General features: G+C 38.5%; 3 protein-coding genes and 2 long non-coding RNA genes across 6 annotated transcripts; 4 read left to right on the forward strand and 1 right to left on the reverse strand.

Moving 5' to 3' along the window:
- Positions 1-22,422: 22,422 nt before the first annotated feature.
- On the forward strand, positions 22,423-33,945 carry LOC103413609 (ribosomal RNA-processing protein 12). The gene is made up of 18 exons (XM_029090538.2): positions 22,423-23,016; positions 23,385-23,907; positions 24,495-24,746; positions 25,172-25,263; positions 26,074-26,284; positions 27,012-27,190; positions 27,280-27,507; positions 27,822-28,006; positions 29,243-29,336; positions 29,440-29,496; positions 29,599-29,733; positions 30,513-30,581; positions 30,817-30,933; positions 32,082-32,243; positions 32,345-32,473; positions 32,587-32,688; positions 32,955-33,034; positions 33,128-33,945. Exons 1-18 carry the CDS (start codon positions 22,501-22,503, stop codon positions 33,492-33,494), a joined length of 3,498 nt encoding a protein of 1,165 aa, XP_028946371.1. The 5' UTR covers positions 22,423-22,500; the 3' UTR covers positions 33,495-33,945.
- A 9,185-nt stretch (positions 33,946-43,130) lies between these two features.
- LOC103449758 (AP2-like ethylene-responsive transcription factor At2g41710) lies at positions 43,131-46,603 on the forward strand. Of its 2 annotated transcripts, XM_029090539.2 has the most exons (9): positions 43,144-43,488; positions 43,599-43,681; positions 43,853-43,861; positions 43,966-44,054; positions 44,178-44,251; positions 44,327-44,377; positions 44,972-45,033; positions 45,216-45,841; positions 46,197-46,603. In XM_029090539.2, exons 1-9 carry the CDS (start codon positions 43,262-43,264, stop codon positions 46,248-46,250), a joined length of 1,275 nt encoding a protein of 424 aa, XP_028946372.1. In that variant the 5' UTR covers positions 43,144-43,261; the 3' UTR covers positions 46,251-46,603. The 2 variants fall into 2 exon arrangements, with proteins under 2 accessions (XP_070666146.1, XP_028946372.1); XM_070810045.1 differs by lacking the exon at positions 43,853-43,861 and having other exon boundaries at positions 43,131-43,488; positions 43,950-44,054.
- A 1,078-nt stretch (positions 46,604-47,681) lies between these two features.
- On the reverse strand, positions 47,682-53,105 carry LOC103449759 (transcription initiation factor IIB-2). The gene is made up of 7 exons (XM_008389084.4): positions 52,541-53,105; positions 51,907-51,931; positions 49,879-50,008; positions 49,650-49,780; positions 49,422-49,510; positions 48,423-48,499; positions 47,682-47,975 (listed from the first exon to the last, which is right to left on the reverse strand). Exons 1-7 carry the CDS (start codon positions 52,891-52,893, stop codon positions 47,842-47,844), a joined length of 939 nt encoding a protein of 312 aa, XP_008387306.1. The 5' UTR covers positions 52,894-53,105; the 3' UTR covers positions 47,682-47,841.
- Positions 53,106-61,902: 8,797 nt separating this feature from the next.
- On the forward strand, positions 61,903-63,746 carry LOC114820146 (uncharacterized). Its single transcript, XR_011574084.1, has 3 exons — positions 61,903-62,077; positions 62,160-62,265; positions 63,678-63,746. It is a non-coding gene; the product is annotated as an uncharacterized lncRNA (long non-coding RNA).
- Positions 63,747-66,946: 3,200 nt separating this feature from the next.
- Positions 66,947-68,945, forward strand: LOC114820185 (uncharacterized). Its single transcript, XR_011574094.1, has 3 exons — positions 66,947-67,121; positions 67,204-67,309; positions 68,722-68,945. It is a non-coding gene; the product is annotated as an uncharacterized lncRNA (long non-coding RNA).
- The last annotated feature ends 2,750 nt before the right edge of the window (positions 68,946-71,695 follow it).

The following is a 71,695-nucleotide window of genomic DNA, read 5'->3' on the forward strand; positions in this document are numbered from 1 at the left end:
TCTTCTCCACAAGTACACCAATCAGAAATGGGGCAAAGCAGCTTTCACCAACCTCCAAAGCGATGTGAAAGTGTTGAAGATGAGGAAATTTCGACACAAAGATTGACCATGCGCGATCTCTTCTTCCTTAGAAAATTATTCAGCTACTCGGTCAAGGCTCCTTGCTACAAAGATTGCGAGGAACGCCTCTCCAGGCAGCAACCATCTCTTCCACAAGTTCACCAACGGGAAAGGGGGCAAAACAGTTCCTGTCAACCTTCAGAACAATGTGAAAGTGTTGGAGATAATGAAACTTTGACACGAAGATCATCTATCCCCATTACAATGCGTGACCTCTTTCCAGAAGACTTCTTCAACTACTCAGTCAAGGCTCTTTGTTATGAAGATTGCGAGGAACGGCTCTCCCGGTTCGCTTGACGAACCAAAGCTCCTTGTTCGCATGAGCATAAAAGGCGACAACCAAAAGCTCCTGGTCCGCACGAGCATAAAAGGCGACACCAAAGCTCCTTGTTCACACGAGCCTAAACTGCACGAACCAACGCTCTTTGTCCGCACGAGCTTGAAAGGTGACACACCAAGCTCCTCGCCAACACGAGCATAAACTGCACACTGCAACAAAGCTCCTGGCCCGCAAGAGCATAAACTGCATACGACACAAAAAAAATGTATTTGAACTACGTTATGACTTGATCTCTTCTTTGGAAGGGTACGTAGGCGGCTCGAAAATTTAATTTCGAGTTCAGTCATATCAAAATAAAAAATAAATGTTTTATTAAAGAAAGTCAATTTTATTACAAAAAAAAATGAATACATATGTTATTATGTATTTAAAAAAAAACAAACAAAAAAAAAACAAACAAAAAACAAAAGAAAGGAAAAAGAAATAATATATGTATGAGTGTCTCGGCCCAACAACAACAAAAGGCTCAAGCCACAAGCCACAAGCCCAATTCGGTTCTTCATATGAGAAGAAACCCAAACCCAGACCTCTTCACAGTTGCGGATACGATCACCGGTGCTAGCCCGAGTCCGAGCCCACAGTGAAAATGGAAGCTTTTTAAGAGGTTGTCGCCGGCAATTCCGTCGGATACTTCAAAGCCGTAATCTCCTACAGAGTTCCTATGTCCAATCCCCGGCTCTCTGATGACTCCCGTGGATCTCTCATTCATCTCCCTTCATCTTTGTAGAAATTTAGGGCACCCAGAGGGCACCCAAATTCAGTCTCTCTCTTCAATTCCCACAGTGCCGAGAAGCCGCTCAAGTTTCTGATCTATGTTGCACGGGTTGGATCGACGGCCTCCTCAACAAGCTCTACTGCAACCCAGATTGTAAAATTGCTGATTTCGCAGAATGAAAGGCTTCAAATCTTGTAGGGATGTGAATTTGGCAAGGAATCTTGAACCTGTTGGGTTTAGAGCGCATATTGTGCACAACGCCTTCGACGGAAATCAAATTCGAATCAATCGAGAGGGCTATTGATGCGATGCTAGAGGATGAGTTCGATTGGGAAGCTTATGGAGTTGCAGCCTTCGGACCGCCATCTTGGAGCCCAGACCACCGTAGCTTCAAAACCTTTGTAGAAATCACGAACTCCACTCCTACGTCCTCACTCCTCGGAAACGAGACATTCGAACTCTTCACAGTGGGTACCATTTCGATGGAACGAGTAGAAATTATTTGAAGGATGGTACTTCAAGGTTGCGATTCCGGAGCGGAGGCAAAGCTTTTGCTTCATGTAAGCTGTTGAGAATCCTTGCCTCTATCAACTCCTCCAAACACAACACACTCCTACTCCATGGCTTTTGCTGTCTCATCAGACTCGTCCTCATCATTGGCTGAGTACTTCTCGGATTCGTCCGCGTTGTGTTCGTCTGGATCTCGCCACATATATCGTCTCCGAAGTGCCTGACTACTTATTTGGGTTTAGACAACTCCGATGACACTCATTCTCGCGACAGAGATTTCAAACCAGACGGCTCGACCCGTATTGAATGACAACGTGTCGGTTTCAGATTTGGGTTCACTTGCCCCGGTCACTTCCTCACCGTTCTGCTCAATGTCGTCTGTGTCATCTATCCATTCGATGCGGAGTCTTCCGTCGGTGAAAACCCGACCCGATGCTAATAAAGTCATGGAGCAGAAAAAGCACCAAGAGGCGGGAGGAGCGAGAGAAGACTGTGATTGTAATTTGTTCACTTTCAGAATCTGGATTGGCTTGTTTCTGAAGGTGTTTTGCCACATCTGATAGGGTTTGTTGAGTCTGGCAGCGCAGTATGCAAAGAGAAGGCTACGATTCCGCTTCAGAGTTTGTCAATTGTTGGGCATGGAGGGGTTCGTTCACCGGTGGAAATCTGCCGAACTGCACCACTCCCTCACTACCGCATCGCCATCCAGCTCGAATTAGCACAACGGTGAAGTAGCAATCTTTCGTCTCCGGGCTCTTGACAAATGGGATTCTATGGTTGCCTTCCAGGCTCTGCAACTCCAGGTGCCTCATCACAATGGTGCTACTGCCGTCGTTAGCTTTGGAGCCATGTTTTCCTTATAGACTTGAACAGCTTGGACATGTTGCAACGGTTCAGAGAATTTGGTGCAGCGGTAGAATGATGCTAGGGTCATCGCCATGTGTTGGAAGGAATCTCTAACGGACATCACAAGATGCAAGGCATTGATGACAGCGAAGGGGCAGCGACGGCGGTGCAATGGTTGTGTAGTGGCAGTGGCAAACAGCAACGGCGAAGAACTTCAATAACCGCCGTCAAACGACTAGCCGGTCATGAAGCCTCGACTGTAGCTCTCCATCCGTGGCAAACAGCAATGGCGAAGAACTTCAATAATCGTCATCAAACGACTAACCGGTCATGAAGCCTCGACTGTAACTCTCCGCGGTCATGAAGCCTTAACTGTAACTCTTCGTCCGTGGCAAACAGCAATGGCGAAGAACTTCAATAACCGCCGTCAAACGACTAGCCGGTCATGAAGCCTCGACTGCAGCTCTTCGTCCGTCTTCGTCCTTCATCACCCATCATTAAAATTTATACAAAAAAAAATATAATAAAAAAATAGGATAATGGAGCAAAGTGGTACTGGCACCACGTGAAAAAAAAGGGGGGGTGCATCTGGCACCGAAAGCAAACGGAAAAGAAGACCACGTGAAAAAAAAAGGGGTGCATCTGGCACCGAAAGCAAACGGAAAAGAAGAAAAAAAATATATAAAAAAAAGGAGAAAGTGGATTCTTGGTGGCTAGCACCATGCAAAAAAAAGGGGGAAAGGGTTTTGGAATGGTGGATCAGTCCACGTGAAAAAAATAATAATAGTTAAAAAAAAGATATATATATATATATATATATATATATATATATATATATATATGTGTGTGTGTGTGTGTGTGTGTGTGTGTACATAATATATGTATGTATACAACAAAAAAAAAGAAAAAAAAAACAAATGCATTAAGAGAAATAAAGTCCATTTTATTTATTTTTCTGGAAATTTTACATAAAATTGCATTATACATACCTAAAAACAAAAAAAATTAAAAAATTAAAAAAAAATTAAAAAAAAGTCAAATCAAATTTACAGGAGGGGATCTTCAAGGATGATCAGGTGGTGCCTCATCACTCGGCGGAACTCCAGGAAGAAGAGGAGCAGGAGGTTGATTGTTTGGAGCCTCAACATTCGGTAGAGCTCTGGAGGACGAAGGCAGTAGATGCCTCTGGAGTAAAGCCACAAACATCTGATGGTCACTCGGAATCCGACCTTCGGATTTTTGCAGCTGGTCGAGCTTTCTCTTCATGCTCGTCGAGTAACTATTGGCAAGCATGTGCAACTCTTTGTTTTCACGCTTAAGCCCTCTAATATCTTGCTTAAGACTCGCCACCTCAGCCATCAGTGACTCGACTTGACGAGTTCGAACAAGAAGGCGTTGGCCCATATTTGATACGGAGCCCGCACACTGAACACTGAAAGTCAGAGAGTCCTGAATAGCCAGCTCATCAGACCGCTTGGAAATGATCTTGTTGTCCTTGGCGGTGAGAAGATTTCTAGCTATCACCGTAGCAGTTATGTCGTTCTTCATCACAAAGTCCCCAACCGTAAGAGGACCAGTAGGGGATAAGAATAATGGGTGCCATATGTTGTCTGTAGAAGACATATCAACATCTTCCCCGACATTCAAATCAAGATGACAGTCAGATGGGCAAACCATTTGCAGAATGATGAAGGAAGAAGAGGTTGTGTAAATCGAGTTCTTAGAAATACAAAAAGAGGGAAATTCCTAAAGGCGGCAACTCTCTAAGTGTGTTTTTTGAACACGATTCATGCCTCTATAAAAAAAGAAAAGGCAATAGGGCCTTTTCAGAAATCGAAGAGGCAACATGGTCGTTCAGAAATCAAATAGACACCACTCCCCAAATTTCAAAAGTCGGGCCATTTGTTCAGAGATCGAAGAGGCAACAAGGCCACCGGTTCAAAGATCGAAGAGGCACCCCTCTCCAAATTTAAAAAAAAAACCGGCTTTTCCAGATTTGTTAGCACCTTCCACACGCAGCCTCAGCTTTCCGGAAATCACGCGCAACTTTGTCAAAGATTTCTGACAAAGTTGAAAACGCGTGAATCTTACTGTTTCAATTACCCAATGGTTGCCGACAAGAGTAAAGGAATAGTGCCATTACTGGCTGTTGGGAAATTCCTATATATGTTGACCTTCATCCTCCATAACAAGGCAGACCTGCAAAAATGCCCAACCCTTCCTCACTTCCGAGAGTACACTCCTAGCAGAGCCTCTTGAAATACTCAGTTTTCTTTCTCTCCGAGAATACCCTTGCAAATAAATGACACCAAAGCAAAAGTATCTCATATCACCAGGGTAAAAAGCAAGAGTATCTCATATCATGCTTTCTCCTTGTCTTTTCCTTTGTCCTTGTTCTTACCTGCAAAGACAAGGATAAAGAAAGCAATATGTCGGAACCTCCACTCAAACTCCGGGTAAGGAACCGACTACCTGAAACCTTTGCCTGGTTACTTACCTGGCATTGCTCTCAAGTACTCGTCTTCAGCTGCTGATGTACTTCCGAAGAAGATGCCACATTTGCCTAGAGAACATATAAGGCAAGTGAAAATGATACCTTGAAGCATGTGGAGACAACGTGCTGATTTCCTTCAAGATCAAGTATCCCCTTCCCTGCACAATCAACCAATCCAACAGAAGGAGTCTGAGTTGAATCCAAGAGCTCGAGAAGCTTCAACAACATATTGACGGCACCATCGCCGAAGAGCAAAGCCTCGCTGTGCAACGCTATCAAATCGCCACCGCTTCTTCAAAAGCAAGAGTATTTCATATCATGCTTTCTCTCTGTTTGTCTTTGTCCTTGTTCTTACCTGCAAGACAAGAAGAATGAGAGCCATCAACTTGAAGTCAAACTCTCAGTCAGGAATCGACCGCCTGGAACTCTTCCCTGATTGCTTACCTAGCAATGCTTTCGAAGTACCCATTATCTCAACATCTTATGCTTCTAGAGAAGATACCACATCTGCCCGAAGAGCAGATAAGGCAAGTGAAAATGATACATTGAAGCATATGGAGACAAGCACAACAAGCACGTGCCGATTCATCCGCTACTTCTTCAAAATCAAAAGTATCTTATCTTACCAGGGTTGCAATCACTTTGGGTTTGATGGACTTGTTTTGACCCTCAAATTCTTAGGTTGACTTGCTAGGCTTTGTAAGCTGCACGTGCCGATTCACCACCCTTGAATCAAATCCTTAAAGATCAAGTCACCAACTGGAAGAAGCGCCCACTACTCTTGAAGATCATACCATTGACCAAACTACTCAGGTGTGAATTAAAAAGATTGAACAAAGAAACAGGCTGTCACCTTCACCTCGTGCCTGCTTGCCATGAGTTCGAATCAACCTTCAAGATCAAGCCTCAACAGCCCTTGAAGAAGCTTCCAACCAAATTCAAGATCAAGCCTCGACGGCCCTTGAAGAAATCACAAGTACGATTCGAGATCAAGTGTCCATCACCCTTGAATCAAATCCAACTCCACATAAAAAAAGAGTAAGTTCAAACAATCAGAGGAAGCCAGAAAGTCCTCCAAACCAGTTCAAGAATAAGCTGTGGAAAGTTAACAATTGGAGGAAACCAGAAAATCCTCCAACCCAGTTCAAGAATAAGCCTGTGGAAAGTCAACAATTGGAGGAAACCAGAAAATCCTCCAACCCATTTCAAGAATAAGCCTGTGGAAAGTCAACAATTGGAGGAATCCAAAAAATCCTCCAACCCAGTTCAAGATCAAAGCCGTGGAAAGTCAACAAGCGCAACAAAATACGTGCCGATTCATCCACTACCAAAGCCAAAGATCATCTACCACATGAAGCTCATTGTGGTCCAATTTCAACCTTCAAGATTAAGCCTCGACGACCCTTAAAGAAATTTCAAACAAAGTTCAAGAACAAACCTCAACAACCCTTGAAAAAATCTCCAGCCTGATTCAAGATCAAGCATCGATGGCCCTTGGATCTACGTCTACATTAAGGTACTCCAAAACGCATCTCCTACACGTGACAAGCACATGTATACGCCGCGCCTTCAAGTGGGGGCATTTGTAGACATCAAAATTTCGGTAAAATAAATGTTGACTGATAATTAAAATTTCAACGCTTACGTGTCACATAAATTTTACACATAGCGTGTGACTAAACGAAAAATCAAAATAAATTGAAAAAGTCATCAAACAGGACACGTGTCAACACCTGGCAGAAACAATTTATTTCATCTGAATATTATATTCAAAATTAGGCCTTGGAAAATTCTATAAATATAAGCCATTTCATTCATTTGAGGGGGATTGAAAGGAATTGAAGAAGGAATTCACATATACATTTCTCTACTCTCAAATTGGAAGAAAATTCCTTAAATCCTTGAAGCTTTGAAGTTCTAAAGCTTTTAAGCATCCAACCTCCTAAATTCCCAAGAAATCCCGAAGGATCAAGAAAGCCCTATTCGTTCTTCGTCAAATCCTCCTTCAAGACCAAGCCTCAACGGCCCTTGAAGAACTTCCACCAATTCAAGATTAAGCCCCGACGGCCCTTGAAGAAAGTGTTGATCATTCATCATCTGTTCATCCCTAGATCAAGCCCCGACGACCCTTTGGATCAACAACATCAACAAATCCACACATCCAACCGTTCTTCAAGATCAAGCCCAAAAGCCCTTGAAGATCCATCCATCAACTGTTCATCAAGATCAAGCCCCAAAGGCCTTTGAAGATCCGTTCATCAACAGTTCTTCAAGATCAAGCCCAAAAGCCCTTGAAGATCCGTTCATCTATCAACCTTCAAGATCAAGCCCAAAAGGCCCCTTGAAGAAACTTTCAACCATTCATCCGAGATCAAGCCTCAATGGCCCTTGGATCAACATCACAATCCAAAAATCAACACCTCACGGAGATCGAATCAGAGGATCAAATTTGAGAAAGATAGTAACCCCAAAATCATTAATACAAATATTATTTTGTACACGTTGTTCTTGTCTCGTTCATTGTAATAAATTTCCGTGTTCACAGTGTTTTCTTTGTTGAAATAGGAGAATAGCTTTGTTCGTGATTTGCCTAAAGCCAATTCTTTCTGCCTAGAAGATTAGTCTGTTCCAAGGATAAAACATTCAAAATGATTTTTAATTTTTTTTAAATATCTATGTGAGCCCTGTAGGTTGTAGAAAGGTCTGTGTAATCGAGTTTAGTTGTATAATTATGGTTGGGTAAAGTGATTCAACCTGTTAAGGACCCGTTACGATAAAGGGTGTGATGTGACACGAACTGTTAAGATAACAAGTGTCACACAAAAATAACACGAAACATTACAAACACGACCTATTTGCCAAGCTTAACTGCTGCGCACCTGAAGTCAAAATTTGAAATGAAAGATCTAGGAAAGATTCAATACTGTCTCGGTCTCGAGATAGAGTACGGTTCAGATGGAATCTTAGTACATCAATCGAACTACATCCAGAAGGTGAATTGCTGCTTTAACGAGGATAAAGTGAAGCCTTCGAGTACTCCTATGGTCGTTCAATTGTAAGATGCAAAACAAGATCCCTTCCATCCGAAGGAGGATGATGAAGAGATTTTGGAGCTTGAAGTTCCTTATCTAAGTGTGATGGGCGCTTTATTGTACTTAGCTCAATGTACTAGACCTGACATCTCATTCGCTGTTAATCTTTTGGCAAGATACAGTAATGCATCAATATGTAGACATCAGACTGGTATTAAAGACATCTTTTGTTACATTAAAGGTATTATAGACCTGGGCATGTTCTATCCCTACGGATCCTCGAGTGATGCCACACCCCCTTATCTTAAGTCCATTCCCACCTTGTTGGTTATGCCGACGTAGGATACTTATCTAATTCGCAAAAGGCGCGCTCTCAAACGGGTTACGTCTTTACCATTGGAGGCATCAAAATTTCTTGGAGAACCACTAAACATTCCTTAGTTGCCACTTCATCTAACTATGTTGAAATTCTCGCCCTACACGAAGCAACTTGAGAATGCTTCTGGCTGGGAGCAGTTGTGGGCCATATTCGAAGCTCCTGCAATCTTTACCTCGTCGTTGATGTCCCGACGGCGATCTATGAAGACAATGCAGCATGCATCGAATAGCTCAATAAGGGTTACATCAAAAGAGACAACACCAAGTACATTGCGTTGAAGTTCTTCTTCTCACATCAACAGCAAGAGCATTAGAAGATTGAAGTCACGCAAATCTATTCACAAGACAATCTGGCCGACCTCTTCACCAAATCACTACCGAAGGCGACGTTTCAGAAGCTTGTTCAAGGAATAGGTATGCGTAAACTTTCTAAGTTGTAACATTGTTAGTTCTCTTTGGAATTGTGTCGAACTCTAAGGGAGTATCCTGAAGTATACTTGCTTGATCTTAATGTACTTTTTTTCGTACGATTAGGAGCATTTTCCCACTGGGTTTTTGCTACCTAACGAGGTTTTAATGATGCACCCACCTTGTGTTGATCATATCCCTGATGATGTCCCGTAGACGTTTCACTTGACTTTGCATCTCTCATGCATTTTTTCTTAGACTACGGATTTTGTCCTTACTTGGGTTTTACCATAGCCATAGGGTTTTTTGTGAGACTTAGTTCCATATGCAAGTTCCTACTTTACTTTGAGACTAGCGTGTTCCCAGAATCAGTACCAACGAGTCGACTTCCTCAACACTACAAGATGCCGAATCTACTTGAGTATTTACACACTCGAGGGGGAATGTTATAAACATTGTATTTAAGTGTGATTGTGTAAATCCTAGATTAGATTTGATTCTAGTTATTATTCCCTATTAGGATTTGTATTCCTTGGAGGAGAATGATTCTTCCCTCCCTTATTACTATAAATAAAGGCATTGCGTATTGGGAATAACAAGTCCTCTATACAACCCTGCAAACACATCTCTCTCCCTACTCACTCTCTGCCGTGCGCCCCTCTCCCCTGTCAGATTAAAATAAGCCACAACACCATGTAATTTTTTCTCTAGTATTTAAAACTTTATTTATATTTACTCACAAGTCCAATGGCATCTTGAAATTCGTCCTTATTTCATAAACTTGGACATTAATACACTACGGCAAAGTAAAAATCTCACGACCTAGCATGATAGTTTGAACAATTGACACAAAAAATGCAATAGTTTGATGGCAAATACAAATATTATCTTTTCCTCTCAAATAAAATTTTAAAATTTACACCAAAGGCCGGACAAAGAAAGGCACAACCCCAGTTTAATAATACAATCATCAAATTTGTAACAACGAAAGAATTATGGGGGTCTTTGCTTCGATAGGACAAGGAAAATTTCAAAAAGAAAACAAATATATGTTGCGCAACGAGCTACAGAAAAAACAATAAAGAAAAACAACATGCCTACACAAAAAGGGATGAAATATAAAGAGTCGTTGCAATCTCAGTGATTTCAAAACATAAAACACAAGGTCTGACCCACCCACGCAACAATAGAAATTCTTTAAATTGCAGCCTCCACATTTGCATGCTGCTAACTTGAACAATATTACCAATTGGTTTAAGGTCAACCTCAAGCAGTAAATTAGCAATCACACACGATATCAATGCAATCACGGGCGCGCACAAGCATGAATGAAGTTTAAGCTGTTCATATGTAATTAGGCTGCATCCACTTTTGCATGCATTTCACTATGTAGGATGAATGTACAATTTAAATCAGAGAGACTTGAGACTTCCTTCAAGGTGCATCCTTCCTTTTGTAGGCAGAAAGGGGGATTATCATTTGTTGAATTAATCCCAAATCAGCGGGGGTGAGAAAGGGTGGAGGGAGAGGAGCGATCATACAAGTAAAAGGTGAAAAGCATGAAAGAACATATACGTACTGGGACGGGGTCAATTAATCAAAAAGGCACATATATGGCCTGCCTATGGTCTCCCCAAGTGGGAGAGAGCCAACATCATTATTTGTGCTAGTTGCGGCGTGCGTTTTCATAACTTGAGTTGGAATGCTCCAAAATCTTAGTGAAGTTTTACATGTAAGGAGATGAAGTACAGCCTAACGTTCCCAAAGTCCTTGTTACTGTGGGCTTGTCATGTTGAAAGGGTATGTTTGTTTGGCCTCATTAACTATTACTGGATTAAACTGGATTATTTATTAGTGTAGCCCAATATTTGTTCCATACTGAGACTAAGAGTGCGTTTGTTACACCGGACTGTCTCAGATTGGACTAGCTTCAGGGACTAAATTGGACTGGCTTATACTAGACTAAGCTGGACTAGCTTAGTGAAGCGTTTAGTGTAGTGTCGGATTAAGTCAGAGACTATATTTTTTTGCCATTTTTAATTCACTTTTGGCTTAAAAATTAAACAAAAATTAATAATTAAAGGGCAATGAAGTCTGGAAATAAATGGACCCAAGCAAATTTTCTTTCCCTTTCCTTCCTTTACCCTTCCTCGTTTCTCTTCTCCATCATTTTCTCTCTATCAAATTATCCATCAATCTCTTACTTTTCTTGTTTAATTAAGAGAATTTGTTGGTTAACCATTCGCCAAGCCTTCAGAGATTCCAAAAAGAAAGGCAAGCCTTCTAGTAACCAATTAAACCTACAAATCCCAGAAGAAAAAAAAACCCATAAACCAAAAGAAAAAAAAACCCAAAAACCCAGAAAAAAAAAATTGATTTACTAAGATTGTGAAGCAGTCATGGCGGAGATGACCCAGTTGATGAGGAGGCAAGTCGAAGGCAAAACCAAAATCAGTAGCTTCAAAGCCACAACCATGGCAATAGCGAAGCAGCGAAGGAGAAGAAGATGGCGGAGATGACCCAGTCGACGAGGTCATCGTCGGAGATGAAGAAGTCGACGAGTTTGTTGCGGAGATGAAGCCGCGCCTGAAGCTTGTGCCATCGAAATCAAGGTCGGGAAGGTGATTCGAGCAGGCCGAAGAAGTACTTAGTTAATCCAATGGTTTTCGAGGGGACACGCTAATAACGGCTAGTGAGGTTGTTAGTGAAAGTGAGTCTTGGCTAATCCTATTAAAACTAGTCCAGCTAGGAAACAAACACGGGACTTGACTAATCTTTAGCCTAGTCAAGTCCAGTGAACTTTAGTGAGTGGAAACAAACACCCCTTAAGTTAAATGAGACTATAGGATTCGCCAGGACTAACAGCCTCACTAAAAGTTCTTAGCGACAACCCCCGAAAATGAGGGGATTGCTAAGACCGTCTCCTTCTCTGTCGTCTTCTCCTCGTCTAAGTCTCAGAACCCCTTCTTCTGTCTTCCTTCTCTGCCAATCTTCCACCTATTCCTCCTCTGACAAGATCCATAACCTCTACCACCTCTAACCGTTGTGGGCACATATCACTGCAGATGGTTTCGTTGAAACCCATATCACGAGATCTTTGTGAACCCAGTAGTGGGTGAGGAACATGACTACGATGGAGGAACCTAGAAACCCAAGAACACCGGCGTCCACGATGGCAATAAAGATGGCGAAGCAGCTTGGGGTCGTCGCCTAAGATGATAAGACACTGGGACCAGCGAAGAAGATGGAGGCAACAGCCTAAGACGCTCTGATTTGCAAAATTAGAGTTGGTTTTAAGACACTATTTTGACGACGCGACACTTTGCAATTGTGGAATTGGAGTTGTTTTGATCTGATCTCAAATTGTTGAATTGGATTTCGAAGAGGAAAGTTTTCAGAAAAAAAAAGTGATAATTAATAATAAACTATTAATAAAAAGGGATTAAATAATATAATATTAGAATTTATTAAAGAAAGTGTTATTGACACTCCAAAAATCTCATTCTACACTCCTCACAAGTGTAGTTTTCTTTCCTAATATAGAAAGTTTGAAATGTAGAATGAGATTTTACCAAAAAAAAAAAGTGTAGAATGAGATTTTTAGAGTGCTAATAACAGTTCCCTTTATTAATTATCTTGTTTTTAGTCCGACACTATCACAAACGCCTCACTAAGTTATTCCAGGTTAGTTTATTCAAGCTAGTCCATCTTAGTCCTTGAAGCTAGTCCAATCCAAGATAATCTGGTGCAACAAACGCACCCTAAAGGTATTAAAACTGAAACTAGATGAATTGAAATGCAATATGAGGTCAAATTCGAGGTACTAAATGTAATTCAATGGAAATTATGTGATATGTTCAATTATAATGTTGATGTGACTGTTCAACGTAATTAAGTAAACAATTATAGTTAGTTTTAGACTATGTTTATATCCGCATGGATGTCACAAAATAATTGTTCAAACGTATGATCATGTTTTGAAATTTGAACCGCATTAAAAATGATTTTTATTTATTTAAAGAAGACTTTAGATGCGGTCTCTGGTCATCATTGTTCTTTGAATGAAACCTTTCTAGTTTTCAAATTTTTTATCAAAGTTTTTTCATTTTGTACACCTCAACATATTAATATTAATGTAATATATTTCTAAACAAATTATGAATTTTAGAACTCTCCAGTTTATGGGATATCTTTTTTTTTTCTTTTTTTTATTGGAAATATGGAATATTATTTAAAACCCACAATTTGTGGGATATTAAAAAAAAAGAAAAAAAATCTCACCCATATATATAGTTCTCAATGTCAAAAAATGTACACCGACATGAGTTAGGGTACATATCAAACTTTAAATTATGTGTACAAATAAAAGATTTAAAAAAGAAAGCCAACAAATACAAGTTTGAAAATATGGGCACAAAGAAAAATTAAATATATGGGTACAAATTAAAACTAAAAATAATAAGTATAATTAAAAAATGGTTGCAAGCTCTGTAAAAAAAAATAAAAAAATTAGTTGCAAGCTAAAAAATGGGTACAAATTAAAAATATAATAATATATATAATACAAAATTTAAATATGCTAACATGTGAATTTATAATTATTGAAATTATGACGTGGATAAAAAGCAAAAGACCTTGATAAAAAATTAAAAGTGAATTTATTCCCCCCTCCAAAAAAATTATTCACTACCTGTAAAAAAACTTCGGCCTCCAAATCCCATATAGGAGGAAAAATCCACCAAAAACAAAAAAAAACTTCTCCCACTTTTCAACATATACAAATATTAACTTGAGGTCACTAAATCTGCCCCAATAACGGGCGTTAACCACGATGTAGAAAACATTTTGCCAAATTGTAGGATCCATTAATTAACTCATGCTTAAATCAAAATAAAAGGCAGAAGCTAGATATGCATATAATAAAACCAAATCCTTTTATCAAAATCTTCAATGCGTAAGAGTCGATGAGCCAAATTTGTTCCCAGAGTTAGAGATGAGATTGTTACCCTTGAAGCTCTCTTTGATTCATAGAACCAAGGTTATCACCTTAGGAAAGGCCTTCAAATCCTTGCTCTTGCTTTGTACTCCATTGCCTTCATCTTCATCAATTTTCTTCCTTGAATTGATTCGCCAAAGCAACCAAAAGAGATGGCCTCTAAGTTTTCGCACCAAAGATGACAAGGAAGATGATGAAGTGACCTTTGGGGGGGGGGGGGGGAGAGAAGGAGGGTAATGTTGGCTCTCAATCATTCTCTTTCTTGCACAAAAGCTCTAATGAGGATGGAGCTATAACTTAGCTTATATAGTGGACTCACATGTGGGAGCCACATACTCTTTTTAATCCTCTAGAAACCAGAAACTTACTTTAAGGCCCAATATGACATCTTATGGTCATATACTTAATTAACATAATTAATCTCAACCTTCTCAATTAACTAACATAATTGAATTTCTTCATCTTCATTAGTTCCCTTAAACTCATTCTCAGTGTGCGATACAGATGTAGATGTATTGGGACAAGCTATTAATTATACAAAGAGTTGTGTAGCTTTAAGTGGAAACTTGACCCAGTATGATGGACAATTGTTGGCTGATTACATGGGTATGCCTCGGGTAATCTTCCAGGATAGCTACCTTGGTCTACCGGTTCTTGTGGGAAAATCGAAGAAGGATACGTTCAAGTACATTAAAGATCGATGGTGGAAAAAATTGAATGGTTGGAAAAGAAGCCTTTTGAGTAGCACCACGAAAGAGATATTGATAAAAACCGTAGCCTAATTTTTACCCCTATACACCATGCAAATCTTCTTGCTACCAAAAACTTTTTGCGATGAGTTTAATCAAATGGTGGCACAATTTTGGTGGGGAAAGGAACAAGGGAAGTGACGAATTACATTGGATTCGGTGGCAAAATTTATGTAAACCAAAGGGTTGGTGGTCTTGGTGTTAAGGATATATATGTTTTCAATCTAGCTTTGTTGGCAAAGCAAGGGTGGCGGTTGATACATGAACAATCTTCTCCAGCTTCCCAAATTCTTAAAGCCAAGTTTTATCCATAAATTGATTTTCTTTCGGCACCAATGAAGACAAATTCATCCTATGGTTGGAGAGGCATTGCAGAAGCTTGCAAAGTAATTAGGGTTGGAGCTTGGTTGACATCGATTAAATTATGGGGGGATGGTTATTGAGGAAAACTTTTTTCAAAGTGCTCGGTTTAATACCAATAGGGATGGATCGGTCGGACACGGTGTCTAATGATCTCACAACAGAAGGGCGTTAGTTGGAATTTGGACATTATAAATGAGTTATTTTGGGAAGAGGAAGCTCTCCTGATTCAAAGTATTCCCCTTAGTACATGGAAACCACCTATTTGGTATGCGGAACCGAATGGGAAATTTACAACAAAGAGTGTCTATTACCCTTCAATATTCGTGGGTGAGATGCGTGGACAGGTAAGTAGCGGATCCTCAATTACCGTAGAAATTAAATTTCTATGGAAGGCCTTGTTGAGGGCTCAAGCACCTGAGAAAGTGAAGATTTATGTTTGGCGGATTGCTGGAATGCTTTACCAACCTACGATGATTTGAGAAAAAAAAAAAGAAAATCACCATGGACGATGTGTGCATGTTTTGTAATGGAGAAAATGAAACTTTAGTGCATTTGATGTGAAATTTTTTGAGAGCAGCGTCAGTGCAACTACCCATTCTGGTTTTTTTACAAATCAAAAGGGCAATTTTGTAATTTCACTTGGGTTAGGAGATATTTTGAAATAGTTACTTTTTTATCTTGTTTGATGTAGCATGTGTGGCCCACTTTCCTTTTTGGTCCCCTAGTCAACTCTTCTTTCTTTTCTCCATTCTCCTTCCCGTGTACTACTCTCGGACCTCTCTCTCCCTCTCTGCAAATGCAAAGATAGCAAACAACAACACCACAAACCATTACCACCACCACCACCTGAACCTTTCCATCTCGACCCCAGGCTCAAACTATGGAGCTCCGGTAATGGCGGAGTTCATTACTTTGGTTTTTCCCCGATAAACTCCCAATGAGTTCTCTATTTTCCCGACATGGGGTAGGCCTCAGAGTACTTAGATCTTTCCTTATTCGTCTTTTTGGTTCATCTTTAACCTAGTTTAGGCTTTGTGATCGACGAGATCGCGCTGGAGCGAAGAAGGAAATCAAACCCAGTTTCCCGGCAAGAATTGTGGGTTTCAGACCCCATTTTTTGCCAACTCCGGCCGCGACTGAGGAAACTAATTGTATGTTTTGAATCCTTGTTCATTGGGCTTCAATTTGATATATTGTATGACTTGTTTTGGTTAAGTTTTAGGGTTGAACGGAGCTTGAAAAGCTCTGATTTTCTTGTTCATTGAAACCGACCAACCTGGCCTGAAATGGGTCGACCCGACCTGCAAATCAAAAACCTCATCCGAACCTAGCCCAAAACCCTGCTACTTGGCCAAAATCTGACTAACCCAGCCCAGTCCTAGTAACTCAGCCCAACCCAAACCTCTGGCCCAAACCCAACCCAGAAATCGGGCATAACCCATTACCCAGGCCCAACTTTGCAACTTAGAACCTAGAACTAAACCAGATCCAACCCGAATATGACCCGACCTAGTCAGATCCCAGTTCGAAGTCAACACGTGGGTCCGCTTGTGGGCCAGTGCGTGGGCGCCTATCTTAGCCGGCTCGTGGAGCATAAGTGCCTCCACTAGAGGCATTGTGCTCCACTGCAGTCCACGGCGGCACCGATGACTTTTTCGACCAACTTTTCAACGACTCAACTCGGCACATGTGGCGACGCTTGGGGGTACCCGAGGTTCCCCCTTATGTTTTTCGTTGTCCTAAATCCGTTTATGAAGTTCGTTTTTCGAAATTTAATTGTTTTAGTATAGTTTTATTAATTGGTCCCTTTATGTGCTTAGGTGCGTTTGTAGTGGCGTTTCCATCTTCTCTAATTTGCACGGCTCTTCGATGATAGAGTAAGGTGAATGGACCCCTTCCAAAATGCATTATTTTACTACTAGAAATGCATACATGAAAATCATGATTTTATGACTACGTTTTATGAAACGTTTATGAGTAAATTGGATTTATGCTTTATCGGATTTACGTTCTTTGAAGGATTTATGATTACATACTATCAACATGGTTTATGATGATGTTTGAGCTATTGAGCTGCGATGAGATATATTTTGGAAATATTATGTTTATGATTTTCTGTGCTTATATATGCCTACGGGCGAATGATATCATTAAATGGCTTCGGTCGGGTGATGTAGGGTTTACGGGTGAATGATATCATTATATGGCTTCGGTCAGTCGGGTGATGTAGGGCCTACGGGCGAATGATGCTTATATATGGCTTCGATCGGGTGATGTAGGGCCTACGAGCGAATGATACTTGTAAATGGTTATGTAGGGCCTTCAGGTGAATGAAGAATGAAGATTTATATATGCCTACGAGCAGGTGATGAAGTGCCTTCAGGCGAATGAAGATTAATATATGCCTACAGGCGGGTGATGAAGTGCTTTCGAGCAAATGAAGATTTATATATCTATATATATATATATATATATATATATATATATATATATATATATATGTCTTTATGATGTTACAAAGCACATTATATGATATATATTTTACGAAGGTTTTATGGCATGCTAGGGTTTTCGGAAAACCTATTACTTATTATACTATATGAGTTTTCTAAAATGGGGGTTAGTACGTTGAAGAATAACTGTTTTAGTATTACTTATATATAAACTTGGTCCACTCACGTTTTGTTTTGCACCTCCTCAGGACTTAGAATCAAGGTGTACAATCCCGGTGTCAAGGCATTCTCACATCGATATCTTCGAGTCCTCTTGGCATATGACCCATTCCTTTGTTCGTACATTTTTATAATATTCCTTCTACAATATTCTAGATTAGTTGTATGCTTTGAACACATTCCACAATTGCATATTCATTATAGTTAAATTTATGAGTTTTATTTAAGTTCGCTCTTTCTTCATAGTTCTCAAGCATGTTAATATGGCTTCGTCACCTTCGGGTGTCGGCCAACATATACCTATACTGGTGTTTAGAGGATATCAAGGTTGGGTTTGTCAATTTGGTATCAGAGCATGGTTTGTTCAGAGCATACTTAAGATCTTATATTACTCTAGTAGTGTGTCGGTCTTGACATCATTTAGATGTCACGACTTCCAGATTTTGTGCCTTTCGGCGCAATTGTGCAAATCTTTTCTGTTTGATTTGTCACATTCTGTTTGAAGTACAAGAATTCGTGTCAGGATTGTGCCTCATAGGTGATGAAATGGGTTGTTGGACAACTTTCAACATCAAACCGATACTCTACGACATGCGTTCCTTAGGAATAGCGGGAAAAGTCAGTTATACGTTGAAGTGACGTGAAATAGAAAATCTCAGTAGGAGGAAATCTAGTTAAGACCAACTGAAGACTCGAAATGTTGATGCGATATGTGTTCCCTAAGAATGGTAAGCAGAGTCGTATCTACATAGGAGTGTTGTAAAAACGAAAAAATCTTAGTGGTTTGAGTTAGAGATTTGAAATGGTGATGTTACTCTGTGACATGCATTCCTGAGGAATGGTGGGCAGAGTCATATCTTTTGGATTTGCTCGAATCATCCAAAGTGCATGTTGGAGAAAGCGAGTAAGCGCTAGTTGTTGCGAAGTTTAACAAGTGGTAGTTGGTGGGATCAAATCAATGTTCTCAAGCTCATTCTCGTTGAGAAATTCATATGGAACCTTAGAAACATTCTTGACGATTGTTCTATCAATAATCTTCTTGCTTACTCCAACAACGAGGTCAAGTTCACTAAGCATCGACAGTCAATTGTACACCAAAATTCTTTGAATGTTGATTTTGTTTAGATTAGATACTTTCTTGGGAGACTCTTTGGTGGCAGACAATATTCTCATCAATTTCCAAAAGGGGTTACGTCAATGTAACGACCCATTCCCATTTTTTTTACAAATCGAAAAGGCAATTTTCAAATTTCACTTGGGTTGGGAGATATTTTGAAAGGTTACTTTTTGGATCTTGTTTGGTGTGCTATGTGGGACCCACTTTCCTTTTTGTTCCCCTAGTAAACTCTTCCTTCTTCTCTCCCTTCTCTTTCCCGTGTACTACTCTCGGACATTTATCTCCCTCTCTGCAAATGTAGAGATAACAAACAACAGCACCACAAACCACCACCACCACTTAAACCTCGCCATCTCAACCTCAGGCCCAGATTATGGAACTCCAGCAGTGGCAGAGTTCATTACTTTGGTTCTTCCCCTACAAACTCCCTGCGAGTTCTCTATTTTCCCGATATGGGGTAGGCCTCAGAGTACTTAGATCATTCCTTATTCGTCTTTGTGGTTCAACTTTAACCTAGTTTAGGCTTTGTGATCGACACGATCACGCTAAAGCGAAAAAGGAAATCAAATCCAGTTTCCCGATGAGAACCATGGGTTTCAAATCATTTTTCCGATCAACTCTCGCCACGGGTGAGGAAACTAATGGTATGTTTTAAATCCTTATTCATTGGGCTTCAATTTGGTGTATTGTATGACTTGTTTTGGTTAAGTTTTAGGGTTGAACGGAGCTTGGAAAGATCAAGTTTTCTTCTTCGTCAAAACTGGCCAACCCAACCTGAAATGGGTCGACCCGACCCGTAAATCCAAAACCCCATCCGAACCCAGCCTAAAACCTTGCTACTCAACCCAGATCTAACTAACCCAGCCTAGTCCTAGTAACTCAACCCAACCCAAACCTTTGGCCCAAACCCAACTACCTAACCCAACCTAGAAACCGGGCCCAACCCATTACCCAGGCCCAACCTTGCAACCCAGAACTGAACCGAATCCAACCCAGATCCGACCCGACCTGGTCGAATCACAGTTCTCAATCAACGCGTGGGTATGTGCGTGGGCCTGTGCGTGGATGCGTGTGGATGCCTGTCTTGGCCTGTGCGTGGCAATGCGTGTGGTGGCGTGTGGCTTCTCGGGCTGCTGCCCCGTGGCGACGCGTGGGGCTACCCGAGGTCTCCCCTTATGTTTTTCAACATCCTGAATCCGTTTATGACATCCATTTTCTGAAATTCAATCGTTTTAGTATAGTTTTATTAATTGGTCCCTTTATATGCCTACGTGCATTTGTAGTGGCGTTTCCGTCTTCTCTAGTTTGCACGGCTCTTCGACGATGGAGTAAGGTGAGTGGACCCCTTCCAAAATGCATTATTTTACTACTAGAAATGCATACATGAAAATCATGATTTTATAATTACGTTTTATGAAACGTTTATGAGTAAATTGAATTTATGCTTCATGAAATATCACGCTTTATCAGATTTACTCTTTGAAAGATTTATGATTACATACTATGAACATTATGATGATGTTTGAGCTATTGAGCTTCGATGAGATATATTTTGGAAATATTATGTTTATGATTTTATGTGCTTATATATGTCTACGGGTGAATGATATCATTAAATGGCTTTGGTCAGGTGATGTAGGGACTACGGGCGAATGATACTTATAAATGACTTTAGTCGGGTGATGTAGGGCCTTCGGGCGAATGAAGAATGAAGATTTATATATGCCTACAGGCGGGTGATGAAGTGCCTTCGGGCGAATGAAGAAATGAACTTTTTTTGTGGCAAGGAAATGCACTCGAACCTAAAGAACTAATTTGTCGAGCAATAAGTTGGATGAAAGAATTCCAACACTAGCATAGGAAAAATGAAAAACGCAGCTATAAAGTTTCTCAAAAATAGACGAAGCCGAGAGAATGATGGTCAAAATGTAATTTTGATGCAGCTTAAGATGAACATAGAAGTATTGGTGGCGTTGGGGTGGTGATTTGGAACGATATGGGTGATTTTGTGGCGGCCTTGGCAAGAGGCATGATGCTATTCCTTCCCCTTTGCTAGCCGAGACTATGGCAGCTAGGGATGCTACTTGGTTGATCAAGGAGAAGCAATTACAGGCCTTGGTTTTCAAAAGGGATGCATTACTTGTGATGGCAGCTTTTCAACACAAAGGTCAAGAAGATTATTCGCCGTTCGAAAATATTCTAAAGGATACTTGCTCAATGATTCAATCATTGCCCCTAATGAAAGATTGGATATAGTGGAAGGGAGACAAATAAAGTGGCGCCTCCGGCAAGGTTTTTATCGAGACCCACTGTATGCACCATATCCTCATTGTACATTTTCTCAAAAAAAAAAAAAATAGCGAGGGAGTGTGCAATTAAAACCTTACTAATCGATTATGAATTAAAACCATCTTCAATAAGAATTAATTATTGTTAATCCTCTGGGCTTTCACAAAGCAATGAGTGATGCTTAGTAGTATGTAATGACTACCCAAGCTAAGAAGAAAAGATAGATAACCTATTTAGTTGGAACTACAATGCAATATGATCCTTCTACCACTACTCACAATCACATTATTAGGGCATGGAGCTTATGCCAAACTCTAATGTGGATTACTAAGTTCATATGATTTATAATGAATATAATTTAGGACACTCTCTTAATTATAATCAATACTTTGCGCAAAGATTCCCGAATCATATCTTAGAGTATTCTCCTTCTTTACCGAAGGTAGAGATTCCTCGGTGTGCGCTTCTAACAATAAGTCTAAGACCCCAACAATGCGCATAATAAACCCAGTTGTTATGATGCATCATCAAATGATTAATGATGTCTCCATAAGAAAGCTATGGTGTCTCGATTCTAAAAACTAATTACATTATTGCAACTTTAGAGTTTCTTATTTGACATGTTAGTAAAACTTCCATATAAGAACTCTCGTTCAATCGGGTTCAGTGAACTCATATTCTATTGAGCATCTACATACTTGTCTTAGTGTCGTTCACACCAATGACTCAAGACTAGTCATTTATCTCAAGTAAGAAGACATTATATACTAATCTTTAACGAATTGCCAATGCCAAATTGCTAATCCTACGATTAGAAACTTTCAAGATATGTGTATGAGGGAGAATGTCTCATAAATCTTACCTCTTTAGATTATAATCTCATTATTACATAATCCTCGAACATTATTATTTAAGTATATACTTTCCAAACCCCCTTTTAGCATCCATTTCAACACTGTCTTGCTAAAACCCAAATCAGCCGCAAAAACAAGGCCTTCCTTGCTGCCAACATTTCATAGCTCGGGGGAGAAATGAAATCTTGGACCATTTTTATACAGGCTGCCGGTAAGAAATTTTTCAGTGTACCTAAAAGAATATATCTCCTCATCACTTATATTATGACATATGATAAACTTGTATTCCAATCACATGGAAAAATCTCTTCGCCATCCGACCAAAATCATCAGGAATCACAACACCAAATAACCTTCAACTTGTCAAATATGGAAGTTATTATCCCATCCGGTTCTTCCTTCAAAATGCCTTTTTGTCGTTGAATTTCGATTTCCCGAGCGAATTGGGCTTTTAGTATTCAAACCTAGAAATTACTCTAGGCCCAAAGCCCAAGGCATCCATTTGAAACCCAAACAGGTCTTTTCAAACCCAACCTACCCAACCCAAAACCGAACCCCCTAAAACCCTCCCGTCCTCTTCCGCAACCCCGTAAAACCGTCCGAAACCAAAAACCACCATGGACGAAGACCACCACCACGACCTAGACGCAGTCGAGCCATTCAACGATGTCGCAGACATTTGCCAACAGCTCATGGACCGCTACAAAAAGTCCTCGGCTCCCCAGCACCGCCACCTCCTCGCCACCGCGGCTGCTATGCGCGCCATCCTCGCCGCCGAGTCCCTCCCCCTCACTCCACCTGCCTATTTCGCTGCCACCATCTCCTCCATCGACGACATGTCTTCATCCGCGTCCCAGACCCTAGAACCCACTGCCACAGCGGCGCTGTTGTCGTTCTTGGCCATGGTGCTCCCGTTGGTGCCTCCGGGGAGCGTCTCGTCGGCCAAGGCGGGCGAGGCTGTGTCGATGCTGATGGGACTTCTGAAGAGAGAGGAGGAGCTATCCATGCCCGCTGTGAGGGCTTTGGTAAAGTGCTTGGGGGTTTTGGTAGGGTTTTGTGATTTGGAGGATTGGGGATCTATCAAATTGGGATTGGAGACGTTACTCAAGTTTTCCGTCGATCGGCGGCCCAAGGTAGGGTATTTGCTGCTATTTTCTTCCTTGTTAAATTATTTATTTACTACATATACTTAGCATAAGTGGGTTTAAAATCTGTAGACTTGGTGTCAGCTGCATAAGGAAGTATGAGCTTTGTGCATAATGGCTTGGTAGTGTTAACTTCTATAGGGAAACTTCGAAAATTGTTACCAATTTACGTGTAATTGATCCCAATATGAAGTCATTTCAAGTAATTTATATTTACTCTTTTATATTTTTTTTGGAATTATTGAAGAATGCGGGCCTTAGTGTAATGTTACCGTTGTGATTTGGAGGGAATGAAACAAAAACAGCCTTTCCACAAGGCGGGAACACTAAGTATGTGGTTAAATTTCTTTTTGCAGGTCCGGAAATGTTCTCAAGACTGTCTCGAGAACGTTTTTAAGTCGCTCCAGTCCCGCACTGTTATCAAGGAGGTTAGCAAGTTGATACTGTCTAAGCTCAAAGGATACATGCCTTTGGCGGTTGAATTAAGTGCTTCACAGACATCAGATGGACCTAAAAATCTAGAGGTCCTTCACATGCTAAATGTGGTGAAACTTACCATTCCCTTTCTGTCAAAGAAAGTCGGTTCAAAGCTTCTCTCAGAAATAAATGAGCTTGTTGTTTCACGGTTCTCAACACTCACAAGGCATGTACTCCAAATTATTGAAACGTTGTTTGAGAGCTCAAGAGCTAATGCCATTGTTTCTGAAACAGAGGCGACTATAGCTTCTCTTGCTTCATACGTGTCTTTGGGAGATGAGGTTCCCTCGGACACTGTCATGTTGGCAGCAACCTTGTTAAAATCTTCTTTGTTTATACTTCATGCTGGAGAATCGACATCGTGGATTAATAGTCTTCCTCTAGTTTGTAGTTCTGTGGCAGGTATGCTTCTTTATTGTATTTACTATTTCAAGGTTTCTTGATGCTACTTTATTAAGCTCGACATCTAGCCAATTTATTGTAGTCTCTAGCAAGTCTTGTTTCAGTTGAAATATAGAAGGCGTTCTTCTCATGGTGCTTAGAAATTGACTATCTCATCATTCTACTCAATATCATATTTCTTTACGACAGCCTGACATGGTTGGTGGTGATTCTTTTCCCTAAGATATTGTCACTGATTATCCTGACATGTTTCAGTGCCATACATGAAGCTATTGTACTTTTCTTTTCTGACTTGTTTATATTCGCAAGTTTGCTAGACGTTAAATGCTCTTAATTGTTTAGTTGACGTAAAGCGTTTGATTTTGGTGCCATACTATCCTGAAGGGTATAAGAAAGGAATAAACTTTCTCAGCATGTGTAACCATGTATATGTCATCTCTCTATAAATTCGTTACCAAAGATATATATTATTCTTCTGGTTTGCTTTAATAGTTTATGTTGCTAATAGTAGTCATGTTATGAACTTGTGAAAAATGTTGATCTAGCTTTTAGTGGTTCTCTAATCCATATTGTCTTAACTCATTTAGGTCTTCTGACTTCTGAGGCTAGCACTGCATCACACGCTTCAGATATTCTTAAAGAGCTGATAAGCCAATTTGTGGATCAAAAAAGTCTGCTGGTGGGTGAAAGCCAACCTTCAGATGATGAAGCACAAGAGACTATGAAAGCAAGTGCACTAATATCAATCTGTACTGCTTTTGAGGATGCCCTTAGAACTTGTAAAGGAGTGCCAAATGAGCATCTTTTGGGGGTTATATCGGCATTGTTCCTCAAGCTCGGTATGGATAAATTGGTCATTTGCATGATTTCTTTTGACAAAGATTTATAGAACTACTGCATAGCCAAATTATTATTATTTCTTTTATTCTTTTGGTTGAATGCTACACTCATATGCTTTGCTAACTTTTGAGTTAGTTATTGTAGTTCATTGTTGAAAACGCATTGCATTTGTCGATAGTATTTGTTTTATTTAATTTTTAATTTTGCAGTTTAGTCAACTAATTTCATGGCCTTGCACACTCTTTCGGTATATCACAATTGTTTGTCATTTAATTGTTATGGTTGTGTCATTCCATTTCTGGAACTAAACAATTTAAAATTTTTGTTCTCCAATTGGTTGGAAGTGCTGTCACTAATTTACATCTTACATTGTTTCGTTCTTGTAAGTTAATTTCTAATAGTTACTTTGGATTTTTGGTTATAGGAGGAATCTCCTATGTCTATATGAGAAATATTCTTCTCAACCTTGCCAACTCAATGACCCTTGCTAGTGGGGACAAATCTAACACCGATCATGTAAGTCTGAGTGGAATAATTGACATTTGTAATAATGATAGGAAATTGGTGCAAACTGCCAATTCTTATCTATAGTTTGTCATCTTTTTTCTCATTTTTGTTTTCTTATACTTTTATTATAAATTTGAGCAATTCCGAATTCTATTGAATCCCATAATCTGTTGCTTGTTAGTCCTAGATCCAACTTTCCATTTCATGTTCATTTCAAGTGTAGTTATGTGTAGTGGGTTCTGAAAATATTCATTCATTGTTTTTAGGGGTAAAGCCCCCCATTCCCCCCACAAATACACACACAAGAATTATATGTTCGTACTGAAGTGCTAAAAAATGCACCGGAAATAAAAAAGTAAGCATTAGCTCAAAATTTTGATAAAATCAGAGTATTAGTTGATGAAATGATCATTCTATACTTCGACCGCTGTTTTTAGTTTGGTTTGGTTTGTGGTAGTTTTATATTAGACTTGCAATTTTAGCTTCTGTTCCAGTGGCCAGATAACTTTACACACTCTCGCACACATTTGATTACCAACTATATGGCCTGTATTTAAGGATTTGTTGTTTTACTTGTCCTCTTATAAAAAATAATTGTTCTTCATCAATGGCCTATTTTAATAATTTGTTTTTAGCGATTAGATTCAATACGGACAACTGAAGTCCTAAAATGGGTTAGATGATTGCACCTCACGGAGTTAACTATATTTGTTCTATCAGGTTGAGAAACAATTCCATGTTTGAGGATGTTGTAACATAATCTCTGGGTTTGTAATGGTGGCAATTTAAAAATGATTGATATCCCTTTTATAATTGCAGCTTCAGAAGTGTATTGGAACTGCTGTAATTGCAATTGGACCTGAGAGGATACTTGAACTTGTTCCTATATCTCTCAATGCTAGTGACTTCACCTGTTCAAACATTTGGTTGGTACCTATTTTGAAAGATTATGTTGTTGGAGCATCACTTGGTTACTATATGGAGCATATTATGCCTCTTGCAAATTCCTTTTGTCGGGCCAGTGGTAAAGGTATTTTCTTCAGACTATTCATATATGAGACAAAATTAACTGGTAAACTTGCATATTTGGATTTATGTGTTTGCAGCTGTAATGCTTTAACAGGGTTTAGTTTTATCATTCCAAGTCTTTATCTATTCAGCCTCTTTTTTGGCATAATTATCTTTTTTCTCTTTGAATGATGTTCATACAAACACATAAAAATTGCAAAACCTCGCTCGTGACATACAATTCAATTTAAAGCCTAGCCATTCAACTCATTAGAAGAGACATCCAAATCACATGAGAATAAAAAGACATAACATGAAAATACTAGTGATCCTGCTTGCTGGTTCTTTTGTTTTTGTTTTTATCGTTTTTAGGTTGGAAACCAGACAATTTTATGAAACAAAACCATACAAGACATTGTGAACTAGAAGTATCTCTAGAGTTTACTCAGACCGTACAAGAACAGGGATCATTTTATTTCTAGTGTTGAAGCTTTCTTCAAAATATGTTTAATATTTGTCACGACTCACGACCTCTCCATGAGTTGAGCCTTTTCCCTTTTTGGGTTTGATTTTCTTACTATGGGGTACAAGTTCAATGAAGTGAGGAATTAATTTGTCACAAACCCTTTTCTTTTCTATGGTTTTTTTTTTCTTTTTTACTTTTTGATGGTTTCCATAAAGTAATATACCATTTCACATAAGTCACCCATTTCTGGACATTACATTCTCTTTTGCTCCTCCTTTTCCAGTTAAAAAGTCAATAACCAGTCAAGATCTACAGGCTCGTGCACGTGATCTGTTGGGATTGCTGCCTGCTTTCTGTAATCTTCCAACTGATATATGCCAAAAATTTCGACCGTTGGCTGAGATTTTAGTAACATTTCTTAAGGACTCCTTAATGCATGAAAATATTGCAGTTGCCTTGCAGGTGATGTTTCCTTCATAATAATTAGAATTCATATGGTTCACTTGAAGTTTATTTATTTATTCACGTTCTTATTATATTTTGATGTCCAGGTTCTTGTGAATCAGAACAAAAGTGTACTTGACCAAAAAGATGGTGCTGGTGACACGAAGTCCTATGCAGTAAACAAATCTTTGTTAGAGTTCGGCAACTTACCCACTTATTCAAAGAAAACTGCTACCAGAAACATTAAGGCTTTGACATCATGTTCTTCTGAGCTGCTTATTGCTCTAACAGACTTATTTCTTTATTCACCCCCTGAGAAGCGTTTATATCTAAAGGTTCTCCATTCATCCCTTGTTTAAACTTCATTAATTAGCCAGAAATTGTTAGCATGTTTCAAACCAACTTAGATTTAGCTGGTTTGTTTTTACTATGAGGAACACTAATGCCTTCAATTAGGTGAAATGCTTTGGACAACTAGGTTTGGTTCACTGTCCTCAATTTTGTGATATGCTATGTTAATTCAGAAACTTTGGACCAGAATTAACTAACCTGGATTAAACGGACATCTTATGTATATTTTTTTCGCCATGCTGATTCAAATAATCTTTCTCCATGTTGACTTGACTTATTTGTATTCTAATTTTTCCAGGATGCCATAGGATGCTTGGCTTCAGTAACTGATTCTTCCAATGCCAAGAAGATTTTTATATCATTGCTTGAGAAGTTCCAGTTCAAAGATAGTAGGCATGAGCTTGGAAAGTTGGAGAGTCAGACTGATGCATCAGCTGGTGAGGAAGAACACAACCTAAGTACTAGAGAGAAAGATGCTCTGCGGTAAGCTAGGGACTCCTGTTTCACGTTATATAAAAGTGGAGAAAGTTTACATAAGTGTGGTATGTCTGTTTGAATTGTGATTCTCTAAATAGCAAGCTCAGTGTGCATTGTTTCATTTTCAGGACATGCCCTTGTATTAAAATTTAAAAATGAGTCTTACATTTGTTCAAGAGCATGATAACCTTGTTTTGCTTTCATTTTGATTTTATTGGGTTTGCATCCTAGTGTTTTAGTTTCATGTACACATTTTTAACTCTCTCCTGGTTAGATGTTTAAATTTTTAATGAGGTTCTTTTAGATAACAGCACTAGCTAGCTATCATAAAAAAAATGGCATTGGCTAGATGAATTCTCAAGCCATCCTTCTTCTGAATGTCCTTACAGCTATTGGGATTTTTCTTCTTTTTCTTTTGAGGTCAAATAATTTTTATTTATTTTTTAAATTGGGGTTCAGTCAATCAACATTTTGTGTGTTAGGAGTAGGTTAATGGGTGCAAGAAAGAATTGATGATGCCTTGGAGATGGATGGAGGTGGTGTGGGAGAAGGTCGAGTGTTGGGCGGCTCTTTTGCCTCATGATTAACTAGTGTCTTAAGATAGATGTAGTTTTTTCAATTAATGTTTTTCTTGTCTGCTCATGTTGGATTACTTGTCTACTTGTGTGTTCAGGTTTTTTGTTTGAAATACAGTTTCTAAGTTTCAGAAAAAATGACACATTTTGTTGCGAGTGATTTTTCTTAAATGAGCAGCATCGACTTTAATTTTCTTTTCTATTATCTTTAGTTCAGAGGTCGCACTTGGTGCGATGGCAAGTGCCTTCGCCCATGAGCGGTAGGTGTCGGGTTCGAGACTTGGGAGCAGCCTCTCCATAAATGGGAGTAAGGCTAGCCGACATTCACCTCTCCCAGACCCTGCGTAAAGCGGGAGCCTTGTGCACTGGGTACGACCTTTTATTATCTTTAGTTCCAAATTAGAAGTTCTCCTTGAAAAGCACTTCCACTGGATACCATGTAAATTTCTGAGGCAATTTCTGGAATGCTTGAATTAGGAGTGTTATGGCAAACATGGAGTCTATGCAAATGTTAATATGTCTAAAGGAGCTTTGATAACTATTTTTTGAGGGAACTATGATGACTATTTCTTTCTCGTGATAATTGTATTGATGATATCATCAAATTTTTTTTATTTTATTTTATTTTTGTAAATAATTGGACTAAATTTGTTTTGTATTCCTACAGATGCGTGATGATGGAATTAGCATCTTCTTTTGTTAAAGGAGCCAATGAGGATCTTATTGATCTAATATATACGTTTGCTAAAGATACTTTACTGGTAAAGTTGATTTTTAACGTTTCATGACATGTTTTTGATTCATACATTGTATTGTAACTGTTACTTTTTTATTTCTAAAGTTCTAACATAATTTTGTGTTTAGAACGATGATGAGATCGCCATTTATGAAGCATATCATACTTTGAGCAGAATTCTAGAGGTATGCATTCTCATCTTTGTTAAAATTTTCATAGGTAATGCTCTTGACATGCTATGTTCATGGCTGAAGTTCCTTATCCCTGTTTGTATTGACCTAATGCAGGAGCATGATTGGTTCTGTTCTTCTCGGTTTGCTGAATTGATTGATCTGCTACTTGGTTTGAGATCTCCTGTTGATATCATATCTCTAAGGAGTCGCTTTGCTAGTTTCCAGACTTTAATGATTCATACTTTGAAGGTCAGATTTATCTGTGATTCTGTTTAAGAATGTCATTCATATCTATCATTTAGAAATATTGAAATTGTGCCATTGTCTTGATAGAGTAATAGAAGTCTTGATTTGTTTCAGAGACGTTTGTTATGTTGTACGTGCACACATGCAGCTTTCTGTGCATTAGAGAAATATAGATATATAGAGGGTATTGTTTATTAGTATCAATTGAGCCGGAGGTTTGTTTTCGATGGGTTATGGGTGTCCACTTGTTGAGGTTGAGGGTATTCTTTAGAAGGCAGGGAAAGATGACATGGAAGCAATACCGTTCAGTGATACTATTCGTGTGGAGTGGAAAATTGTTAACCAAGTCTATGAGCTTTGTCATTTTACATCAAAGAACTTTGCATCACTTCCTTGAGTGTCCGAGGTCTAAAACTCTGTTATGGACGTATCTTGGTAATAAACTTGTTTGTATTTTGATAATAAACATGTATGTATCTTGGTAACCAAGCGCGTGAGCCCATGACTTTTGTCATTTTAAATCAAAGAACTTGGCATCAATTTCTTGAGTATCCGAGGTCTTATGCTTTTGTACCAGCTATAGTTGTATATGTATAATCATTTCTTATTTGTTCATTTCTTCAAAATAAAAGGTTCTCAATACCTTACTTTTGTCAGCATCCTATAGTTATTCTGTGTAAACATGTATTCTTTTTCTGCCATACATGTGCAACTGTGAGAGTTTTTGTGGGATTAGTGATCAATTGAATATATTGTTTAACCTTTGTAATTGATTTTTGCAGATAGACTCAGAGGTAGAAAATTCAAAGTCGTTTCTTATTCTCAATGAGATCATACTCAAGTTAAAAGATGTAAGAACTACGTGTAGGATAGTGATGATTTGCTTAACGTTGTGACATATCCTTTTGTTATTACTCTTGTTGTGTTGTTCCATCTTATTGAGGTTGCCTAGCTTACTCTCTATGAATTTTCGAGTCTGACTTAGAATATGAGCCTTTTGAATCTTCTGTATTTGATTATCAGGCACAGCTTCTGAATACGAGACAATGGATCTGTTAATAATTTTTAGTGTTTTTTGATTCGTAGGCCAAGGATGAAGCAGTCAGGGAGGCAGCTTACGATGTACTCCTCAAAATAAGTGTTAGCTTGAGAGATCCATCGTGTGTCAGTTCAGATGGACCTTACCAGAAATTAATTAATATGGTAAGGGGTTCACTTATCCCAGTTCAAGTTCTTGACATGTAATCTAGTGCATGCTGCTTCATCGATTATGTGACCGAGTATGGTAGGTATGTACTCTACTCAAATGATTGGTATAGAAGTGAGACGGAGGAATATGAAACTCCAAGGCTATGATTGGGTCAGGAACTTTTAAGTCCCAAGGGATTTAGGCCAAGTGAGGAAGACAGAGACTACAAAGGGTGATCACAAATGCACTTCTGACCTTCACAAAGGCATGTATGAGGGATTTGTAAATGACTCCTTCCATGTAGTCATTTGCAAATCCCTTTTCTCATGCTTTTTTCAATGCTTATGAAGTGCATTTCTAAATCCCTATATCTAACATGTTGTAATCCATTCAATGCTAACTTGGCCTAATGGTTCGAAGTCCCTCAACCAAACATAGCCTAAGGTCCCTCCATTTTGAAGAGTGATTTGTTTTAGTTATTAGGGGCCGAGGTCCAAAACAATTACTTAGTAGTCATTTTAGATATAAAAATTTATTTTTTATTATATTGTTAAATTGCTTGACTAGATTACATTCATATGTATATATCTGAATTATTTAGTAGTTTTAGTTATTGTTTTGTTAAGTTCTTTATTATGTTTCTGAGGTTTTGTGGTTGAGTGGCTCTGGTTGTCTGTGATGGTCTTCTTGACCACTCCTCCGTTCTTCCCTCTTTCGGGTTTTAATATAATCGTTACTTTCTCAAAAGACAAGCTGAACATGATCAACATTCTTGCCCCAGCTTTAGGCGAGTGTTGGAAATAGAAATATATTATGATTAGGACTCCCATAATGCTTGGTTTCCTGATTTGATCGTAAATTAGTTTCCTCCTGTTGCGTTTATACTCTATTAACCTATTTTACTATTTAGGCAGTGGAAATGGATTCTTGCTTCTTCTATTTTCTCAAAAGAAGCAAGATATGAGTAAAATGTTGCATCAAATTGAAACCTCTTTAGTTTCTTGTTCTCTTTAGTTTCTTGTTCGTTATATAAGTAATATTACTAATATGTAGCAAATGGAAATTAGCTTGCTCCATGCTTTGCATGCTTACCTGCGTTATGCTCTTGTTGGATGAGCTTTTTCTGCTTATGTTTATCGACTTATTATTTTATAATATTCAGATAATGGGCTATCTTACCGGTGCATCACCTCACATAAAGAGTGGAGCAGTGTCTGTGCTATCAGTGCTGGTGTATAAAGATACAGATATTTGTCTTTCAATGCCCGATCTTGTTCCCTCTATTTTATCTTTGTTGCAAGGGAAAGCTTTAGAAGTTATAAAAGTGAGTGTCATTACTTCTGATCACTATTAGTGTTTTTTCGTCTATTGATTGTTTTTGCTGGGCCTGAAATGCTAATGAGTTTGTTGCTACACATTTAACAGGCTGTTTTGGGCTTTGTAAAAGTACTAGTATCCTGTTTAGAGACTAGACCTCTGCAACGGCTTCTTCCTGATATTGTCAATGCAGTTCTCCCATGGTCACCAGTTTCGAGACATCATTTCAGATCAAAGGCACGTACAGATTTAGCAATAATGCTTTTAGTGCCTGGACAAATGCACACACATATTTATGTTTGCAAATATTTTTACTTTTGGCACCTTAATCAGCACCATTTTACCTACAGGTTACAGTCATAATAGAGATTTTGTTAAGGAAGTGCGGTACTGCATCAGTTCAGTTTGCTACACCTGATAAATACAAGGGTTTCCTGAAGGGCATTGTGGAGGTAATTTTTTTAGTTTCCATGTATTAAACGGTTTTGGTGGTTAAGTTTGGGGTACTCATGCTGGAACAAATCCTGCAAGAATTGAGCTTCGTAATACATGATCTGGAATTCTTTCCTATTACTCCGTCAAATTTTACATTGTAAATTTCACAGAGAAAATATGAATATATTTGTGTGTGTGGGTGTATACATACACACGTATACACACATATATATTTAGTTGAACCAAATAAGAAATTGATTTTACATTGCAAATCTTACTGCAGAGCCGCCATAACAAGAAATCTTCCAAGGAAGTTGCAGCAACCGATATAGACACGGGTCATGCAGACACTACAACCAACAGGTCTGATATTTTTGTACGATCTGTTTTACTGTCCAATACACTAACTTTTTGTAGTTTACATCTACTCATTTCTCTTGGAACTCTTTTTAAAAGGACGGAGGATAAAAAGCGCAAGAGATTTGGTAAGCCACATGAAAAGAACGGATCAATGGAACATAGAGAGATGAAAAGGTTGAAGAGACACATTCCTAACAACCAGAGAACCAACGACCTTCATACTTCTGGCGGTGATGGATTCAAGTGGACTAATAAAGGTAGGCAATCTGATCGAGTAAAATCAAATAAAGACGAGTCAGAAAGAAGTGGAAAGACAAATAAAGAGAAATATAGTAAAGGTCCCGCAAGTGGCTTCAAGAGGAAGACGGATAGCACAAATACGAGGAAGGATGCAGCTGCAATGCCTAGACCTCACACTTCATCCAAATCATTCAAACACAAGAAGGTTGGGAGAAAAAACTAGATAGTTCAGTAGGGATTTCCTCGATATGGGATTGCTCCTGCATATGTGGAGCGTAACAAAACCTGCACCTTCCTGCCCCATAACATTACCCATGAGTTTCTTTTTCACATGGAGCTTTGCAGTTTAAAGATATGGCAATGTGGCATCTTGCTCTCCATCTAGGGCCCGAGTAGGATTGGCTTTCGTACTTCCGATCCTTTCGGAGAAACCTGAAGCAAATGCCTTGGTTTAGTGGAAGCTGATTCTTGCTATATTTGGGTCTAGGGATTAGCTTGACGGCTTTTATGTACCCATTTTTTGTTTCCCCTACATGTGTTTTGTGTTTGATATGTTTGTTTAATTTAAATATTTGGTGGTATACACCGTGCAATTTTATTTGTGTTTTCTTGTGATCTTGTAGTTCTCTTGTAGACGAGGCAACTTGATAAAGAAGAAAAGATGGATTGTTAAAGTGGATTTTTGATTTAGGGTAAAAGACTGTTTACTACCCTCATGTTTCGTGGTTTTCAACATTTAGTACATCATGTTTTTTTCGTCTCAGAGTCATACCTAAAGTATAAATTTTGGGACAGTCTCATACATCCGTTAGTCAAAATGTTAAGTTTTTCGTTAACTGTGACGTGGCGCACTGACTGGGCGCCACGTGTCATCCACGTTTTTTTTTTCTTTTTTCTTTCTTTTCTTTTCTTCTTCTTCCTCCAACTGCAACTTTCTGTTTTTTTTTTTTTTTTTTTTTTTTTTTTTGCTTCTTCCTTTTCCTTCTTCCTTCCTTCCTCCTTCCTTTCCCTGTCTTCCCCTTCTTCCTTCTTCTTCCTCCGAAATCTGGGGAATTTTTTTTTTTTTTTTTTCTTTCTTTTTCTTCCTCCTTCCTTCTCCTTCTTCTTCTTCTTCTTCTTCTTCTTCCTCCGAAATCTGGGGAAGTTTGTTTTTTTTTTTCTTTCTTTCTTCTTCTTCCTCCTTCTTCTTCTTCCTCAAAAAAAAAAAAAAAAAACACTTTTATATTTTCTTCCTCTTCTTCTTCTTCTTCTTTCTCTTTCCTCCTTTCTTCTTCTTTCTCTTTCCTCCTTTCTTCTTCTTCTTCTTCTTCTTCTTCCTCCGAATCTGCCCAGATTCAATTTTTTTTTCTTTTTTCTTCCTCCTTCTTCTCCTTCTTCCTTCCCCTTCTTCGTTCTTCTTCTTCTTCCTCCGAATTTGGGGGAAGATGAAAGTGTTTTTATTTTTTATTTTTTTGAGGAAGAAGCAAAAGGAAGAAGCAAAAAAAAAAAAAAAAAAAAAAAAAAAAAAAAACAGAAAGTTGCAGTCGAAGGAAGAAGAAGAAGAAGGAAGAAGAAGAAAAGAAAAGAAAGAAAAAAGAAAAAAAAAAAACAACGTGGATGACACGTGGCGCCCAATCAGTGCGCCACGTTACAGTTAACGAAAAACTTAACAGTTTGACTAACGGATGTATGAGACTGTCCCAAAATTTACACTTTAGGTATGACTCTGAGACGAAAAAAACTTGATGTACTAAATGTTGAAAACCACGAAACATTAGGGTAGTAAACAATCTTTTACCCTTTGATTTAATTATAATCTCTCATTTGAAGTTGTTTAACTTAGCTCTCAAATTTTAATTTTTTCGTTCCAAGTCGGAACTTCGGTCTCTTTGTTTAGTTGGAACAAACTATTGTGCAAGTCTATCCGTTTTAGGAGGACAAGGTAAGGGTAATTACCGTCTGAAAAGTAATTGTCTTTGGACAACTCCTCCACTCGTTGGGCTTGGACAAGGACAAGGGTGATTACTATTTACATATACATTATTATGTTATGCCTTGTAAGTGTAAATTATGTAAGTTTGTTTTTTGAAAATTAAACTCCATGTTTAACTCTGATAGTTTAATTTCAAATACAAAGCAAAACATAGCGTTGCAACAATCATAGGTAACTAAACATAAAAGGTGAATTAAGAAGATGGTTGGATACTTTTTCCTAACCTTTTTCTTTTTATTCTCATTTATTTTCTTATGTTTGTTTTCCATATTTAACGATTGAATTAATCATTGCCGTTTGATTATTTTTTTTTCTTTTTATTATTGAATCTGACTTTTTAGATCATCAGGCCGTTGAAAATCCAACGGTTATTGTGTCGCCACGTTAGGCAGCCGTTGCAAGTTTTTTATTATTGGTCGCCATCAAGATTTTTTCTTTTATTATTTTCTTCAACATGAAATTACTAATGTGGCCACCAAGGTTTTTTTTTTCTTTGACAAACGACAACATTAGTTTGTTAAATTATTAGTTGTTTTGGGGAGGGCGATCAATGGGGACGAATCCACACCAAAGTGCATGAGCATGATTACTTTTGGCAAAGTAGTAAAGCGTCATCTACAGCCATCAAAGTATTCGATAACAAACAAAATAAGAAATCTGTTGTGAAATTGAGGATATGTATGCAGTAGAACATAAAGTAAATAAGACACAATATTTACGAGGTTTGACAAGTGTGCCTATGGCCTCAGAACAGCAGTAGTATTTTCTCTCATTATCTGAAATAATGGGAGTACAAAGATGACCCTCACTTTTTTTTTCTCTACCTCTCTAGCATTGGCATAGCTTACATGAATTTTCTCTATTTTTTGTGTTGTGTTCTTCAATGATGCAAGTACCTCTTTATATAGAGGTTTTCATTCTTCTTTGGTCATATTTGGTTGGCCATGTTTTTCAACCTAAGAAACTTATTAAGATATTTTCTTTGACAACATTATAAAGTTACGGTCATATTTGGTTGCTTATTATAATGGCCGTTTAACATCTCCATTTATGACATAATCATGTAAAGATTCAATAACTAGCAATTAAACAGCCTCAAAATTTATTTGAAAAAAAAAAAGAGAGAATTAAAAGACTAGAACGGCCTTAAAAAAAATTTAAAAAAAAAAAAAAAAAAAAAAAAAAGACACCCAACAAAATTCAAAAATCAGCGTCAAATGTCCGCCTAAACCGACATGCCTAAAGCTGAAGCTAACGGCTATAAAACCAGCACGCGGATTCTCTGTCTTCCTTCTTCTCCATTGATCTCAAACCTCTCATCTCTCTCTCTCTCTCTCTCTCTCTCTCTCTCTCTCTCGCTCATCAAATTTCAAGTTTCAAGATTCAAATTTTCAAATCTCGGATCGATGTCAATGGATTTTCAGCGTTCGTCGTTCTCGTTCCGATCTTCCGACTACTGGGTCCATATGACGCTGCAGGGTTTCCAATCTCTGGCGGACTCTAAGTCCCAATTTTTCGGCGAGCTTTCTCTCCGTCAGGACCAGATTTTTCAGAAACGCTTCCACGCCTTTATTCTCGATGAATTTCCACTGGGTCATGATCGCTACGCTACGCCCCGTTTCGCTCACTCCCCGAGTTGCGCGCTCACTTACGATCTCTCTCCTCTTCCCTCAACCTCGATCCTGCCATCTACGAAGCACTAGCCCCCCAGATCAAACCCATGGCCCGGAAATTGGCAAACCCTAATGGCTCCATGGGCATTGTGGTTGAGAAATTGGGGGCAGAGAGATTTTTCGAAAGGGGAGACGACAACTTGGGTTCTTGCAGTGTATGTTTGGAGGAGTTGTCTGGTGGGACTGCGAGTGAGCTCATTCGGATGTCGTGCTCTCATGTCTATCACCCATCTTGCATCCCTCGCTGGTTCAACATGGATAAGAAGACGTGTCCCAACTGCCGATATCAACTCCATGTGGATGTTGCTGCTGCTTTGTCAAATAAAAGTTTGCGATTCATCAATTCTTTAGTATTCGTTGATTCTTTATTTGTTAGGATAAGTGTCGATATGTGTAACTTACTTTGTAAATCCTTTTTACAAAACGTGGTTGAAATTGCAATACTCACAATTTACATACTTTGTTTGGTTTAGCTTTGTCTCTGTTGTTGTGTTCCTGCCGGGATACCTTGTTCATCCTGTTTTTTAATTTCCTTTTCTTGAATAAAGATTTCTTGTGGTTTTTGTTACATTCAAAGAGGTAAATTAACGGAATTTTATTAAAGAAATAATTCTAAACTCGGGTACAAGTTCATGGACGAATTCTAAACTTCTATTCTTGTGGTTTTTGTTACTATAATTTTTGAAAGGCCTGCCAAACTATAAATAATTTTTTGTTACATTCAAAGAGGTAATAGCGCCAGTTAGGTCTCGTCTTGGCGCTAGGCAACTGGCCACCCCCCCCCCGATTAATGCCTAGACGTTTGGAAATTAAGAAATTGCGCCTAAACTTGCTGAGGCGCCCGCCTAGCCCGCCCAGACCTGTCTAGGCACCAACTGGGTTGCAACTCACTTAAACAGAAAATAGATAGCTTTCATTTTGCATTTTATTTTTTTCAATAAATTGTAAAGACTTGTTGAATACTTAAATAAACACACATTATATGATTGTTCCCCATGTTTTCATTATGTCCAATACTTCATAATATATATGTCATTCTATTTTGTAGTTTATAATGAAATTATATATATTTTAAGTATAAACAAACACTTATTTACACTAAATATAATAGATTTACTTAAATCCACCTAGTCCGCCTAGGCGCTAGGCCCCAACTCGCCGCCCGACTAACGTCCAGCATCTTTTAGAATCTTGAAATTTTTAACATGAAAATCCTTCCATGGGCATAGAAGATCAGATCAACGTATTTGTTTTCTTTAACATGAAATAACTATTGCGGTTTTTTTTTCCTTTCAAAACGATAGTGTTAGTTGTTAGGGGAGGGAGATTGGTGTGTGTTGAACAAGAACCAAAATACATAGACATGATTGTTTTCTATTACTACGATGAGGCACCATCTGTGGCCGTCAAGTCTTAAAAGCGAACCGAAAAAAGTAGGCAAAAAATTGAAATCGAATCGATTTTACAGAAATGGTTTCGATTTTTCAATTCGGGATGGGTATCGGGCCTTCAAGTGAAATTTGCAATCGGAACCCCAATCTGCAATCTCGATTCTCAACCTGCAATCTCAACCTTGTTAACGCTCAAATTAGGAGGTCAACAAAGACCAGTATGGTCGTGTAGTCGGCCCTTGGTGGGCTCGGGATCGCAATGATAAGAAATGAACAATAAAGTTTGGTTCACCCCTCAAAACTAGGCTATGTCCACTAAGTCACTTGTATATATTGAATGAAACGTTACAGAGAGCAGTCGGCATAAACAAGTCTCTCTCTTTTTGTTTGACTCATTCTAAGGTGTACTTACCCTCGATGAGCCCCAAGTCCCTAGGCTTAAGTCTTCCACCGCTTTCGCATTTAATGCGCCAAATACGTAAGTATGATTTGCTAGCTATTTCTCCACCCTTTAGTCGATACATGGTGACACAATGACATCCGTTCAGGTACACTTGCATGTTTTCTTGGGACAACGTGTACCGAGCGCCTTGCTCGGTCCCAAAGTTGGTGGGAATCCACACCCGTGCGCATAATTTGTTAGCCTTACATCCTTTTATATTTCTTTTTGCCACTGCAAAAAGGCCATGTGCAGCCATCAACGTATTCGATAACAACAAAACAAAGAAATTATGTAAAGATTCAATAGTCAACAACTAAAAACTCTCAAAATTAGGTTACTTTTTGAAGTCTAGAAGACCATAATGAGCCCTAGAATTATTCGCCTTAAATAGAAGTAAAGGACTAGAATGGCCATTAGAGAAGGGATAATGCTATGAAGATTAAATTTTTAAACTAAAATTTTCAAATCAAATGATGTGTAACAAATAAGAAATAAGTACGTTAATCAACATTTATGTAATAATCCAATAATCAACCATCACACCATTTGCTTTACAAATTTAATTTAAAAAATTGGTCTCCTAGCATTACCTTTAAAAATATTATTCCAAAAAAGGGGATTTAAAAAATAAAAAAATCCCCACAAAATTCAAAAATCAGCGCCAAATGTACGCCCAAACCGACTTGCCCAAACCGACCTGAAAAACCCAGAAGCTAACGGCTATAAAACTAATATGCGGAGTCTCTGTCTGTCTCACCCGCCCTTATTTCTTCCTTCTTCTCCAGCGATCTCAAATCTCTCATTTCTCTCTCTCTCTCTCGCTCTCCCACTCAACGAATTTCAAGTTTCAATTTTTCAAACCTCTGGTCGTCTGATCTCAAATCTCTAATCGATCAATGGAGTTTCAGCGTTCGTCGTTCTCTTTCCGATCTTCCGACTACTGGGTCCATGTGACGCTGCAGGGTTTCCAATCTCCGGCGGACTCTAAGTCCCAATTTGTCGGCGAGCTTTCTCTCCATCAATACCAGATTTTTCAGAAACGCTTCCACGCCTTTATTCTTGATGAATTTCCACTGGGTCCTGATCGATATGCTACACTCCGTTTCGCTCCCCGCCAACTCTTACTCCCCGAGTTGCGCGCTCACTTACGATCTCTCTCCTCTTCCCTCAACCTTGATCCTGCCATCTACGAAGCATTAGCCCCCTGGATCAAATCCATGGCTCGGAAATTTGCAAACCCTAATGGCTCCATGGGCTTTGTTATGGTGGCTACGGTTAAAATCCTGACCATTGAATATGTCGACCAACTGTTTGATGATATGTCTGACTCAATGGCTTTGCTTTCGATTGGTAGTAGTGATGGCGGTTCAACTTCGTCGTCAATTTCGTTGGACTTTGTGGTTGATAAATTGGGGGCAGAGAGATATTTCGAAAGGGGTGACGGCGACCTGGGTTCTTGCAGTGTGTGTTTGGAAGAATTGTCTGATGGAACCGCGAGTGAGCTCATTCGGATGCCGTGCTCTCATGTCTATCACCCATCTTGCATCCTTCGCTGGTTCAACATGGATAAGAAGACGTGTCCCAACTGCCGATATAAACTCCATGTGCAATGAGCGACCCGATTTTGATGCTGCTTTGTCAAATAAAATTTTGTGATTCTAGTTATGATTCATTAATTCTTTAGTATTCTTTGATTCTGTATTTGTTAGGATTAGTGTCGATATATGTACTTACTTTGTAAATCCCTTTTACAAAAAGTAGTTGAAATTGCAATACTCGCAATTTACGTACATGGTTTTCAGTTACCAATTATTTGTTATGATGAATGTCTGTATGTCTAACATCCTGTTTGGTTTAACTTTGTCTTTGTTGTTGTGTTCCTGGCGGATATCTTGTTCATCCTGTTTTCTAATTCCCTTTGGTTTTAATAAAATGTTGGAGAAAAAGCAATACACATGATTTGTTCTTGATTATGTGTAATGATCTGTTTGGCTTAGACTTTCTTTACTTGAAAGCTACAAAATTCTTGATTTTCGTAGTTTGCATATTTCGGTTTCTGATGAATTATTGTATATTACAACATCTTAGTTCACTTGTGGCCGTCGAAGCATGTGTTTAAGGGAGTACCTTTAGTTGACTTCTAGTTTATCTTCTTATCTAGCTGTGTAAAGATGTATTTTTGCAATACATGTTGGCCTATTTACTTTGAATTCTGAGCTGGAACTGGCATTTCTTAATCAATTTCAAATGGAATGACTTCATACTCAGAGATCTTCCAGTAGAAAAAGAGCATGATAGTATGGCGAGTTCTGGTTCTAAAGAAGAAAGGGACTGAAAAGACGACTTTTCAAATACCTTTATGTTCTCATGCATGAATTATCTGCTTTTGGGGAGCATATTAACAGCAATTTCCCTTTTTTTTCTTTGGTGGGAAGGGGTGTTATGGGAGGCTATTCTGTTCATCTTTTGTTTGGTTTTGGGATAGTATGGTCGTCGTACTGAAATTTAAGGTAACATTACTGTTTCCAGTCACTGATAGTATGTTCATCTTGCTCTTGCACTTTCTGATCGCTTTCTACGTAATGGAGCTTCAGATCAATTACTTCAGCTAATCATAGAATGCAGGGGAAAAAATCTGGCAAGTCTCTGGACACTGTCGGGGTGATAGGGAAATTAACATCTGGAGTAATGGTTGGTAGTATTGCATATATGGTGGTAACTGGATGCTGCGTTGCCAACTACCTCACAATGTGTAGCTGCTAACTGCCTCAAAGTGATTCCATTAGGAAGGAGGTACTGCTTTTCTATTTGATTAATTCTTTATATTCTACTAATGCTAAATTGCTGTGAACCAGTAGCTGTAGGTAATGGTTTCTATCAGTAGTCTAACACCTCCAGTTACTTACTATTCATAAATACACAAGATTTGTGTAGTTTTAAATAGAATTTAGAACATCGATTAGTAATTTGATCTGTTAAGGCATTTCGTGGGCAGTGCTTGTTAATTATGAGAATGTGGTGCACTCTTGTAGTAAAACAATAATATGATAGAACGCGTAAACTTGATATCTGGTGAGACCGTATTAGGAGACTAGGTGAAGAAGATGATAATACACGTATCAAATAAGTATGTAAGGAGAAAGGACCTATTCGTTTTTCATGTTTTTTGTTTGTTTAATTAGTTTGCCATATATTTCACATTTTGATTGATTCCACACAATTTGTGCTGCTAACGCAAGAGATGAAATGCAGCTTTAGCCAATGCGGCTGAAAGAAATTGTTCAAACTGATCTAACAACAAAATTCCAACTCCGATGCGAATGAGCTGAAGGGAACATCAACATTAGCTTTGGAACACAGGAGATTGGACAGAAGTCACAAGTTTATAACTCTATTAGACATAATTACAACGATGTTTACAACTTTATTTACACTATTCAACACTTTCAGACTTCCTCAACTGACACTTTAGAGCTCTCTTTTTTTTCTTCATGTGTATGCTTCTCTGTTACAACCCACACGCTCTTTCACTTGTACCCTGTGTGTGAGGTTGGGTTACATAACCCACTTTATTTCGGAATATAACCTATCATAATCTATCTTGTCCAAGACACATTTAACACCACCAAACAAAAAATTAGACTCATAGCCATTTTAATTGGATAGGCCATCTCCAACCGAAATGGCTAGATATAGCCCCGTCTAGAATTAGAGCTATATAAAAAATTATTTTTAAATGAACATTGTCATGTTATACTTATATATCATCTCTAACCGAATGGATTAAACATATTTCCTCAATAATTTATTAGTTTTAAGTTTATACTTTAAATTTATTGGTTAATTTTATTAAACTACCTTGAATTCTTTCAAAACTAGCCGTTGAATTTGAATCAATTATTGTAACTGAGGAGCTGAGCATCAAAAAAGGGCTAAGAGTGGGGACTATATTTGGCCAGTCTGATGTCATTTTGGCAAAATAATGGCCTAATAGGCTCTACAAAATTATAACTCGGTCATCGGTTGAAGATGAATTTTTAAGCAATGAGGTGTACGAAGAGGGAATTTAGGATGTCACTGTCGTTTAAGTGCGGTCGCACCTCCTGTATTTCAAACTATAAAAAGTACAGCGGGTCTTCCAAACAAAAAAAAAAAGTACAGAGCGGACCACGTGGCATTCGCAGTTACGCCACTACCACGCAGTATGCACTTTGAAAAGTATCCTAAATTACGTAGCTACCCTGCTTCTCATCCTAGCCGTTACAACTTTTGTCAATCTGAACTTGCCAAATCATCACGATCGCCATCGCGAAAACAAAACAGGGGTACGTTCGTAATTTCAACTCCCCTTCATCTTCTCTCACTGTAGCTGTTCCCCTCCACAGTGATTCACTGAAACAACACAAACAAAACCCAAACAACTCCCTCACACTCAGTCTCTCATCTCCCTCTTTCTCTCTCTCCATTTCTCTCTCTAGGGTTTTAGTTTGGGTTCAATTGGAGTCTTCAATCATGGCGTCGTCGTCCTCGGATCCCGGTCCGAAGACCGAAAGCGGTGGCGGCAGTGGCGGTGGGGGTGCAGAGCCGTCGGAGGCGGTGATGGCGAGCGATCAGCTAATGGTGTACAGAGGGGTAAAGAAATCGAAGAAAGAGAGAGGATGTACGGCGAAAGAGCGCATCAGCAAGATGCCTCCGTGTGCTGCTGGAAAACGCAGCTCCATTTACCGTGGAGTCACTCGGTAATTAAGCTCCTCTCCTCTTTCTCTTTCTGTTTGGTTGCTGAGAAAAAGAAAAAAAAAAGGAGGAATTTTGATTTGATTTGATTGGGAATTTGGGTGTGGAAATGTAGGCATAGGTGGACAGGTCGGTATGAGGCTCATCTTTGGGATAAAAGTACTTGGAATCAGAACCAGAATAAGAAGGGAAAGCAAGGTCTCTCTTCTTTCTTTTCTCCCTCTAAAATATATATATGTATATGTAGTATATATCTCGTATTTTGGTTTGTGTATAAATATTGTATACATGTGTAATTTCTGACAAGCATTTGATTTCTTGGATTGTGCATGCAAATGTTGGCGCATGACGTTTCGATATGTATTCCAGTTTACTTGGGTAAGTTGGGGGCCAGTTTTTCATAAATTACTTAAGAAATTGGAAATTTCTCGTGAAGCTATCGGTTTAATTATTAATCCTTAAGTAGCATACGGAATTTACAGGGGCCTATGACGATGAAGAGGCTGCAGCTAGAGCTTATGATCTTGCTGCCTTGAAATATTGGGGTCCTGGCACTCTCATCAATTTTCCTGTGAGATTATTGTCATTGATTTGCTGATTTCATTTCATTGTTTTTACTTCATCTGAAATTTCTTCCCTTTTTGGTAATTGGGTTAGCATTTGTTCAAGTTATCTCTTCCTTCAATTATTGCAGGTTACTGATTACACAAGGGATCTTGAAGAGATGCAGAATCTGTCAAGGGAGGAATACCTTGCTTCTCTTCGGAGGTGTGTATATCGATTTTAAGTACATATTTGGATATTAATTAATGTGCACGTCTCATAGTTATTCTACTCTTGCAGGAAAAGCAGTGGTTTCTCAAGAGGACTTTCTAAGTACCGTGGGCTTTCCAGGTATGCTTTACCTTTAACTGTTGCTTGTAGGCAATGTATGTAGTTCGTTTCTCATAGGACTTCTTGGCACATTATGTTATTCCTTAAGGATTCTCATTTATAACTTTTTGAGATTGATCTTTGTTTGTTATGCCAGTAGAGTTATTTTCTTTTGCTTTTTAGGTCTCAACCGTCCCAAACTGTGTTCTGGACAGAAGTAAAAATCTTGTTGTATATAATTCAATTCCACCAGAGTTATAAATAATATTATGTTATCTGTATTTTCTTCTATATACTGTTCTTAGCTGGCTTTTAACGTTTACAATCCCCCTTTTGAACCAAACAAAACCGTGGAAAACTTGGCCATTGCTGTGCATTCCATCACTACAGTACCAATTTTTTGTGATGTTGACTCTCAGCTAGGTGTGGCACAGAACCGAGTGCAATGGCGTTCTAGGATTCATACACCTAACCCCACTTAGTGGGAAAATGTTTTGTTGTTGTTGTTTGTTGACTCTCAGCTAGTAGAGGCATAAAATATCTCCAAATTCTGTGCAATGTCTGTAATTTCTTCATTCTGTTCTGAACTTTTTTTTCTTGTTGTACACTTAACAGTCGTTGGGAGCCGTCACTGGGTCGTATGGGTGGATCTGAGTACTTCAATAGCTTACATTATGGTAAGTCCTCAAAAGACGCTGAACTGAAGCAATGTTTTGGATAAGAGGGCTCTGAAAAATCAGTCCCTCGAACTGATTCTTCGGCAAACAAAGTTGCAGCTGCAGGATTTTGAATTTATTATATTCCTTTCATCTGGATTACTACCTGAATCAGTGCCATTCCTGTCTTATACGACCTGAAGGTACAGGCGTTGATCCAGCAACAGAAAGTGAACTTTTGGGAGCTTTTTGCATTGAAAGAAAGATTGACCTAACAAGTTACATCAAGTGGTGGGGACCCAACAGATCTCGTCAAGCTGAAACTAGCATGAAATCGTCAGAAGAAACAAAACACGGTTGTGTTGGAGATATTGGAGCTGAACTTAAAACATTGGAATGGGAAATCCAGCCTACTGAACCATACCAGATGCCCCGTTTGGGCATCTCCCATGTAAGTAAAAAGCATAAAGGTACCAGAGTCTCAGCCATGAGCATCCTTTCAAGGTCAGCGGCATATAAGAACTTGCAAGAGAAAGCATCACAAAAGGAGGAAAAAGATGCAGATAATGATGAGAATGAAAACAAAAATACCATCCACAAGATGGACTATGGCAAAGCAGTTGAGAAATCCACAAGTCATGATGAGGGACTTAGTTCTGCATTAGGAATGAGTGGTGGACCATCTCACCAAAGAGATGTGTTCCCATTGGCTCCCTTCTTGTCTGCACCACTTCTGACCAGCTACAGTGCCATCGATCCCTTGGTAGACCCCATTCTCTGGACGTCTCTTGCTCCTGTTCTTCCTTCTGGAATTTCTCGTCCTACTGAGGTTGGTATTTCTCTTTGAGAATCTCTCCTTTTGTTTTCTGTTTGTGTTCCCAAGAGAAATAATAAATCATCACTTAGCTCTCATAAATAACATGTTAATCACAAAACCATTACCAATGAAATAATAAACCATCACTCCTTGTCATGGGATGTCATTTTTGTTTTTCGTTAGGGCATGGGATGGATAAACCAGTTAATCTTCACAATATGGAAACATCTATTAAATTTCCCCCTTCCCTTCATCCAAGGTGTTCAGTCTTAGATCAAGGGCCCTAAGGTGTAATGGTGAGCTGTTCCCATAATTATATTTCCTTGTGCAAGTTCACCTTATAAAGATTTTGTATATTGCAATGCAGATTACAAAGACCGAGACTAGTTCAAGTTTCGCTTTATTTCAGCCCGAAGAATGATGATGCATTTAATTTTGCTCTACTGGTTCCAAAGGGTTCACCCATGCATTACTTTGCCACAAGAGCAGGAAAAAGGGGCATGAACAGTTGATGTAGCCTTGACAACTGGGCTTTTACTCGTTTCGCAGGTTTGTGCTATGTAAGGTGTAGAATATATAGAAAAGCAGATAAATTATATTTGAAAACTTTGTTGTCTGCTGATGAGCTGAGATCGTTGAGCGTGTGTACGTTACTTGTTCTGCATGGTACTTAGTTTTGCTGAATAAGTTCAAGACATGGATTCTTGATAACATTTTGTACAGAAAAGATGGTTGTTTATAAAAGTGCACAAATAGAGTCACTGTGCTTTCAAATGCTTCTTGTGTTTTGATATATCTATTCAGGTCAGTAAAGAATTCTTATCTATAGATCCTTGGCTCACAGAGGTACCTCCACGATTTTGCCGACCCCAGTGACGCCATGGATCCGGTCGTTCGCTAGTCCTACGTTCACTGGTAAAGAATTCTTATAATCCTGTTGTTGAATGTAAACTTTTGCCACTTAATACTACGGTCTAGTGATATTTTTCTTCACTCTTCATCGGTAAGTGAGAGGTTTTAGGTTCATTTCTCGCCAAAGACGAATTTGAATCACATTATTGCTAACCTATTGTGAGGCTAAGCCCACCCCTACCCTTAGTGTAAATTATATTGATTGTTAAAAAAAAAAAAAAATAGAAAGAACTTCATAACTTTGAATTTTAACCAAGAGTACCTTAATAACTTTATTTAATAATAGGACAAAATTCAACATCAAACCAGCTCAATAGATTGGTCCAACCAAAATAATTGACCAAGTTTCGTTGGAATGAACCATTAGAGACACATAATTTAAAAAGAAAAACTAATAGAAAAGACTTCAAAACTTTGAATTTTAATTAAGAATCCGTTAACAATTTTATTTAATGATAGGACAAAATCCAACATCAAACTAGCCCAACAGATTGGTCCTATCAAAATAATTGACCGAGTTTCGATTTTGTACCTCAGTTTTAGCCCCGTTTTTTTCTTTTCCCATCTTGTTTTCTTCCCCCTCGTATCATTCTTTCCAATCTTATATTCTTCTTAGGACTTTCATACTGTAATGAATAGAGGGTACGAGTTCGTATCGACGCCCTCTTCTTCTCATAGAAGTCCCACATGTTGACGTATTTTCCGATTTTTTTTACCGAACTTCCAAACTTGATGTACGTAATTTTTGTCATTTCCACTAAATAAAGGTGTTATTGGTTAAGAAAAAATTTGGAAAAACCTTCTTCGTTAAAGCTCCCAATTTAAAACGATCACACTTGCAGTCATGGTACTCCAGACTCCGGAGGTGAAACATTCTGCTAGTTCAAAACTCGAAAACATTCTGCTAATTTAAGCATATATTTCAGTTGAGTCGATTGAATATATAATTTCCTATGAAAAGGAATTCTATATAACAATTTAAGCCTTCTGTATCGTTCATACATCCGATAGTTAAATACAACGCCAGGGAAGAAAAAAAAGACCTCTCCAATTCAATTCAACTTTCTCTGTGTTCTTAATTAATCCGCTTCGCCTACATTTCAAGGGCTGCAAAGGTTCTTGAGAGCATCCTCCGTTGCGTACCAGCCAGGTATAATCTTTGACACATGGGGATGAAGGTCTTTATAAGAGTTTCTGATTGTTCCTTCTGCTACTCCAGTAGCAACGGAGATATCTGCACTCACATTGGCCATTGCATACGTCAGCGCTTATTAAGAATGAATTAATTGCTCGTTTGGAACTGCTTTTAAAATAACTGAAATCACTTTTAGAGAGAATTTTTTGCGTTCCAAAAGCACTTGAACTGCTTTCTGCAAGAAGCACTAGTTATGAGCTTCTTCCAGAAAGCAAAGTTTCCAAGATTTACTTGCATTTTTACTAAGGATTAGTTCCAAAATCATTTTCACCAAAAGCGCTTTCAACCATTTTAAAAGCACTTTCCAAACGAGCTCTAAATTACAAGAGATGCTATAAAATAGTAGCAAGGAAAAAAATGATTTAGAAATGAATAACATTAAATCCAACGAGATTGGATCTCTATAGCAAACCCAATTAACAAGCTTTCAACCGCAATTTTCAAACGCTAATTCCCTTGTTTCTAAAGAGGGAGAGGATATTGAACCTTTGAGAGGCTTCTTGTCGTCTGAAAGTTGGGTGATAATATAAATAACTGCTGCTGCTATCGATATAGGGCTCCTCCTGAAATTTAGACACAAAAAGAAACCACCATCATTAGAAGCCACTAGTGCAGCTTGGCATAACTCATCGCACCAATCTTAAAATAAAGAATCTTCACGCCTTACATACGAAGGGGGAATATTATGAGACCAATGGATTTCATTTGCAACAAGAAATCACTTGATAAATTTTTGTTATTCCATCCAACTTCTCATCACTATCCAAAACAGAAATGCTGGGAAACGAACAAACAATACCATTGTTCTAATAATTTCTTTGGGCTCAACTGTAACCATTGTACCGATAGAAAAGAAAAAGAAACTCGATTTATTAGAAACTTTAATGCTATCAGTATAAAACCTTGTAACATATTGCCAATTTCAAACAAAACATGCCCTAAGAGCATCTCAACAGTTTTCTTTAACTGTTGCTTCTATAGCAAGTGAACAGTGTGGAAAAGCTACTTTAGCTAGTCTCTTTAAATTTTGATCTTCAACAACACTCTCTATTTTAATAAACTTTTAATTTTTTATTATTAATCATTTCAAAAAGAAAAAACCCAACCCACTCATTTTCTAGAACCATCTTATATGTCTTCCTTTTTTCCTCGGTTCACAGGTCCACCTTTGAGTTTTATTAATTTTTACCATTTAGCAATTGAAAAGTGACTAGAAACTTAAAGAACGACTGTTCACTTTGCTATTATAGAGTCTCTTGGAGATAATTTTTATCGATTTGGCTCTTTAAACTAGCTTTCTACTGGTTTTATAGTCCTTATAAGTCACTTTGGGAAGTTCATAGGGGAAACTGATATTTGCTGTAAAATGAAAGTGTTTTACTATGTTGATAACACACACATTAAGAAAGGAACATTTTCAGTCATCCAAATATGCATTCATCAATAATACCCTTCTTGTTCATAATGCATTAAAAAAGGAACCACCTTATATCGAATTCTTCTGACTTTGTCACGGCTTCTTGGGCAGCTTTGACTGCTTGATTAGTCATACCAAGATTGGAACAGAATCGCCTCTGCAATTAAGTAGATATTATGTCAGTGGCAACAACAAACTAGGAAAACGTATTAAGTATGATTTGTTGCCTAGCTCAACGAAAGTTAATGATTATTTGCGTCAAATCAGAATTAAAAAGATAATGAAAAGCTTCTCACCATAAAGTCCCCAGCATGTATTGTTCCCATCTCCACTGACTGACCCTTCTCTAATCCCAGTTGTTTCACTATGTATTCTTTTGCTCGGCCAATTTCCTTCTTTGTGGCTCCATTGGCGACGGAGCAAATTTCTATGTGAAATCCACAGATTCAAGGAAACTCATACACAAAGGCAAAAGATAATTCAGGAAGCATTTAGATGTTAAAACAAAAAAGTCATAAGCAGTACCCTTTACAGTGCGTGGCTTATCTTCTTGTCGACAAGCAATGTACAGGCAAGCAGCCAATAGTGCATCCTGATTTCTTCCTCTACTAGATTTCTGATCTTCCACCCTTTTATATATCTCATTAGCCCGATCCTGTAAACCAATCATAAAAGCACCATTAGATATAATGCTCTAATCCAATGCATGCCCAAATATTAAGAGAAAAATAGTTATGCGAGAAAAGAAATAAACCAAAAATCTTATAAAATACACTGAAGTACATTATAAACAAGCCAGAAAAATACACTAAAGCAATTATATATCTCGTTAGTCCTGTTTTAGTCAGAAATGGACCAGGCACATATATAATTAGATGATGTCTGTTTCTTTTCTTTAACACCATAATAACCATATTAACTTGTACTAAAAACTTTAAATATCATGCAAACGGAAAGATTTATCCAGTTGAAACATCAGGCTGGGAATCTTAAGGTCCTCAGGTCCCTTTTATCAATTTTCAAGAAGCTCACAGAAGAACTTTATCAATGTAAATAAAATAAAATAATGCATCATCAATGAACAGACATTCCACCGAAGGTGCAATAATAAGTTCATAACCTTCTACACTCCTTCTAACAAAAAAAAAAAAAAAAAAAATCAAATTTTAAAGGTTTTTCCTAAAGTTTTGGCCAACAACCAACTTGATAAAAATTAGCACAAACATTTTGAATTCACAACTTGTTATTGTTAAACAAGTTTGGCTGTGATGTGAAGAAAATACACTTGCGAATACACTTACACACACCAAAAAAAAAAAAAAAAAAAAAAACTCTGGAATCAAGTCTCGAGAACTCTTCCCACTTGAATTTTATCCTTACTTTGCTCGCTCGCTTGCTAATACACTTACCACACACCCCAAAAAAATAAAAAATAAAAAAAACTCTGGAATCAAGTCTCGAGAACCCTTCCCACTTGAATTTTATCCTTACCAAGAAAGCCTACCATTTCTCTTCAACCAAATGTACTACATCAAAGCTAGATGGAACATCTTTGTACTCCAACAAGCAAACAAAATTAAGATTCATCAATCAGCACCAAAAAGGATAAACCCAGTATCCATAAACCACAAAACACCAAACCAATTAAAAGGGTTCTACTGCTTGTCCATTATTTCATCCTACCACTAGCCAATGGCCTATAACAACCCTTCCATTCAAGGCTTGGTCACAAATAAAAAGACTTGGTTTCAAGTTTCAACTTAGAGAACAATGGTCCATTACAGTTGAACCAAATAAGAAAAGACATAATAGAAACGCTTGTAACAAATGATTCTCCATCATAAAGCATTATGTCGAACTTCTAAAATATTAAATAGGTTCAGGATTAGTCATCACTGTTTTGCAAATCAAATTATTATTGATACTATAGAGAAAATTAAGATAATGGTGCTTTTGCATATGTCGAAGCCACTCAGACTTCCTGCTACTTGGAATTTTTCCAGAATCAATTTCCACCATTCGTCAATGAATACCTTCAAATCCGAGAACACTTTTCTTTTTTTCGGTATACCACTCCGCGAGCAGAGCGAATGAACATATATCAACATATGAATTAATAACTACGTGCTCTCTCGTTCTCTTTTCAATATTTCTAGTTTCTAGTGGGCATTTTTTATCGTGTTTTTTGTTAGATTCGAAAATATAAATCAGAAAAGAAAAGAGCATTCAATTATTCTTATATATATACTCATATATATAAGGCTTCTTCGCGTCTACTTTGTTTCCCGGTTGGCCTTGGTTTTGGTGCCTTGAACGACATACTTCAGCAAATATTCATAACTAAATTTATGCTGGCATTTGTTTAAGTATTTTGTAAAACACCGAATTCACTCATATCAATAATCACAAAATAAAATAGTGGAAAAAGCTTCTTTATACTTTACATGTATTTTATGCATGAATTTGTGCTAGAACTAATATTAGACATATGAGTGTACTAGAACTAATGGTAGTCCCCATAAAAAAATGTTTGATAGTACGCAAATAGCATACCTTGATGGTTGCAACAAGGCCCAACCTGAAACACAACGTTATCACATCAGCTTTGGTACAAGTTTAATAATAGCATAAGAGGAAAGTATTAACTTTTGATACTATCTCAACATCACCGGGAAGAAGCAGGCATTAGAAATAGGAAAAGGTATAACATAAACCACTCACTAATGAGTAAACTAGGAACCTATATATTTTGGATGCAGATTCACCATGACCATCATTGAAACAAGTTCACTATAAGAAACCTCCTCACTAAAATCTACAAGGTAAATCTTATTTCGACATAATATCTTATAATTTTTTTAGAAAATAGAGAGCTTCGCATCAATTTGGTTCAACAAGAACAAAATCAACCCTAAATTCAGTCAGCTAAATCATGAAAAGTATACCTAAATAAATTAAATTTTCATGTTTTACCTCTAATTTCTACAAATCTTTAACCTTCCGCTAACCTAAATATTCAGTTTTTATTTTTTCACCAACTCGTCATAATCATTCCGATCCAACTTCAATCATAACCCAAAATCTAATCCAGAAAACAACTGCTTTTCCCAATCGAAAACTCATCAATTTTCCCCAATATCTTAGCAACCAAACCAATTTTCCCAATATCTCAGAACCAATCCCATACCTATCAGACATGGTAGCAATGGTTTTGAAGGCCAGTATCAAGCCCCGATCCGGATTAGACCCACGGTTCTGCCACCGACCCAAGGACGAAGACAAGAACTCACCAGAAGCCCCATTAGGCTTGGCTATGACAGTGGACAGCCCGCCATCGGCCAACAAGGGGTTGGTAGGGCCGCCAACACGGACCGGGTCGTTATCGCCCGACTCGTTGGCGAAGGTACGCCACTCCGAGGTCTCGTCGATGGAATGGGATTCCAGCACTAGGCCGCACTCGGAGCATACGGTGTCGCCGGCCGAGTGGTCAGACACGACCTCCGTCTGGCGCTTGCAGTCGGGGCAATACGCATCAGACATTTCTAGGTATAATACACAGTAATGTTATGGGAAAATGGTGTTTGGGAGGTGAGAAAATTGGGAGGATGAGAGATTCTCTCCTTTGGCGTTATTGTTTGTTTCTCTCCCTTCCGTTTGTGTTGGGGTGAGCTGAGAGAAAGACAGATGTTGAAATGGAGGAGGAAGGGGAAGGTGAGAGAGCAGGGTATTTATAGACAGATTGGAGTATGAAGGGACTTGGTAGGAAGATCACCAAGCCTTCATGATGGCAACCGTTTGGACTTTGGACATGCATCCCTATTCTTTTGGGCTCCTGTTGGGTTGGGCTCGATTTCTTGAGTTGGGTTGGATTATGGCTTTGGACATAGCACGGGGTTTTTTATTTTTTTTACAAACGATAGTACCTATATTAAGGGAGAGGGAGTGAGTTTAGTCTCACAATGTACAAACAATAATGTGGTTCAAATTCTTTTTTGGTCAGAATCGAACATTAAAACCTCTCACTGATAAGTGAAGAAGATTTAGAGCATCTCAAATGAATATAGCAAGCGAAATATTTGGTTTATCCGACATACAAAATGGGTTTGAAAGAAAAAGAAACCCAATCAAAGTCACCTCCGACATTCACCCCTACCTCTAAAAACCTAAAGGCAACCACCCAGCTACGCCACTTACACCTCCTCCCCTACTACCCACCATCAAAGATCCAAATCTCATCCTACCATAATATAGAAGCAACAATTGAACAGCATAATTGTAAATCAATTAAGAGATATCATATAATATAGAAGCAATACTTCAACATCATAATGCATGCAAAACTCTAGTTCTTCACTATTTTGTGATTTAAACCAATTTGAGGTTGAAACACAATGAATTTAAATCATTCAATAGGAATGACAAGGGGTTTAGGCGGCCAAGGGTTGGAGAGAGAAGGGACCCCACATCACTCCTCATCAAGTGATATGGGCAGTTGGATGAAAATCCAACGGTTACAATTATTAAAAGTTTAAAGGGACCCCCTATTTGTAGCCGTTAGATTTTCATCCAACGACCCACACTCATTGATGAGGAAGATCTTCATCCTTAGCTCAAGAGAGGATCCTGGTCCTTTTCACCCAACCAGTGGCATCATTAGCATAGCATTCACTGTAAAGCAAAAGTTGAGTAAGTGTGAACACTTACTTTTTGTAAATATTAATTAAATTAGGTTAAGAAAAATATATAATTTGTTAAAATAGTATAGAGAGTGGTTGGAGACAAATGGTCAGGGAGATTCGTACTTGAGCACGTAGGTCACTTGGCGTACATTCATTCAAATTTCGAGTACATCCTCTGTAAACTAATGTGGCATATCAAAACCTGCAAAGCTCAACTTACTAGTTGATCGAAAGATAATGAATTTTTATTTTACATTTTTTTTAAGAAAACTAATGAAAATAATTTGAAAATTTTGAGTTTTAACGATAAAGATAAAATAAAAGGTAAAATAAATGGTACCAGGATTGACTTTTTAATGTAAAAATGTAATTTTTCGTTAAAATAAAAAGTACCGAGAGTTTTTCGTTAAAGTTAATTTTTTTTCTTCATTTGTTATGGCTCAAAAGTCATGGAATAACCATTATTCTGTACGCATGTATGACGTCATGTTGATCCCAATTATGTTATGAGAATTTATTGGGAATATTAATTTTTAAGTAAGCTTTTATGCAGATTTTATGTAATGCTCATGTTGTAATAAGGGTTAGTTTGATATTGAGGTGCTTTTTAAAAAAACTGTTTCTGATGTGTTTTGAGAATAAGCAACTGAAAAATAGAGTTGTTGAGTGTTCGGTAAACTTTTATTGTAAAAGTACTTTTAACAAAAAAAATAAGTGTCCGAGTGTTTGATAAACTTTTATATAAATTGTTGTGAATATGTCAAATGACTAAAAATGATATGATATTTAATGTGATATAATAATTGATAGAGTGAATATGTCAAATGACTAGAATGCTTCTGCTTTTCTATGCTTTTTTATTGTCATTGACAACAGTTTTTTTTTTTTTTTTTAAACTAAGAAAGCAGAAGCATGTGGATAAGATGGCACCTAGCCCAATGCTGGTCTCTAGGCTAGCCCAAAATCAACAAAGCCATAGGACATCATGTTGACGTCAGCTTGACATCGTAGGCTAGCTTAATTTTTTTTTTTTTGCGCTAGGCGCATGCAAAACGCTTGGCCGCACTTCCCGACAAGAAAACGTGGGGGTGGCCCGCCAGCATAGGCTCACTTAGGGATTTGATGGGGGAGGCCACGTGTTTGTTTATGGGCCGTTGGATTTCCAACAGCTAGTTTTCTAGACTGTTGGATTTCCAATGGTCAAATTTTTTTGAATTTGACATCCAATGGCTAATGACGTGGCTTGATTTGGACCGTCCGATCCAGAGATCAACGGTCTATGTTTTTCCCCCAAAATTTAAAAAAAAAAAGCACAACAGTCGGAATTATGACTGTTGGCCATGTGTCAACGTATAGGCTGTTGGATTTGAATCTTTTTCAAATCCAACGGTCCAGATTAATTAAGTAAATTAAAATTTATAAAAAATTAATTAAAAATTGTTAAAAAATAAAGAAAATATTTAAATATTTTTTTTCTATAAATACCTAACATTCATCTTCCACCTTACACCACATTTCAATATTTTCAACACTTTCTACCAAAGCTTTCATATAATTTTTTAGAGAAAAAAATGACTACGTGGAAGCTCATCGAAGATGTTACGTTGTGTGAATGATGGGTTCACACTACTCATGACCCGATTACGGGTAATGAAATGGATAAGCAAAAAATGTGGAGTAAAATTACAAAAGCGTTTTGCGATGTACATGAAAAAGACGCCAGAACTAGTCAAGGTCTTCAAGATCGTTGGAATAAAACTCAACACATCCTTTACTTGTTGGAAAAACGTCATCTCTCATGCTTCCAGTAATCTGCGTAGTGGGACAAGTTTAGCGGATCAGGTGACAATATTTTTATTTATTTATATGCATTTCACCCGCATCAATATTTTTATTTATTTATTTGTGTTACACCCTCATTTTATAACACTGTCTTATCCCACATTTATAGACACTACAAGCACAATCATTCTACAATTCGAAGAACCATAACAAATCATTCAGTAAATGGGAATGATGGCAAATTGTCAAAGATTGCCCTAGATACATAATTGTGGCAATCGGTTCAAAAGTTGTCATGCACGGCATGGGTCTACACAGTACGCCAGAGGCAGACAAGACCAAACAAGAAGGCAAGGCATTGGAAGAGACGGAAGGGACGCCTGAAGAAGTGCCGGAAACCTAACTGACTCGTCAGTCCCTTAGGCCTCAAGGTAAAAAGGCATCAAAGAAAAAAAGTCGTTCTTCCAAAAATGACTACACTAAATATATGGACGAACTTGCTCGCCAAGGTGAACTGAACATGGCGCGGGAAGCGGCTAGAGAAGAGGAAAAACATGCGACTATGGCAACAATATTAGCAACTTCCGAGAGACGTGGTGCGGCAGCTGAGAGACAAAGAGAAATACTTAATCGAGAGAACGAGATGATTAGAGAAGCACTTAATCAAGAAAATGAGATGCTTAGAGAAGAAAGGATGGCTCAAGTAGATCGTGACACTATGAACAAACCTTTAGTAGGACTATCTTTGAATTCAAAATATCTTTGGACTTCGAAAAAAAAAGAGATGTGATGCGAAGGAGGCGTACAAAAAATGCAGAAACAAGTGAAGTGGGTTTTAGCTACACAAATTTCGTATTTATTAGTAGTTCTTTATTTAATTTCGTCTTAATTCTTAGTACTTTATGTAAATTCTTATTTATTTTTATTAATAGATGTAATTTGTTATTTATTATTAATACTTTGTGTAATTTCTTTATTATTTTATAAAAAAATTAATAATATTTTAAATGGGCTGGATGCCAACGCATTTTGTAAGGGTGAAGATGTATTTGGCCTATTACTGTTTATTGAGTGGATTAAATGGGTTGGGTGCTGGCGCATTTTTTTAGGGGTGGTGTTGCTCTGAGAGGACTAAAGTCCAAACTCATTACTTAAAGATTTTTCTAATATTGGGTAATCAAGTGAGATATTTTATAGTGCCCTTTTTACCAAATAAGTTTTTTTATTTTTTTATTTTATTTTTGGTCAAATGATAGATTTGATTAGATTGGATATTGAATTAGCTACTGACGGGGTTTGAACCCACACCGTTATACAATGACTTAAAACCTTTTTACCGTTGTGGTAAAGGGCCACCTTGCTGTTTACCAAATAAGCTTGCAGTGCTATCTTTTACCCACAAGACATAAGAAGGTTTCAATCCCTTGGTTTACCTGTTGGAAATCGACAATACTTAGCTCCTTGTTTTATCTACGAGACACATACAAATTTTGATCCCTTCTTTTACCCATTGAAAACAATTAATTATTAGTCATTTACCCAGCATAAATAAAAGAGAGCATTCACACTATATATGAAACACAAGATCATAAGAGCACTTCCAGCCCAGCCAAATCCCCTGGGCAATGGGCTCTGGAATCCCCCTCCTCCCCCAAAAAGCCCCACCTCCTCCAAAAAACAGCTCAAGTCTGGCGTTAGCCACGATTTAAATTATAAAAATAATTAAAAATATAAAAAATATTTAAAATACAAAAAAAAAAAAATTTAAAAACTTTTAATTTTTTTTTGTATAAATACCTAACGTGCTTTTCCATCTTTGGTTAAAAATCATATCTGAAATTAAAAATAAAATTCTTTTATTATTTTATTATAAAAAAAAATATTTTAATACCAATAGCGTGAGCTATTCAGTTTAGAGATAAAGATGCACTTGGACAATCAATGTACCCTAGGCCTCGTTTGGCAGCTCGTATAAGGGACCGGATAGGATTAATAATACAGAGCCGGTTGTTTATTGCAGTTATGTATTAGTAGTACTCTGACTAATTTGTCCGACCCTACCTATTTAGTGCAACTCACGCCCGCTTCCTTATCCCACCTAAAAGCTCGGTATTATTAGTCGGGTGAGATGCTAACAAAACACGCTCATTGTTTGGTCCTGAGTTTTGCAAATTTCCTCCCGCTTCAGCAATCGTTTCGATTTCCCTCAACCTCCATAATCCTTTTTGCATTCTCAATCCCTCCGACGATGATGATTACCTCAGTATATATGGTGATAGCAGCAATAATCAGATCTACTTTTTGTTCAATATTTTCAATGATTTCGATCGGTTTTATTCTCTTTTTCAAGATTTCAAGAATTGGGTTTTAAGTTTTGGTTGGATTCAAGAATTGGGTTTTCCTTGGTTTCATCTGGGTTGCACTCCTTTGACCAATTTCTCCGACAACGCACGCCCGTGTCTTTTCTTTTCCTGGGTTTCATATGGATTGCTGAACTCAATTGGAAGAGCCAAGTTGGAGAATTTCTCGGAAACTCGGTTGCCGTCCCTTTTTATTCCTGGTTTTCATCTGGGCTGTCGAGCACCAAGGAACCAGACGTTGTCGTCCATTTTTTGTTAATTAGAACATGTTGAGATGCTGCTTGTTTACACAATCCTTGAGGCGTGTTATTTTACCAGATTATTAGGAACCACCATTTGATTGGTTTCTATAAAAATCAAAATAATTAACATTTTAAATTGTTTGCAGACTTGAAGTTAAATTTTCATCTTTCTTTTTCATTAATCATTAGTTTTTCTCTTACAAATAATAATAATTGCAAGTCCTCCTATCCGGTAGAGTGTCAAACACAGTATAAATAATACAATCATTAGTCTGATATTGCACCAAACGTCCGATTATTTAGCCAGTACTATTCGATGATTATTTATCTTATCCGACCAAAATAATCAGTACAGTCTGAACTGCTAAACGAGGCCTAAAGGCAATTACTGTTTACTTGGGGGATTGAGTTGCCTATAATCCGCATGGGACTTTTAGGAGTGGAATTGTTCTAACGAAAAGGAGAGACCATGTTTTTTCAACTGTGTAAGCCACGTGAAATTCTTCCTCCCAGTTACTGGAAATCCCTATATGCATTGTTGTAAGCTTGACAACAACAACTCCAACCCTTCTCCCTCACTTTCCCACCAATTAAATCTTCATCATCTTCCTTGCAACCCATAACTCAAGACTTTCTTACATAGCCTTAACCTTTTTAAGCTCTCTCTCTCTCATCTTTCAAACGATAACCACCAAAAATTACTCCTAAGCTCAAGCATAACCAACTCATGCACTCTCATTTGCTGCACTAGTGGGTCTTTAGCTCCCACACATCAAGATCTCATGCCAAGCCTTTTCAGCATCGACTCGTCATCTCCAACCATTTCTAAAGTTGTTAGAAACACTTACGAAGGCCAAATAAGAGTTATTGGAAAGAACAACAGAGCATTCCCTACCTACTTTTCCTTTCAAGCTACTCTAGCCCTAGTTCTCACAAACTCACAAAATGGAGGACATGAAAACTTCATTCACCTTTTTCGGCGCAAGTTCACCACAAACATTCGAATTAAAAACTTGACATATTTTGTTTTATTATCCACAATTAGGAGTGTCATAATAAGTTTTTTAATTTACAATATATGTAAAGAGAAAAAATGCTTGTCAAAATCACCACTCAGTATTACTGTCTGGTGGTATTCATCTTCACTTGGAAGTGAGATGTCTTAGGTTCGAATCTTGTAGATGGGGAATTCGATGTACTAAAAAATATTTGTCAAAATCAAGTGCATGTTGATATGAAAACTTTTCTTAATAACATATAAGCCAGTGACCTAAAATGCATAACCGGGAGAATTTGTACGACGAAATGGCCAAAATCAACTAGACAAATAGCAACTTCAACTCGACAAATAGCAACAAAATTTTCCATAGTTAAGCGGTTTGACGAACTCAAATCTAAGCATGGCGTAGACCTAGACCAAGACTACTTCACTATTCGTCAAAAAAAAAAAAAAAAAAAACAAAAAGATTATTCATTAAAAATGGACTAACTCAAGTATAGGCTGTTTCTCATCCCTAATCTTCCTCCTATGGTGACATTTTCAAGTGGTTAGGCTTTTGTAAATGAAATACAAATGTTATTTAGTTACACTAACACACACATTTTATGTATTATTTGGTACAATATTTCTTAATAATTGTGGTTGCCACTTTTTGAGAAAACCTATATCATATACCAAAGAAACATTTTTTTTTTCATTCAGATATGTAAGTTTCAATTCATACAATGTGCATAGTAGTCCTATACCAAGCACTTATGTATGAATTTAGTAAGGTTTATGAAATTCTCTGTGGTTTGGTAAGGTTATGCTAATCTCTTTAGGGCCTTGATTATTTGTGAAATGTTGGAGGATGTTCCATCATATTTACATTTTTTTAAGAATGTTAGCTACCTTTTAGAAGTGTAATTGTTTATCCCATACAACATCTTTTAAAAGTGACTCAAACTTAGAATCATTTAGCTATATAACTGGAATGAGGATCCTCTCTGGATCCTTTTTGTAAGTATTCCAGGGATCCTCAAATCATGTCCGTTCATCGTACATCGTGCGACCAGTTTTTGTCAAGTACTATTCATATTTAATTTTAAATAAAAGTATTTAAAATTATTTTTGGCCGCACGATGTACGATGAATGAACACGATTTGAGAATACCTGAGATCCTCACAAAGAGGATCCGGAGATGATCCTTATTTATATAACTGTTATCAAATAAATAAAGAAACATAATATTTTTAATTAAATAATAAATGATAAGTACCTAAAACTCCCCAACCTTTTAGTGTCATTTCAAATTAGTTTCAACATTTTAAACATTTCAAACAAGTATCCAACTTATTGAAAATGTCACATCTGTTAAGCCTCGTTAATATTAACATATATTCTATTCAAAACAACCAATTGGTAATATCATGGTCAATATTAATATTAGTTGGATCAAAATCTGAATTTCAAACATAGATTATGTTGATGCACAATACCGGAGGGGTCTTGGAACAACGTAAATCCGACCGTGAATCTGCAAGAAAGTAAAGAACACAAGATGTATCGTGGTTCACCCCAATGTTTGGGCTACGTCCACACTGATGTTGATTGTATTTCTCTGTATGAATGTATGGATTACAAGTGTGAGGGGGAGTCCCCCAGAGAAAGAAAGAGTTTCTCTATGAGCTTTGTGGCTTGTATGTTTTGGGGGTATCCCCTGGTCTGAGATCTGAGTCTCTTTTGTGAGGGGGGAGGAGTCCCCTTTTATAGAATAAGGGGCTCATTCTTTTACATAATTATGGGCTAGGTAATGAGGCCCAAATGTTGAGGCCCAATGTGTCAAAGTCTGAGGCCCAATATGTGTGGTACCAACAGTAGTCCCCCAAGTCTTCAGTCAAGTGAGTCTTTTGGCTAGAGACTTGAAATTCAGTCCATGTGTGGGCCGAAGTAACTAGATGTCGTCTAGAACTGATTCTCGATATGAGGCGGTGTTCAATGTGAAATGATGCTCAACAAGAAGTAGCACATGTTGCGAGGCTGCTCGGCTTGTGGCTTATGTTGTTTTGGTTGGCTCGGCTTGTGGCGTTGAAGGTGAGGGAGTCCCTTTTATAGAATAAGGGCTCGCTCCTCAATACATAAATGATGGGCTAGAGTTGATGCTCGCGGCGAGGCGGTTGCTCAGTAGGTGGCGATGCTCTCTAATGATGGTGAGGGAGTCCCTTTTATCGAATAAGGGCTCGCTCCTCAATACATAAGTGATGGGTTAGGAGTGATGCTCATGGCGAGGCGATTGCTCAGCTGGTGGCGATGCTCTCTAATGAAGGTGAGGGAGTCCCTTTTATAGAATAAGGGTTCGCTCCTCAATACATAAGTTGTTACAACCACCCTCAAAATAATTGGAAAATCTGATTTTACCACCCCAACTGCCACGTGTCGATCATCAAACCCCCTTTCTTTTCTTTTTTTTTTTCTGACCTCCACCCCGTGACTCTCTTCTTCTTCGTCTCAACCCTCCCGTGCACCTCTCTCCCTCAAGCTCTCGTCTCTCTCTCTCCCCCTGGATTCTCGAAGACCTTAGCACCATCAGGAGGGACTCCCCACGAAGCAGGGACCCCTGCCCTGTGAGGTAAACGGCACGGAGCAAAGCTCCGACGAGTTTTCTTCCTTTTTCAGTAGGGGTAAGTCTCTAATCTCTCACTCTCGTACCTAGCTAAATGTTTGGTCGTGATTTATAAGCGTGAACCTTCCATTTTTACGTAGGTTTTACCTTGGAAACGTTTTGGGTGAGCACACCCATTTTTCCGGCGAACCCGTGCATTCCGAGGGCTATTCCGGTCACCTCCGACCGAGTTACGGTGTTTGGAAGGTAGAAATCTCATCCTCTCTCTTTGTTCTTCATTTTCGTACCTAGATCGGAGCTTGAAGCCCCCGTTTTCAGGTGACCGGAGCTGTAGCAGCTCCGGCCTTCTTCTTCCTCGGCACCAGGCCGTCTGGCCTCTCCCATTTCCTCCTCGGGCCTTAGGCCCGTGTGGTCTTAAACCCAAATCCCCAATCCCCTTTTTCTTTTAATTTTGTTAGTTTAGTTTTTAAAAACCCAATGGGCTCGGGCCCTAGTTTTGTGAGGCCTTGGGCCGGTTTAATTAAAGGGCTTAAGCCCTGTCTTTTTTATATAAGGCCTTAAGGCCTTTATATTTTGGTGGTGTGTGTGTGTGTGCACTTAGGCGTGTGTGTGTGTGTGATTAGGCATGCACATGCATGTTGTGCATGTGTGTGTGTGTTTGTTGAATATATGTTTGGGCTTAAGCCCAAACTCCTTTCTTTCACCCTAATAACCTTTTAACCCAAAACCCTAAACCCATCCAAATCCCAATCCCCTATTTTTAATTTAATTCAAACTCAATATTTTAGAAAATCCTTTTATTTATTAATTATATTTTTGTGCTTAGGTAAAGTTGCTATTAAGGAAATTCGTAATCCTGATTCGCGCGATTCTTCTGCTAAGGAATATTTGTGAGTGGACCCCTTCTAAAATTACATGATTTTATAGTTTAATTGTATGAATGATTAGCATGCCTACGAGTTTATGATTTGATTTATGTGAAGCCTGTTTATTGAATATATTGATTTTCGTCTCGTGTTTTTGTGAGGAATAAATTGTTAGCCTATTTTGAGCTATATTTTAATATATCGTATTTTCTATAAAAACCATGAACTGGTAGACTATCCGATGGATGACGATAGGATGCTAGAACATGTTTTTGAACCCCTCTTTATAGTATAGACGATGATCGGTAACCTATGCTATGAAGTGGTTATTTAAGAGAGACGTAAATAGTTGTGCGTACCTAGTAGACACTATGCCGCATGGGGCGAGGATCTGGTGTTGGCATGTAGGCAGGGAGAAATAATCCCTAGCGAAAGGCTGAGGGACACGGAGACAGGCATTGGGCCGGGAGGGAGTTATCTCTAGCTACGGGCACAGAGACTGAGGTGCAGGCATTGGGCCGGGAGTTATATTTATTCAGTGATCTTTCTAGCAGCACACCGCGCTTACGAGACGATTTATGATGCGTTTACTGTTTTGATTTCCGCGATGTTATTCCGCGATATGGCTTTTTGAGATACTTTGGCATGCTAGGATTTTTATTAAATCCATCACTTATTATGCTAGTAGTTTTCGTTTATATAAACTTTGGGGGTTAGTGTCTTGATAATTATTTTATTATTATTGTATATATAAACTTGGTCCACTCAGCTTTGTTTTGCGCTCCCATTCAGGACTTAGAATCAAGGCACCTAATCCCGGCGTCAAGACACTTCCGCAGCAGCATCTTCGGATCTTCTCGAATGTAGGACTCACTCCTTTATTCATTAAATTTTATCTTAATTCCTTTTAGTGATTAGGTTTAGTTGTATGCTCTGAGCACGTTCCTAAACTGTTAACTCATTGTATTTCAAATTTCTAACCCTTATTTATTTCTTATTCTTAGCTTTTGTATCAATTAATGGCTTTCGTCACCCCCGGGTGTCGGCCAGCACGTGTCGGTCCTGGTATTCAGGGAATATCAGGGTCGGGGCGTGTCAGATTGGTATCAGAGCGTGGTTTGTTCAGAGCATACTTAGGATTCTTTTCTATTCTCTTAAAGTGTTGGTTTTGACATCATTTGGATGTCACGACTTCCGGATTTTGTGCCAGTCGGTGCAGTTGTGCAAATATCTCTCGGATTAAATTGTCGCCTTCTGTTTGAAATTCAAGAACTCGTGTCGGGATTGTGCCTCATAGGAAACGAATTGGTTTGCTGGACGACTTTCAACATCGGATCTATACTCTGCGACGTGTATTCTTTGGGAATGGCAAGCATAGTCTGTGTTACTTGGAAGCGACGTGTTTTAGAAATCTCAATGTGCAGAAGTTTGGTAAAGACCAGCTGTAGATTCGAAATGGCGATGCCACTCTGCAACATGCGTTCCCTAGGAATTGCGGGCAGAGTCGGCTCTACTTCGAAATCTTGGGAAACTCCTTAGTAGCAGACACTATTCTCATCAATTTCCAAAAGGAGTTGCAATTCTTGTTATTGTTGTAGTTGGATTTGGATGATGAATATCCAGTTTTGTTTGGATAAACAGATTCATTGAATTTCACCTGGGTCTGGTACTTGGTGGTAAACCCTAGTCCCTCGTTCGCGTACTTTTCGGCGAACGTGAACTTAGTCTCTGCTTGCAACCTAAATGTTCAGTCTTGTAATTTTCAGTGTAATGGCTTGAGACTTTATCATATTCATCATTGTATGAAGATTGAACTTTACTCTGAACTTCTCTGGACTCATTGAGCTTTGGTTTGCTTAAGAGCATCACTTAAGGTAGCTAATCATGTCACTGCATGCTTATGCAGGATGCTTTGTATCTTTCTTCTTCGTCATTCTGTTGATTCAGAGGTTCTATGTTTAATTTCTGAATTTTTAAATGGCTCTCACAAGTATTGTGAATTTCAAATTGTCTCTGGCCTCGTCAAATCTTATTGACAGTTCTTAACTATTCCTGAGCTTAGACCTATTTCCTTTTTAGCTAAGAAACCAGTTGACCATACTGTGATGATTTGCAAAATAATCAGAAACAGTGACTCTATTTCTACATCTTTACCTTCCTTCGCTTGTTTGTTTCTCAATGTGAACTGGATCATGCTGGAATATCATATGGAGGGTGGGAAAAAAAAAAAAAAAAAAAACGTTTGTTCTCGGCATGGTTTCTAGTTTAAATCCTGATATCTTATACTCTATATTTAATGGATTTGTTTTGATCCTCAAATTCTTAAGTGTTCTTTTAGCCTTCTCGGCATGGTTTCTCGCCTAATCAGTGAGAAATTCACAATCGATCGTTTGGGTGAAAGTGGGCACCCAGTTCGTGTTGATTCGGACATGAATGTTGGGAGCATAATCTTTTCACAAGCTTACCAGACTTATCAGAAAGAGTTCATCGTGGGGGTGAAGTTTGAGTTGTCCTTTGGTAAGAGATTGGTGAAGATTTTGGTGCAGAAGGTCAGCATATTGCATCACCATCTTACTAGAATTCATAGGCATCACATCGGTTATTTTCCAACGATATGTGTTCGTCTCGACGCATATTTCCACTGCTTCACTTCCGAACCTTATTGTTGTGAGTACGTGGTTGTTAAAACATTTCTAGCTGATCTGTTTGGTGCACTCTGGGATGGCACTACAGGACGGTCAAAGCGAGAATTGGATAATCTTTACACTTCTCTCGAAATGTGCGTGTTCTCTTTGGTTGTTAGGATGACCATTTGCGAGTCGTTCTTCTGTCCACCAAATTTGACCTTGTTTGACTTGACATCTGCAACTAAGCAAAGATGGAGAGGTGGATTGAGCACTACAACTGTTCCCAATAGATACTGCGTGTTGAGGAAGATGACTTCTCGTTTTCTACTTGCTTGGTTCGAGCTTTTGGGTCTACTACTAACATGGTAGCCACTTCTCTTGAATCCCAAGGTACAGTCTTCAAATGGGTTCTTTACTGGTGAAATTTTGAAGTAGTTGGTCACATTTGGAAGAACCGAGGAGAATATGATGTTTGGTGCTGGATAGAGTTTTACGACGGCAGTTTCTGTTTTATGTGGTTTGGGTATGACACTGTTGCGACATGGTACTAAAAGTTCTACAGGTAACATTGGTTGTTAGAGGAGTTGTGCGAGCTTGTTTTCGGAGAATCGAATTTACGACGTGTGAAATTATTCATCATCAGGAAATTACTACTTGTTTATCGAGACAACAAATGTGAGGTCGATATTGCGGGCTGTAGACCGTTGTATCGATAGCTCATCTGTTGGGTTCGTTAAGCAAGCGGGCACAAAGATTCGTCTACAGCAACTGATGCAGATTCGGAATTTGTATTTCTTGGGACTCGACCTAAATGCACATCTATTCTCGGAATATGTGACATTTCGAATTCTTGGACAAGATCCACTTTCATTTTCCAGTTTTGGTTTTCAGTAAAAGTATTTTAACTTCCGTTACTAGTTAATTGTTTTGATGTTACAAATGTTTTTGGAAAAGTATTTATGTTTTCGTCTTTAAGTTGATTCAAGTTTTTGAACTATATGTTAGTACTTATCTATTTTGACGTTTTCTGGCCTTAAATTATTTTGTGTTTTCAATTGTATATTTTATTAAAGTATGTTTTCTATTTTTACACGGATGGGGAAAGAAAGTGTGAGCTTGGGGGCACGAAAGATGGAATCATTGCAGCCGATCGCGACGGTGTGACATTTTCCCTTTTGTGCAACCGCTCCTACCTGATCTCTTCGTTACGTATATGTATATTATTATTCTTCCTATTTTCGAATATTTTTAGAATAGTAAGTATTTTAAATTTCGGGGACGAAATTTTTGTAAGGGGGGTAGATTGTTACAACCACCCCCAAAATAATTGGAAAATCTGATTTTACCACCCCAACTGCCACGTGTCGATCATCAAACCCCCTTTCTTTTTTTTTTTTTTTTCTGACCTCCACCCCGTGACTCTCTTCTTCTTCGTCTCAACCCTCCCGTGCACCTCTCTCCCTCAAGCTCTCGTCTCTCTCTCTCCCCCTGGATTCTCGAAGACCTTAGCACCATCAGGAGGGACTCCCCACGAAGCAGGGACCCCTGCCCTGTGAGGTAAACGGCACGGAGCAAAGCTCCGACGAGTTTTCTTCCTTTTTCAGTAGGGGTAAGTCTCTAATCTCTCACTCTCGTACCTAGCTAAATGTTTGGTCGTGATTTATAAGCGTGAACCTTCCATTTTTACGTAGGTTTTACCTTGGAAACGTTTTGGGTGAGCACACCCATTTTTCCGGCGAACCCGTGCATTCCGAGGGCTATTCCGGTCACCTCCGACCGAGTTACGGTGTTTGGAAGGTAGAAATCTCATCCTCTCTCTTTGTTCTTCATTTTCGTACCTAGATCGGAGCTTGAAGCCCCCGTTTTCAGGTGACCGGAGCTGTAGCAGCTCCGGCCTTCTTCTTCCTCGGCACCAGGCCGTCTGGCCTCTCCCATTTCCTCCTCGGGCCTTAGGCCCGTGTGGTCTTAAACCCAAATCCCCAATCCCCTTTTTCTTTTAATTTTGTTAGTTTAGTTTTTAAAAACCCAATGGGCTCGGGCCCTAGTTTTGTGAGGCCTTGGGCCGGTTTAATTAAAGGGCTTAAGCCCTGTCTTTTTTATATAAGGCCTTAAGGCCTTTATATTTTGGTGGTGTGTGTGTGTGTGCACTTAGGCGTGTGTGTGTGTGTGATTAGGCATGCACATGCATGCTGTGCATGTGTGTGTGTGTTTGTTGAATATATGTTTGGGCTTAAGCCCAAACTCCTTTCTTTCACCCTAATAACCTTTTAACCCAAAACCCTAAACCCATCCAAATCCCAATCCCCTATTTTTAATTTAATTCAAACTCAATATTTTAGAAAATCCTTTTATTTATTAATTATATTTTTGTGCTTAGGTAAAGTTGCTATTAAGGAAATTCGTAATCCTGATTCGCGCGATTCTTCTGCTAAGGAATATTTGTGAGTGGACCCCTTCTAAAATTACATGATTTTATAGTTTAATTGTATGAATGATTAGCATGCCTACGAGTTTATGATTTGATTTATGTGAAGCCTGTTTATTGAATATATTGATTTTCGTCTCGTGTTTTTGTGAGGAATAAATTGTTAGCCTATTTTGAGCTATATTTTAATATATCGTATTTTCTATAAAAACCATGAACTGGTAGACTATCCGATGGATGACGATAGGATGCTAGAACATGTTTTTGAACCCCTCTTTATAGTATAGACGATGATCGGTAACCTATGCTATGAAGTGGTTATTTAAGAGAGACGTAAATATTTGTGCGTACCTAGTAGACACTATGCCGCATGGGGCGAGGATCTGGTGTTGGCATGTAGGCCGGGAGAAATAATCCCTAGCGAAAGGCTGAGGGACACGGAGACAGGCATTGGGCCGGGAGGGAGTTATCTCTAGCTACGGGCACAGAGACTGAGGTGCAGGCATTGGGCCGGGAGTTATATTTATTCAGTGATCTTTCTAGCAGCACACCGCGCTTACGAGACGATTTATGATGCGTTTACTGTTTTGATTTCCGCGATGTTATTCCGCGATATGGCTTTTTGAGATACTTTGGCATGCTAGGATTTTTATTAAATCCATCACTTATTATGCTAGTAGTTTTCGTTTATATAAACTTTGGGGGTTAGTGTCTTGATAATTATTTTATTATTATTGTATATATAAACTTGGTCCACTCAGCTTTGTTTTGCGCCCCCATTCAGGACTTAGAATCAAGGCACCTAATCCCGGCGTCAAGACACTTCCGCAGCAGCATCTTCGGATCTTCTCAAATGTAGGACTCACTCCTTTATTCATTAAATTTTATCTTAATTCCTTTTAGTGATTAGGTTTAGTTGTATGCTCTGAGCACGTTCCTAAACTGTTAACTCATTGTATTTCAAATTTCTAACCCTTATTTATTTCTTATTCTTAGCTTTTGTATCAATTAATGGCTTTCGTCACCCCCGGGTGTCGGCCAGCACGTGTCGGTCCTGGTATTCGGGGAATATCAGGGTCGGGGCGTGTCATAAGTGATGGGCTAGAGTTGATGCTCGCGGCGAGGCGGTTGCTCAGCAGGCGGCGATACTCTCTAATGATGGTGAGGGAGTCCCTTTTATAGAATAAGGGTTCGCTCCTCAGTACATAGATAATGGGTGCTCTCTAATGAAAGTGAGGGAATCCCTTTTATAGAATAAGGGTTCGCTCCTCAGTACATAAATAATGGGCCAAGTCCCCCCAAGTATTTTTCATGAGGCCCAGTTGCAGAAGCCCAATATATGGTACATAGTGTAGTCCCCCATGTCTTCTGTCAATAAAGTCTATTGGCTGGAGACTTCAAATTGAATCCATGTATGGGCCGAAGTGGCGGTTGTTCGGAGGCGGTTTTTGTATACCATGCACTGAAGCTTTGTAGGTGAAGCTTTAAAGCTGGAGTTTTTGTAAATGAAGCTTTTGAAGCTGGAGCTCTTGAAACTAGAACTCTGTAAATGAAGCTTTCGAAGCTAATTGACATGAGTGATGCTCATGAATGTTTATGTTGATTTACATGAGTGATGCTCATGGATGTTGACATGAGTGATGCTTATGAATGTTTATGTATGATTGACATGAGTGATGGTCATGAATGTTTATGTATGATTGACATGAGTGATGCTCATGTATAATTTTGGAGTACTAAACGTACTTTTGATCACCTGGTTGGTGATAATAGCGGCAGGCTGCCGAATAATTTTGGAGTACTGGACATACTTTTGATCACCTAGTTGGTGATAATAGTGGCAGGCTGCCGAATAATTTTGGAGTACTGAACGTACTTTTGATCACCCGGTTGGTGATAATAACGGCAGGCTGCCGAATAATTTTGGAGTACTGGACATACTTTTGATCACTTGGTTGGTGATAATAACGGTAGGTTGCTAAATAATTTTGGAGTACTGGATGTACTTTTGATCACCTAGTTGGTGATAATAGCAGCAGGTTGCCGAATAATTTTGGAGGTCCAGCTATTCCTCATTGCAAGTATCTACTTTATGTCGACATGCACTCAATATGAGTTGATTCTCGACATGACTCAGGTCCGCTTGTCGGATTAGGCAAGAGATCATTGTTTGGACTAAATATTTGTCACCATAAGCATGTGGCCCAGTGATCCATAGGTTGATCAATAATGTCAGTAGGCTTCTTTAATCAGCAATAACGTTGATCAGTAGAGCTGGTTGCTCAATAATTCCTGACAATAAATGGCAGCATAAATATGATTGTATAATGAATAAATCAAATTGACAAAGTTTGTTAAGGCAAAATATTGTATTATGTGCCTTCTGTGAATAAATAATTTATTCAGTCGTGTGGTAAATCACATGTTATATAAGTGACATAATTTAAAGGCAATCACAATTCATGCACATATAACTATGCATATCAGTTTGTACTTGTCACTTGTATCAGTAGCTGGATGACTCTATTTGTCATGTTGCATATACCATGTCATGAACTATTAATCAAATGCAAATAGTACTCTCTAAATATCATGCTGACTGTCATTGCAATAAGATTGAAAAAAGTGCATAAAGCAATTACTTATATATATAGTGGCACTTAATGTATAGTGAACAAAATAGGCAGTATGGCGTGTATGACTCATATACAATAATTATGTATGAAAATAATATTTAAATAATAAATATAGTGTTCATAATGATTAAAATTGTGTTACTTTAAAAGGGAGGTGGCCGACATATTAATAAAAGAATAAAGAATTCTTATCTTCTTCACAGTTGTCTCGTGAGATTTTTGGTCTGAAACTTGGGTTGGAATGATTAAAGATAGATAATAAAACATCACAGAATGCATGTGATGGTCAGAAATGATTAAAAATAAATAATATACAAATGATAAGTTGGAGAAGAGGGAGTCTTTATCTTTTCCAATGGATTTTAGCTGGTGGTCGATGTCCTTTCATGTGCTTGATTATTTGGACCGTTAACTTCTGGGTTTCACCAGAGAATCCTAGCAGCAGAGGAACTCCCATAAAAAATGTTCGTGCTAGTCGAACCGGAAGGCTTCTGAATTGTAGCATGCAGGGCTGGCTTGATCTTGTCATTACATCACCGTCCATTGATAAGAGTTCATGAACTGATCAAGCTCATTGTCATCGCCAACCATGCCGTTCCCCAAGGTGGAGTACTTCGCCACCACATTCTGCCACTGAGCCAGCTGGGAGTCGATCCTCAGCAGCTGGTCCACCGGCGTCGCGATCTGCAGGCACGCCACGTGCGCCGACAGTAGCGGCTTGTACAGCGGGTGCGCCAAAATTTCGACTTTGTGTTTCGCATTCTACTAATTCATGACCCTGCCGTCTCCTCATTCTCCTCCGCCTGGGATGCCGCTCTTGACGACTCCGCCTTCGTTCTTGTTGAGGATGCTGTCGGGCTTGAGGTCGGGTCGGGTTGGTCTAATTGATATTGCTGGTGCTGGTGGTGGGTTTGGTAGGTGAAGTGGTGGAGAGGGAGGTCCTGGGAGAGGTGGTTGTGGTACGCCATGAATACGGATGATCAGCTCGGTACACCAATTTACAGGCGGAGGCAGAAACAGAGGCGCCCTGTTTTTTCCCTTTACTGACTAAAAAATGAATTAAATATGAGAAGAGGAGACGAAAATTCAGAAGACATGGATGAAGAATTGGAAGCTCTGTGA

The sequence above is a fragment of the Malus domestica genome, chromosome 12, assembly GCF_042453785.1.
Source record: "Malus domestica chromosome 12, GDT2T_hap1".
Lineage (NCBI taxonomy): Eukaryota > Viridiplantae > Streptophyta > Magnoliopsida > Rosales > Rosaceae > Malus > Malus domestica.

Coding starts and splice junctions, on each gene's coding strand:
- LOC103413609 (XM_029090538.2), top strand. CDS start 22,501: ATGGACGAAGACCACCACCACGACCTAGACGCAGTCGAGCCATTCAAC. Junction 23,908..24,494: donor AGTTTGTAGTTCTGTGGCAG/GTATGCTTCTTT, acceptor TAACTCATTTAG/GTCTTCTGACTTCTGAGGCT. Junction 24,747..25,171: donor GGCATTGTTCCTCAAGCTCG/GTATGGATAAAT, acceptor TTTTGGTTATAG/GAGGAATCTCCTATGTCTAT.
- LOC103449758 (XM_029090539.2), top strand. CDS start 43,262: ATGGCGTCGTCGTCCTCGGATCCCGGTCCGAAGACCGAAAGCGGTGGC. Junction 44,055..44,177: donor GCACTCTCATCAATTTTCCT/GTGAGATTATTG, acceptor CAATTATTGCAG/GTTACTGATTACACAAGGGA. Junction 45,034..45,215: donor CTTCAATAGCTTACATTATG/GTAAGTCCTCAA, acceptor TACGACCTGAAG/GTACAGGCGTTGATCCAGCA.
- LOC103449759 (XM_008389084.4), bottom strand. CDS start 52,893: ATGTCTGATGCGTATTGCCCCGACTGCAAGCGCCAGACGGAGGTCGTG. Junction 49,781..49,878: donor TAAGCCACGCACTGTAAAGG/GTACTGCTTATG, acceptor GATTTCACATAG/AAATTTGCTCCGTCGCCAAT. Junction 47,976..48,422: donor CGACAAGAAGCCTCTCAAAG/GTTCAATATCCT, acceptor ATGTGAGTGCAG/ATATCTCCGTTGCTACTGGA.